This window comes from Electrophorus electricus, chromosome 2 (assembly GCF_013358815.1).
Source record: "Electrophorus electricus isolate fEleEle1 chromosome 2, fEleEle1.pri, whole genome shotgun sequence".
Classification (NCBI taxonomy): Eukaryota; Metazoa; Chordata; class Actinopteri; order Gymnotiformes; family Gymnotidae; genus Electrophorus; species Electrophorus electricus.
Genome location: NC_049536.1, coordinates 30,251,488 through 30,314,899, shown reverse-complemented (window position 1 = coordinate 30,314,899; position 63,412 = coordinate 30,251,488). Strand labels below are relative to the sequence as shown.

Below are 63,412 nucleotides of genomic sequence, written 5' to 3'. Positions count from 1 at the left end.
GCGAGAAAACTATAAGTCTGTCTGTTGCAAAGTTATGCTTTAGATCTCACTCGCACTGCGTTGTGAAGTGACATCTCCAGAGCTCTGTATTAATAAAAGGCCACAAGGTAACGCACTGGTTTCCTGTCTCTTCTTTCCTGCATCAACGAAATACACAGCGCTCTTAAAGTTGACGGCTTTTCGACTTAACCTAGGGTGGCACTACGCTACGTCCTTTTTGGGGGACTTAAATGTGGCTTTCCTTTCATGTTGACCATTGCTTTCTACAGACTGCGGCTGTTTTTTCTAAGGCTTTACCATTCTTCATAGATCCCGCAAGAAATAGGCCGATGCTAGACACGCCTTGCACACCATCGTCGGCCGCGCTGCTTGTCAGAGTGTGTGTAGTCGCAGTTTAAAAGGAGAAACACAATACTCAACTAGCGTGCGCTAAAAATAATTATCAGAAAAAGTTTCATGTATATCCAACTAGGCGTCGTTGTTGCCACAACAAGATGAAGGCATGGTGTATTATAGGGGTAACGGATGACACGCTTGTTTATGCCAACAGCAACTAAACCGTCACGCCGTAGGTTTGATATTTATCTATGCTATAACCGGCTACTTCCTCCTTTTCATGCAAAATGTCGGTTGCATTTATTTTTAACAGGTGTGCTATTATTAATCATGCAAGGTTAATTGCCCTCTTGTTTATTTTTAACAGAGATCAGCACTTCCAGTTTTTGGCACTTGGTATAGAAATTAAAATTAATAAAATTAATATTCATTAATTATGAAACTCAAATACAATCAATCATTGTGTCAGACGTCTACAAGAATGAAAGACATAAAAAAGGAATAGACGTTTACATGCATCATACGTTTACCACATGAGTTCAGAAAACTAAAATTGGGTGGTTAAATATTTAGATACATGTACTCTATAGCGGTAGCTAACAGGCTGCTATGCATGTTATAATTATTAAGTTGTAGTCCAACGCTTGTAGCACCACTTGTTAATTCACTCAAGTCAACTGACATTTTACCAGAGTCTTGGTATCCTGTGTACAGGGTGTCAACCTTTAATAGCCTTATTCATGAGTAAGTTTTTGAAAAAAAAAAAGGAAGTTCTGTGTCTTAATATAAATTTTCATGTAAATGCTGTTAATGCCAACAATCGACTACAGCATAAACCGATATCTATACATACTCAAAATATCCAGACATCTGATTAACATCTTATTATACAGAACTGACAGATATCCTACAGCTACTGCTACTGAATAGGCATACCTAATAAACTGGCAACTATTTTACAAGCAGTTACTTTTATTATTTATTCTTAGCAAGAATTCTTCTATGGAAATCTCAGGCTCTACAACTGTATGATCCAAATCCTCAAACCTAGAAATTCAGGTCACAGATAGTTTTACCATGATGTGTGTTCAGAGGCCCGCGGACCACTGTTGTAACTGTTGTTAAAGGCTGGAAAATCCAAAGCTTATCTTTCGCCATGAGGTATTTGACAGAACCTAGGATCTTTTGTGAAAGAATGGGATGGTAAAATTACGTTGCTGAGAGACATGTCTTCAAAAACAAAGATACGGAAGCCTGGATTTCCTGGAGTCATTCTTGTTAGCAGTTTGCTACCAACATCTTGCACTGGATTTTTCTTAATCTGAAATTCTTCTAACAATTACATCGGTGTTACAGCAATATCAAGACATAGGATCAAGTTGAATGTGAAATTTTAACAGTAGTATGGAATGTAACGAAAACGTTATGCTCCTGTGATCCATGTATCGTGAATGTATTCAGAATGTAAATGAGCAAATCCAGCATAAACACTTATTTTCTTGTAAAATATTAAAAGCAGTGTGGCCAGATGGTCACACACCGAGTACTTCTGGAATGGGCCCAGATCAGAAACACTACACTAGTAAGTCATCGGTTGAGTTTTTGGTCGGTCTCTGGGCAGCATCTCCCTTCTTACACATTAATGTGTTTTTTCAGAAATAACAGTGCATTAAATTTACCATGGTACCATACAGCATGTGCCTGCTTGGCTCTAGGAAATGGTGCTGCTGTGTGACACGTGACACCCAGGCCCTCCAGAAAAGGATGCAGGAGACCACCTACAAAACGGTGGCCTCCACAGCTATGGAGGGCTCCTCTATGTCTGCTTTACTCTGCACCACCCGCAGCTCCAGCTGTGCGGGACTCGGCCGGCTTCCTGGCCCCGCCATCTCTAACGGAAAAACCCAAAGAGAAAAGCTTCACTCGAGTATGTGTTACACAACACATGTAATAGATAAGACTGCAGAAGGTTTTCACTGGCCAGTGCCAGCCAAACACGTCATGCTTACCCTTGGTATAAGTGATGGTTCTTGTGGTCTTGGCTGTGTTTACCTTGTCTTTGGATATCCCCAGTCGGCTTGTGTTTGTGGATATCTAGATCTGTATGTAAGCACACACTGGGTTTCACTTGTGTTGTCCTACAGTGTTCTGTTTATAATTGTGATCCGTGTGTTAGAGTATATGCTCTAGTGTATGTTTATGTATATGTTTATGTATATAGTTACTGATCGTAAGGAGTGGTGCCTGTTTGTTTGGGACTGGGGTTATTGTCTGTTTATTGTCTTTTTTGTAGTGTAGTGTAGTTAAATGTGAGGTTCCTTTTGTAGTGTGGGTATTGTTTATGTTGGCATTCAGCCACACTTAAAGCTGATCAGTGTGTGTGTGTGTTCACAATTTTATTCAATACACCAAGTTTCACCTCATCTACTAGTCCATACTAGTCCAAATGACTAACCATTTCACATACCATTCCACTATCAGCTACCAGTCTTATCACTGTTGTGACCTCACCGCCTAGACAGGCTCGTAATAATCGGTGTCTTCAGCCCCTGCACCTCTGGACTGCTGCACATAACCATCTACAACTTCAGACAAGCTTTTGGAGCTTAACTTCTTGCATTCATTATACCGAGATGTGGAATCTTTGTTCTTTGTTTACCACTGACTGTTAGGAACTCATTCAGGGAATGTTGAATAGGACAAAGCAGTGTTTGTTCTCTTAAGACATTGGCATTCTATTCCCAGATTATTACTTTCTATTGCTATTCTCATCTAATCTATAGATGACTCACATGCTAACAGCTGAATAGTTTGTTAGAATACGAATTCTGCATAGAATTTCTGCATAGAAAACCAAATAAATAAATGGTTTACTTTTTAAAACAAATAGGGACATGAGTTTCATGTGATGTTAATGTACAAAAAATAATGTTTAATATACACAAAACATTAACCAAAGTAACAAATATTTACCTTCTGATCCGCTTGTTGGTTTGCGTGAAAGAAATGTAAACCCGTAACGGATGAATGTAATAAGGACACTTGCAGATTAGGATGTTGAATAATGATTTACTTGCGGAAAGACAGGGGCCAGATGTGATGCCGAGGATGAACAAACAGGAAAGGTTTTCCAAATCAGAGAAGGCACAGGCGTAAGTCAAATCCAGAGTAACAATAAACATGTGATGTCTAGACAGGGAAAAACCAAAGTATTGTACTCCAAAAAACAGTCCAGGTAGAAAACATGAAAAAATACAATCCAAATATACCTACTTAGTTAGCATAATGAAATGGCAATACTTTGCACTGAGGAATGATTACAGCTTTGCATAAATATTAAGAAGTTAATTAGAGTAAGATATAATCAATATTCGGAAAGGCCAATCTCCAGTGTTCTGAGGCATGCAGGGATTTGGTGTTCGGCTTGGTGGAGTAGGGCAGCGTGACAAATCCTGAAAAAAAAAAAAATTAGCAAATTACTTTGAATCATAATCAAATAATATAACAGTAAATTAGATAAATAAAATATACAGAACCAATTCAGATGAAAAATTTACATGAATCTTGATTTCTATAGGTGCCTTTTGAAATCTGGAGCACAACAGAAGATGTGCTAGCACCTGGAACAATGCCAGTGACTCCTTTTTTCTTCTCTAGCAGCCATACAAAATCACGATATAGATAAATTACTTGTAGCAACAAATCATACATTAACAGCTACTTTTAACTTGTACAACACTGGTAGGATGGCTGTGCTTAAACTCGGTGCTTAAATTGTGAATGGGCAAATATTAGGTTCTTAACGGTACTGAAGTCCATGTATAAAAACCCTAGAATTTTGGAATGCAAATTCGAAAAAAAGGCAAAGGCAAACAAGAAACCAGGGGAAGTGCAAGCTGCACAGCCACAGAATCATCCATAAACTTCTCCACCTTTCCATAATCTATGAAAACCTGAACGTGATGGGGGGTGGGGGTGGTAGTGAGGGTGGGGGTGGTAGCAATCCTTGATGCTACAAAGCCAAAAATGGACAAGCCCCTCCATACATGATATCAATGGTCAAAGCCCGAGTACATCGAGCACTTTGAACCTCAGTTATGACTTGGCTTGAAATGCCATGCTTCAAGTCTCACGGAAGACAAGCATTGAGACTGCTCTCTGTCCTGGCTCCAAGATGGTGCAAAGAACTTCCACTTGCTGTCCGAACAGCAGAGTCCCTTGCAGTCTTCAAACGCAAACTGAAGACCCATCTGTTCATGGAATATTTAAATGACCATTGACCCTGCTCCTATGTTGACTAACAACATTGTTCATTGATATATTGGACTCTAACCTACTCTACTGGATAGGATGTATTCTATGAGTATATGACAAAGCACTTTTGTAAGTTGCTCTGGATAAGAGCATCTGCTAAATGCTGTAAATGTAAATGTAATGGTGCACAGATTCTACAGTTTAGGATCCATTTGCCAAATTTCTCAAGAAAAGGCACAAAGGAAGCAAAAGCAGGTTGATCATCAGAATCTGACTCAGAATCTTTATATGCCAAGTACCAGATGTACATAGTTATGTATATACATAAATATACAATCTACAAGTGCTTTTAAGTGCATTGGAAGTCTAGTAAAAATCAGGTGCTTCAGTATATATTGTACAGTGTTTTTGCGGCTGAAGACATGAGCACTTTGTGTGTAGCAAATATATTTCATACGTTAAAATGCATGTGTGCACATTGACTACAGGAGAGGAAAGTGGAGAAAGCAGGTATGGAGCTGACGGTTAGTTTGAGTCTTTAGAGCTCTTACTCCTGGCCTCCACTGAGATGGAAGCCATTGGAAGAAAGTGACTAGGGTATATTGCATCAGCCATGATCTTCCTCAGCCTCTTCCTCCACCTAGATGAGGTGCTTGGATGTGGAGAGCCAGCAGCCAGTAATTTTCTCTGCACCATCACACAACTCACTGCAGCCTAGACTTGATGTGTCGAAACAGACAGAGATGGAGAAAGTGATGGTGAGTTCCATTATGTTCAATTATAAAGGCACTGCTAGATCTTCTTCATATCAGCAGCGTTGTGTGTATGGAGTTTTGGATTTGTACACCATGTCCCATTTGCTTGCAAATAGTATAATATTTACAGAATAGTTTCTGTTTGTGAAGTTTTGGCACTAAATTAGCACCATACGTGTGTGTCCCATTTCAGATCCTGCTTAATATTGGTGCCCAGGAATTTATAAGAATCTGCTCTGCTTACTGACTTTCTAATAGCACTGCAGGGTTGAGCTTCCTGAAATCAATGATCATCTCCACACTGTTTTGTGTTTAACACCACATTGTTACCAACCAGAGTGGTCATTTGCAAAATTAATAAGTTTAACAGACTCATTGTTACAAGTACAGTCACTGTAAAGTGAGCACACAGGCCTGTTGGTTGGCAGGTTGCCACTGTTGTACCTCTGAGCAATCCTCTTAACCCTCAACTAATCAAGGAGTATTCAGCTTTGGAGGTGTCAGCTAAATGATGTAAATGTTAGATAGAGTTGTTACTGTTTCCTTTTGGACAGAGTTGAGGAGGCACATTTACTCAAAGTGATACAGAATGCCTAAAACAATAACATCAGGAAAAAAAAACAGCACTATACCACAAGAAATAAATAATTTCAGATAACTGAAAGAATAATTAAAAATAAAACTAAAAATTGAACACAAATACCACAACAGCATAGTTTACTAAGAATGCATAAAAGTAAAAATAAAGACAAGAAATAAAGTAAAATACAAACAATGCAACAATAAAAGCTATAAATCTAATCAAGTGTTATATAAAAATAATTAAGATATAAATTCGGAATGTAAATGTATTAATGTGTATTATTAGTATTAACTAATATTAGTACTATAGTATTAGTATTAACAACATTTTCCAAGAAAAAGACTGGTATTGTTCTTTATTTTTTATCATATATTGGTCTATAATAAATATATGATGTTTTAAAAATTTAGATTTATGACCAACAAAATGTAGTTCACCCACATAAGTTAGTGAAACTAAACACACAAATTAATTTATAGTTAAATCTTAATGATTAAATAGGAATGTTTTAATAACTTTTCAAACAAGTATACAAAGTTATGATTTGACAATAGTTAAAGAACTGCAAGTCTAAAAATGTCACGGAACGCTCGCCTCCCGCGAGGCACGTGGTTTGGCCAGCCACGTGCAGTGGGAGGACTCATTTGTGGCCACGCTTGCGCACACCTGTACTTCGTTTTGTCTGTGTGTATTTAAACTCACGTCAGGGTGTGCATCGTTGTTGGTCATTGTCGATGTAACGTTTTAATGTTTCTTCGTCATTGTGAAAGCGTTTGCGTGTTCATCGTGTTTGTTTAAATGTCAGTCGTTTCATGTTCATGTTATCGTTTGCAATACGTTTGAGTGCCGCTATCATTTATGTAATACATGTTCGTCCCTGTGGAGGAAATCTGCGCTTCCTGCTCCACGCCCTGCGGCACTCAGGCCACCACGCGTTACAAGTAGATCATTCTGAGAAAATGTAGTTATGTACTATCCACCTCTGAATATGAAATATATATACATATATATGTAGCAACATCAAAATAAATAGGCTAATTAGCCTAAATACATACGATCCAATTAAACAATATTATTACTTCATGGGATACAGTACATGCTTTATTTATTTTTATGTATGCATTTGTTTGTGCCTGAAGGTTTCCTGTATGTGAGAGGCTGTGATTGATATTCTCTCCCCAGTCCCATTTTTTGTAAAATTCTGCAGCTTTTCATAGCACAAAGTGTAACATCCTACAACATATTCACTATATTGTTTCAAGAGCATTCATAAGCACACAAACACGTGAGCTGAAGTGGAGTATCAACAGGAGGGTGTGCTGATTAAACGTCGCATCTCATGGACCATCAGCTATGAGGTGTACACTTCTCATATCCTTTGCTTGGGTAAGCAGGGAGCTTCTAATTAAGTATGTTTAAGAATCTAATTAAATTGGTTGTTGAAGTATATCATAAATTATGTACATTTTACAACTTTTCGTAATCCATTTCTGTGTTGATCACATTATGGGCACTTTGCACATGCCTGAAAATATGTCCTTCTATGTTTACTTTATTTCTATGAGGAATTGAATAGTAAACTGATAAATAACAATTGCTCTCTTTGGTGAGCTTCTAGATGTTACACCAAATGTGTCACATAACTTTGCATGATGTGTAGTGTAGTGCTTACCAGTAAGCATTCTTATATCTTCAGTTCTGGATTTCTCCATATACTGAGTTGAATCTTTCAAAAATATTGACTGCTTTGAAATTGGTTCTTTTTTCTTCCATGTGTTTGTTGCTTTTCACAAACAAATGAGAAATGGTACTTACAATCTATTAGTATATAGACCTAAGATATTTAGACACAGTAACTCAGTTATTGTCTTAGTAGGTACAGATGTAGATTTTATTTGCAATGTGGCCACTGATTATATATGTTAAAAACAAAATGACCTATTCTTATGTGGCCTGTCCCGCTGCGATCTTATTTTGTATTGAGCAACAGCAAAACATTCTAAGTGATTGATATTCACTATATATATATATATATATATATATATATATATATATATATATATATATATAAATGACTAAATCTAACTTGAAGATTTATTTAATTACAGATATACTAGTATGATTAGACAATATTAAAGTAAAATTATATTTATGTGCATGTAGCACTTATTAAATATATATATATTTTAATAATTCCATTTAAATGTATAGAGAAAAAGAACTCACAGACTCATCCTCTGTTTCCCTGTGACCAGACGCTACTTTCCTTTTTAGTCTTCTGTAACAGAAATTAAATGTTAAGTTCTCTGAGCTACACCAAACATATACAAAGATTGAAGTTGAGAGCTATACTAAGAATGTTGACTAACACACCAAGACACATGCTGAAATGTGTCATGTGCTGTAAGGTAAGTACAGTATCTCCTAAACAGTATCTCCTGAGTACAGTATCTCCTAAACAGTCATGATTATCTGTGAGTATTTGGTATGAGCCAGGTTTAATTAAAATGAAGCAAATGTTTTCTTTTTCTGATAGGAAAGACTGTATGTATCAGAGTTTCTGTGGTGTTACTAATCTGGGTGTGATCAATAACTTCAAAACCTCTAGTCACATCTTCCTTGCTTCAGATGATGTAACATAGAATAACCATTTTGGTAAAGGTTGAATTGTACTGCCCAAACTGGTGGCACAATCCCGCTCATTAAATTTACCACTAAGGGCCCTCTTTACACAAGACTGTATTTAAATGATCTGCTGTGTTAAGCTCTACTAATATAGTATACACTATAGTATTCAATGGTAATGGGGTTATTATAAAATTAGGTGAATGTTTTATAAGTAGATGATAAGAAAACCTTATGTGATGTTTATCAGATCAGGGCTGGGTTTCCCAAAAGCACCATAAACAAAGATAATCTTTAAATGGTATTATACGGAACACTCTCTCTCTTATTTAAGATTATCTTTATTTCTTGAAGAATTTGGGAAGTGGGGCCCAGGTTGGTAAAAGAGTCCTGTGATTTTTCTCAATCTGTTGAAGTGATGACTCACCTCATTTGATGAGACTAGGCTCATTTCAAGAATCCTTCCTAAATACGTGATCTAATTTGCCCACTAAAGTGGAGCTGAACAACATTTCATACCAACATAAAAAAGTACTTATAAATTTTTAAATATAAATTTGACAAAGCAGTACTATTTCCTGTCTTCTCTTAGTATGATATCATGTATGCTAATGAATTTTATTTCAGACATACAGTATATTAGCCTAATATGCAATATTTCCAAGACTAGAATTTACCAAACTTTTTCATTGACTGTAGGCTGATCTAAGCCTGATTATTTTAGTCGCAAAAATGCCAAGACTAATTTAGGCCATGCTGGATTCAATTACAGGTCTCCATATGCTGGAGACCAATATAGATTAAGTGAGCCATCAGCCAGTGTAAGAACTTAAAGCAGCCAAGTGAACAGGTGTTGCTAATTGCTCCTGATTACTGTGAAGTGGCCCTGTGTCTTCCTCTGTTGACTGAAGATGGCCTTGCTGGTGACCCAGTTTCTTTCAAGGTAAGCAGCCTATTAATTTAAGCATTAGTCCTATTCCATTCTGCGCATTATTCTCTATTAGTGTAAGCTTAGCATTCATTTAATTTTATGCAACCCCACAATATCCGTACATATAATACGGATGTAATAATATACAATAACATTCCAATGAGTATAATTTTCAGTCAAAGTAATTCTCTCAACACGTCTGTGTTCGTACTAATAAGTACAGGAAAACCAGACAGCGATGATTTCAGTATGTAGTTTGCCTACGGGCGTGACGTTGAGATGCGCTCAAGTATCCTCGCTGTCTGCTTTTGTTCCCACAGTCCCACACTTGGCTACATGGAAAGTGAGAGGCAGAGCGAGACACTACGCTTCGTTGCCATGTTGTGTAAATGTACTATTATGTGCGCACTGGTCGTGCATGAGCTTTGTATTTACCAGTTTTCTTTCAACATCTTGAATCTATGTTAATATTATGCGAGCTCACATGTAACCAAAGCCTGTGATCTGAAATGCTGAAATAAGCGTTTCAGATTAGTCACCTGCAAAAATGTTCCTTCAGACATTACAGACCGTAGCCTTCTTAAGGACACACGCATGCCTCACTTTGTAATATCACTGCAACGCCACTGAATAACGTGACTGTTCCAGTTAGACGCACAAAGCTCTTTCTTCTAAGATTCTAACGCATCCTGTGTCCTGACATTTGATATACGGGAGACACTACGTCCTGTCTATCCAGTTTGGTGTATTTTACATTTTAATAAGGCAAATATGAGGAGGAGTGAATAGCTATATTCCTAAATCGCTGTGAAGCATACTGAACGAACTTCAGGTGAAGAATTTCACTTTGATATAGCTGCAGAAACAAGGGCAGCAATTCCAGACATCACTATAACCCAACACACACAGGGTAGTACATGCATACCTGAATGTGTGTTTTCCCCTCCAAATGTCTCCTGCCCTTTTGCTTGTTTTGTTGTTCTTAGTCTCCCTCCATCTTTGCTCAAAGGTCAATCATTGCTAATCCCTTAATGCTCATCACATTTATTTGACAACAGATTTGCGGTTCCAGATTCAAGACTTATCATCAGGCACACACATTTCTAGTAAAACGTGCGCACACACCTTAAATGAAATCCTTACGTTGCTAGTCCTCCAGACACCAACAAGACGCAATCAAAAGGAAGACTAAATAGTTCAGTAATAGTGGTAGTGTATGTGTAGAGTCCAACCTTCACTGTGTGTGCGCGGTGGAGGCACTAAAGGGGAATGAGCAAGGGTTGGAAGTCATTCTAAAGCCTAACAGTTTTGGGTTAAAGCTTCTTGTTTTCTGGACTTTCCACCCCTGCGTTATCTGCCCCTGCTCGTAGCCAGCTATGTAGTCACTCAGGTCCGGACCCTGGAAGTTTTATAGAGCTTAAACTGAAACCAATTCTTAACCATCCATATTTCTACTTGACTGACTAGCCCTGCTTGATTCATTTTTAAAAACTTGCAAAGATAAGATGTTTATGGTAACACTGTGACTCCTTTCTCATTTTACAGTGATGTTACAGTCAGGGTAATGTTAGCTTGTTTTCGATGCTAAGGAAACTGATTTAGTTTTATATCACCAAAACAACAACAACAACAACAACAAAACCCCCATAAGATGTAACCTCACAGTTTAGCCACATTATTCAGATGAAAACTACGTGGTTGATGATCCAAGTTCTGAATGCACATAAGCAAGCATTTTTTCAGAGATTGCAGCACTACATACAGAAGTCTGAGGCAGCTTCATGTTCCAGCAGTTAGCCATACACAACCCAGCATCACACAGAATGCTCAAATATCATATCAGTATCATATTTCCAACATGGATATGCATGATCATATGATACTGTCATAGTTTCTCTGTGCAACTTGCTTTCTCTGTGAAATTAGAAGCCTGCATAGACAAATCTTGTCAAGTAGTGCTTGTCTTTGGATGTACTCACACTAGGCGATCTGAATTTGAATATTGAGGTTTCACTACACTGTACTATATAAGGATTATAGTAAATTAATTTTATTTGTGGTTAATTTTATTTTACAGGTTTGTATTGCTTTTTTTTTTAGTTATAGTGAATTGTTTTATAGTATTTCTTATTTCTGTTACCTTAGAGCCATATTAAAGTGACAGTTGCCTTATACAGTACTGTGTCATCATGACTGCTTGTCCTCTGCTTTACAGTTTGGTTTGGTTATTGATTAAACAAGGATTTGCATAGAGGATCTAGATCCTTTATTTAAGTGCAAGCTACAGCAGAAGCATCTTTTGTTGTTTTGTGTTTGAATAGTAACTATCCAAAACATTCAGACAAAACTATTTTACACCATCAGAAAGGTGAAAAACATATAAACCTGTGGTTATTGTGAATAGAAGTATTGAAAAGAATTGTCATTTTTCTAGGGGAGCATATAGTAAGTTGATGGTGCCATACACTCTTTGCGTTGTGTTGGTGATAGTGTGGGTAAGTAATAGCCAAAGGAACAGCTGTGTCCACAGTTGTCGGCAAATAAAGCTGCACATCTGCTCCTTTTAGCAACTGTTCTCCTGACAATCCACAAGGTTCAACACCACTGCAGGCCCCTCCGCTCATACTCTATTTCAGTTAAACATATTTTAAAGAGAGATCAGGAAGTTTAAGACAAGGTTTAATGTGTATTTGGCAAAACAGACCTAAAATCATTTTAAACATTTAGTGTTCCTTCCAGAGTTTGTTTTCCAGCAGAGAGAGGACAAGAGAGCATTGTCTTTGTTATTTGCAGTATTTGACATTTATTACTCCAGCCAAAATATTCCACTTGAGCCTTGACAGAAAGGGCCAAAAAGCCCTTTTGTGAAATGTTTTGGAGATCTTTGCGACCGATTTGTAGGTTCACCGATCAAATTAAGATTTGGGCCTCTTCTTGTGTCATTTAAGATCTGATACATATCTGACCTGTGTCCATGCAAACACAGTGACAACTGTCAGATCAGAATATGGGCCTGTTCAAACACGGTATTTCACAATTTAGATCTTTCTACCATTTATGTTGTACTTTATCATTACATTTTGTATGACAATGAAATTGTTACCCACCCTGTTATAATGTGAAGCCTCAAAAAGACACCTGAACTTTGATGTCAGTGACATTACAACTACCACTGATGAAGTGATGCATGCACAGTATGTATCTACACTTAAATTTCTTAATTTTTTGTCGAACAATTGAAACTGTATGTGATCAAGCTTAACATCAACCCAATAATGGTAAAATATTCAGTTAATTAATATAATTTTAAGAAAACTTTATTGATCCCAAAGGAAGTTACAGAATATTAAATGTCTGTGAAACAGTATAAGGTCATCTTGAACAATTTAATGCATTTTAATGCTCACATACAGATCTACACATACACAAACACAAGCACAGGCTAACTAGGGATATCACAAGACAAGGTAAGCACAGCAAAAATAACAAACTCACAAATCACCACCAGTACAAGAAGGAGCTTGGGCAAGCCGCTGTCTTTTTCCTGCAGGGTCCTTATATAAGCCACAGCAATCCCTCAAGGAAGGGCGAGGCCAGCAGCGAGGTGCACAGACAGTCCTAAATCCCGAACTGGACCAAGAACACACTACAGCAGTCCAGGAGTGTAACATGCTCCAAGTTGTTGCTCCTCTGTTCTTTCTGAACGTGTATTCTGAGAAAAAGAACATTGATGGCACTGTAATTATAGATAATACACCACAACAGTAACAATGAAAGAGTGGGGATTAAAATCGTGTGGATTAAAATCGTGTGGATTAAAATTAGCATCTTTTAAACTCACCTGCGAGGGTGACTGAGTAGGCACACGGTCACGGTCGCGGTCGACATGGCTGTGGATGCATTCGTATTAGTGTAACACCTGTCATTTGCTATGTCTTAAAACGAGAATTATTTTGGGAATGTGTTATTAACGTTACTAGAGAACAAAATAAATGAACATTTTATGGTAGTAAGATGCAAAAGAACACAAATATAGGAATGCCAAAATAAAAGAAAAACAGTCTACTTTATATTCAAAATTGACAAACTTACTGAATTCCTCTCCATAGCTGTACGAGATGTGTGAACAAGCGCTTACGAAAAAAATACAAAAGAAAAAGTAGAATAGTAACCAGAATAATTCCCAGAATAACCACAGTGGTCCATGTGGATTCTACATAGAGGAGGAAATAAGAGGAGGAAATAATAAGGGTAGAAAAGGAAAACGGAGAGGAGAGAGACAAAGAAAAAACAATTAAAAAATAAGAAAATGCAACAAATCTTTTGTATATGTAGTGCAGATCGCCGCTTGTAGATGACTAAAGTTTTATTGATTGATGTGAAAGACAAGTAATAATACATCAAAATAGTTTCTTGGCCAAAACCAAAACTCAGGATACACTGGACTGAAAATGGGTAACCAAAATAAATAAATTAAACAAACAAACAAACAAATAAATAATATTAACTAATTAACTGTATTCATTAATTTGCTTTTTATGATTTTGCAGAGAGGGGCAGAACACATATTGTGTATTTTGCAGGGTATGAATTGGGCTACACTTATTTTGCTTAAACTCATCATCATGTGATGACATATAAAACCAAAACGTTCCATTTAAACATTTAGCTGATGCTTTTTTAATCCAAATTGACTTACGATTATGACTGAATACAACTTGAGGGTAAAGGGCTTTTAGGTTCCGTAATGAGGAGGAAGGGAAATCTGGTGTAACTTTTGGGCTCCAACAGTGGCAGGGTTTGAACCAGCAACCTTCCAAATAAAAGTCTAATACTTTAACCACTGGGACATTTCTTTTTACACGTGGAGGTAAGCTATCATTTCTACTGGTTTTGTTCAATTATTGTTGCCACATTGCAATCTGCCATGTCAAGTCATTTTATGGACACATTTTTGGTCAGTAAAATGTACTTACTTTATGGACATATGTCCAGAAAATATTTAAAATGGTATTTTTATGATTTATAAATTAAAAATTGAATATTATGGCATGATTATGTTTAGAACTTTTCAAATAAACCAAATTTTAAGATACCAGTAGTGTTAAAGCTGTAGAGATGAAAAATGTGTGTCCAATTTGTAATGTTCTCAAATTTGCCAGGCTCGTATAACTGTAAACATGACACTTTTACTATGAGGACTTTCCAGTGAAACAGTGAATTTCCAGAGAGGAGAATTTTTATTAAAACGTATCTACAGCTTGTGTTTATGGAAATTTCCCACAATATAAACACTGGCTGGCTATACAGCTGATCATAAGGTGAAGTTCAGGCCCTGCTGAATGTGCAAATGGTACTCACCTCTATTAACATATACATAGAGAGATCCTGTGACACTTCCATACTGGTTTGAAGCTTCACAGACATACAAGCCATTATGGTCAGAAGATAGTGGGATTAGAAGTTTGTCTTTATCATCAACTTGGATGTTCACCCTGTCAGTAAAACAAACAAATTATTGTGTGTATGTATATCAAACCACCAGATCCAGATCCAGACCTCCAGTTTTCTAATTATATTCACCTGTTCCCTGATTTGTTATTTTGGCAGTATATATTTACCACCTATGACTTTTCCTTTGTAAGGTCTTGTTTTATTCTGTGTTTCTGAGCAGTTTTGGTCTGTTTCCTTTCCTGGGTACTGTCTATAGACATTTTATTGTTTGCTCTCTTGGTCAAGTCTCTTCTGGATTACTGCCTGGTTGTTTGATCTCCTGCATGTTACTCGGTCACTGCCTTTTTGTCTCATTCCTGGCTCTCTGTTTTGAATATGCAGTTTGAGGACTGTCAGACATGACAATCAGCAAGAATGAAGAAAAAACCCTTGCAAAAATTTAAAAAATGGTATATTATTAGCATTTAATGACTGAAGATTTCTTTTGTAGCTCAACCAAACAGTGAGCACAGCTACCTTTTACTAATGTTTCTACATTTGATAATCTGTGACAGGTGTCAATGCTATAGCTGCAGCTACCATTGGTATACAAGAAGCCCTACTAACCTCCTCCAGGTGAAGGTTGTTGGTTTTGGATTGCCATCTGCTTCACAGAGAAATTCTTGATGTTTTGTTGCTTTACCAACGGATAAAATATAAGCAACCTGAGGAGGATCTGAAAAAAGAAAAGCAGAACAAATATTAATAAAAATGTAAAAAGGTAGCTTGAAAACTGCACACATTGAAAAGAAATCTAATTCAAAGAAAGAAAGTCTAATTGTAAATAACCTGGGGGGGGGGGGGGGGGGTGACGACACCTCTGTGGGTATTTACTCTCAGCAGATTCTTTTAATTGGCAAACATTTGTCATTTTTAAATTCTGTACCCTACATGAAGGCCCTGGTAGACACATACATATGTAGGAATGATCTTAGTTTGACTTGCATATACTTGCATATATTGCATATATATTGCATATATTTTACCTTCTGACATGGCTGCATGCTGTGTTGCAAATGCCAATATAGTTTTGAAAATCCTGCTGATACTATGAGGCAACATTTTTATGGAAATGTAATTGAATTAGTATAAAAAAAAATTTTTCCCTTTCAAGGGTAGACTTTGCATTATTTCCAATAGAAAACCTGGAGAATATGACTCATACCAAAGCACAACTGTGGGTTTGTGTCAATATAAACCAGTAATGCTACCTAAAGGACCTGGACTGTTTTTAATCTGCCCTTTTAAATGATTTTTTTCTCACTGTATAAATTTATTTTTTAATTTTTTTGCTTAAGCACTTTTCATAGAAAGTGGCATTCAAAGTGCTTCATGCAGACAGGAAAGAAATAAATCTATCACATCAGGAAAGCTAAACAAATACATTTGCCTAAAATGTTTTGTAAAAAATGTAAAACATCAGACTAACTGTTGTGACATGATTTAAAATTGGTCTACATTATTTAGCAAATATATTTACATTTATCAAATTTTGTAAATGCAGTTTTTCTGCAAAACACTCACTTGTATCTGACATACAGAACACAATAAAAATAAGCCATTTGTTAGAGGGTTCAATAGTATACTACAGCCTTCAATGATATGTTCACAATTAGCAAATCACATTATAGTCAGAATCATGGTGTGCAGTTCCAGTGTTAAGAATATGCTCTATGTCTATGACAGCTTTCTTATAATGAGACTATTGTGTAGTCCAGCACCAGTTTTGTATTCAGGGCCATGTGGTTCACCAAATACTGAACCTTCTACTGGTTAAGTTCTTTACTTAAAATGGATTACTATTGTGTAGTCCAGTACCAGTTTTGTATTCAGGACCGTGTGGTTCACCAAACACTGAACCTTCTGCTGGTTAAGTGCTTTACTTACAATGGATTACTATTGTGTAGTCCAGTACCAGTTCTGTATGCAGGGCCATGTGGTTCACCAAACAATGAACCTTCTGCTGGTTAAGTTCTTTGGATGCTACACCAATCAAATGACTTGTAACAGTGTAAGTTCCATCGGTTTGCAGAGACAGGCTGGTCTCTACTCTCACAGAGGTGTTCAGAGCCAAGAGCCATGACACTTCTGCTGCAGGCCTTGTTTTGGCTGCAGTGCAGGTCGCCAAGGTCACGTTACCATCACCAGCAACAGGAATTATCACAGGGCCGACACTGACAACAGGCGGAACTAAAATTGAAATGAAAGAAAAAAAAACGTAGTTGCTGACAAAATATAATAGTAATACAATATACATGTAACCATTCAATTTAAAGTTGAACTTTATGGTCCTTCTATATGCTATAAGGCCTACCAAATAAACTTTAAATGCATACTGGTCTTTTATACTTTCTGCAACATATATTACATTGTTATATTCTATAGCAACACTAAAATACATGAACTGGACAATTAGGTATTCATTCCTATATTCTAACAAACATGAGTCACGATGAGTAACACTACAAATACTGTTTGTAAAAAGCCTGTTATCTGCCTGGCAACTGAAAACTTGCTTGTATTGGGACTACTAGTAATATTCTGTTTATGCAATGCAGCTACTTGCAAGCTAACAATATCCAATAAAGTGACAACAAAAGTTAAAAACAAGTCTTACCCAACACAGTGAGCTTAATCTCTGTCCCAAATGGCCCACTTGGGAATATGTTAAAGATGCATGTATATATTCCTTCATCCAGTAATGAAACATTCTTCAGAGCAATTGAGCCAACACATTCTTGCATGTTCCCTATAAAATCAATTCTGTCTTTTAGTCCATTTATATGTTCTGTTATGCCATCTGGACTGATGACAAAAAAGTTCCTATTTTCTGGCTTTCCCCGTGTTCTTTTTTGCCATGTAATCTGTGTAAGTTCCTCCACTGTATCAATTAGCTGACAGAACAATGTGGCACTGCCTCCTTCTTGAATGGTCACACTCCTTCCAATGACTCTTACAGCTGTACATAAAAGAAAGAAAAAGAAAGAAAACACTTCTATAAAACATTAGGTACATGCTAAAATGGCATTAGGTAAAGCCAGGTAGAACACACAGTAAGATATCCAAATATGTGCACTTAATTAGTAAATCAAAAAGCAATACTTTACATAATTTAAGCAGTAACACTTCATGATAAGACTTGTGTTCTATTTGCTTAAAAGATTCGAAGCATTGCAGTAGGAGTGAGCGATATGACGTAAAATTCATATCACTGGCATTTTCCATTATACAGATGATATCCTATCACAAAAATACCCCCCAAAATAGATTCATAGTAATAACTTTTATATGCCCTTCAAAAGAAATAAATTGTAATAAACCTTAACTTATAAAATCAAAAGACGAGAGTGAGTAAACTGCGTTACAAAATCTTGATTTGCTGAAATATGTAAGACTTGGAGTTAGGGTTATTTTAGTTATTTTAGTAAACTTGCTGGTTTATTCGCCACGTGACACAGGCTCGCTCCAGGAGTACAGTTGATAGCTCATACATGAGTTGTAAAAACATCCAAAACTCATAACGCGTTACTAAAGAAGTAAATAATGATAAATGAAGAGCTGGGTCCAGCAATGCCCGTTATGTACAGCACAAAACCAAAACTCAGCGTGGCCTACGTGCACACGCCTTTTACGTAAACGTAATTTAAGGGGACAGTACACAAATTACTGACCGTTACAAATGACACACAAAAAGAAACCCTTCAACAAGATTCAGAGAAATGCATGAAACTGTACAACTTGTTTGAGAGCTGAGAGGGAGCTCAATGTTGCTGTGATTGTAAGGGGCTGCTCTAGAAAGAAACCCAGGGCTGAATTTAATTCCCAGCCCAGCCCTGATGAGTTGTAGAACCCTTAAATATATATTTTTAAAGATTTCCAATCTCCTTTTCCCTCCTACACCGTTTCAGGATGAACTGCTATTTTATACAACTCAACTTTCATTGTCCGTAGGGATGACTGTGGTGTGGGTGTTGCTGTAGAAGCCTTTGAAGCGAAGAGAAATAGGGGGACACGCACAAAAAACCCTCAAAAAAATAACATGTTTCCAGCGCTTCATTGACTTCTACGACAGGTCTATGCTACTGATAAAGTCTGTTTGTGACCAATAGAAAATTCTAAACGCGAGAAAACTGCTAAATGTGGCAAGTACTATTAAACCCTTCGAAGCTACTTATAAACGGACTTGGCCCTTGTAGTTTACGTTTTTTTTTTGTTGTTGTTTTTACAAACTGGTTTAAGTGGTTCTTTATATCCAAATCGGCAATGATGAAAGCCAAGGAGTACTACACCTATTTGGTCAGGCCTACACCAAAGTTCTTCAAAAACAGTCATTGTTTCTCTTCATTTAGGAAGCGTTAGTTTGATAACATAGGAACGCCTGGATAATGCGAAACTTGACAAATTGGTCAACACAGGTTACGAAGAGTACCCTTACCTGTAATTCTGCCGTGGCGTAGAGTGGACACAACGATATGAAGCAGAAGATATGTTTGAAAATACATCATTTAAGATGGTGGCTGCTCTGGATAACGCGGACTGGGACATATCCTGATGCAGCTCAACCAAAAGCTCTGGGTGGACAAAACCATCTAGGAGGCTCTGAACTCGGGGTGGTGAGAGAGGAAAGGGAGGAAAGTAGAGTCACGGTTCCAGTAGAATGGCTCTAGATGCCTGTGGCAGGAACTATGGACGATCACGGACTACAGGAGCCCACCCTCTGGACTGATGAGCGCGGATGAATCTCTGGCGAATGAGCTAAACACATTCTTCGCTCGCTTCGAGGCTACATCTAGCAACGCTAAGGCTAACAGCACTAATGGTGCTATCGGCGCAGCCAACGGGTCATGCGCAGAGCCCACCATAGGCAAATGCCTCCATCACGGAGAGTGACGTGTGGAAAGTGTTCAAAAGAGTGAATACCCGGAAGGCGGCGGGACCAGACGGCATCTGCGGCAGAGTCCTCGAAGCCTGCGCAGAAAAGCTAGCCCCGGTATTCACCGGCATCTTCAACCTCTCCCTGACACTCGGTATTATCCCATCCAGCTTCAAGCGATCCACCATCGTCCCCGTCCCGAAGAAACCTCTTAAATAAGAGAGAGAGTGTTCCGTATAATACAGTTTAAAGATTATCTTTGCTTATGGTGCTTTTGGGAAACCCAGCCCTGATCTGATAATCATCACATAAGATTTTCTTAACATCTACTTATAAAACTTTCACCTAATTTTATAATAACCCCATTACCACTGAATACTATACTGTATGCAAAATACAGACTAACTGTTGATGTGACATGATTTAAGATTGGCCTACATTATTTTTTATAGCAAATTTATTTACATGTATCAAATTTGTCAAATTTTGTAAATGTGCTAGAAGCAGTGTCTACAGATAGATTTTGCGCACATGACACCTTGTGTTCAGTTGAAGTACCCTTTGGTGATTGTAGACAGGTTTTCCAAGTGGACTGAGACGTTTCTTTGTTCTAAGGAAGACTTTCCGCACTGTGGTTAAAATCCTAGCTAGCCAAGGAGACAATGTCGATGGTATGGTGTGCCTCAGGTAATAGATTCAGAGCAGGGACCCTGTTTCATTTCCAAGGTAACTCAGAAACTATGCACCTACCTAACTATTGGCTGGAGGTTTCACATCCCTCATCATCCTCAGTCATCTGGCATTGTTGAGAGAATGAATTGTACCTTGAAAGAAAGGTTAACAAAGGCAATGATGGAAACAGGAAAGAAGTGGATAGATCTACTGCCAGCAGTGTTATGTGAGATCAGAATGACGCCCAGTGCCACCACCAAATTGTCACCATTTGAGGTCAATTTTGGTAGACCATTTACCACTCCATGGGTCAGAGGTAACCCAAGTGTTTCTCATTCAGGTGACATGGACGTGATCTTGGCAGACTACACCCAAATGTTGATTGAGAAACTGAACAGTGTGTATGGTAATGTTTCTTGCGCTCTCCCTCTTCCCACAGACAAGCCTACTCTTCCATTTATTCCAGATGATACTTTTGGTCAAATCATTGAACCCTCGGAAAGTTGGCGAAGCTGCGTACGGACCCCCAACAACCGTGATCGCAGTGACCCGAACCGATGTGCTAACATCGGGATCAGCACAGTAGATACACGCCAGCTGACTGAAGAAATCACCAGTAGCTAACGCATCCAACAAGCCAAATGCACCTTAACACATTCACATAGAGTACAAAATTTGTTATATGATTTCATGCTGAAGGCCTGCTCCTCGGCTGCACCACACACCAACGAATTACTCCTTGGCCCTGTACACTTTAGCATTGGTATTATAACTTGATAGGCAGTTAGGATATCTATCAACATCCCTTTGCAGACTCTTTGGTCCTTTCTCTCCTTGTTTTCCTGATAAGTGCATGCAAAACCTTACTATAGGAATAACGGGCGCCATTAGTGTGATAATATTGGCATTATTTTCAGTCTCGAAAGGTACAAAAGGGGGGATAGTGGGCTTTCAGAGTCATCAACAACAATGTAATGGCAATTTAGTTTGTGAGGTCTCCCTGGTAGCGGCAGGAGAGGCGGAGCCTCTGGAATGTCAAGCATTCCATACACCATGGGTACCAGCCTCGGTAGATGATGTTACAGCAGCAGCACTTAATTATAACTCATCAGACTGTCAAATCAATATGGGAGTAGGGTTTATGCTAAATGTATCTAAGGCAGTAGCTGCCATTGGTAATCTCCCCGCATGGGCCTTGGATGGTGGTTCATGGCCGGACCACAGGACAGACTGCGACATTGACATTAGTAAATGGTATTACCTCAATTCAGAAATATGTCCCTACCAGTATTACCTGTGACAGGTACCACCTTGTCTGTGTTCTGCAGGCTTACCTGATGGTCCATTTTTAGGCCACATGCCATGTAAAAACGAGGTATGGGCATTAGGCGTGGGACTGGGCAGATGCACAATAAATAATATAACAGGCACACCGTCTCTTTGCCCTGTGATCCTGGGCACTTGAGCATCTACAGCTATCATGTGGATATGCGGTAGGATGGCATACTCCAGCCTACCCACTTTGATTGTTAATAATACCAGTCATCAATTTCCCTGGAAAGGATGTTGTACCCCAGCATTAACTATCCCATCTCTGGTCATATATACACATTCGCAGTCGACATCAGGCAGTGCTAAAAGGTCTATAATTATTGGCACCCCTAATAGGTATGGTGGGTATGTAATGGCCAACCCATGGACTGACCCTGGAGCAAACATAGGTTAGAGTTTGTTCCTGGGAGGAGGAACTACTGCAGCCCTTAATAAAATTAATGGTTTGGCATGGCAGGTACTTAATTTAGCCAATAGGACTGAAAACGCCCTGGCATTTCCTACTGCATTCAAAACCGCCAGGGTGGTACCAATCCTCAAGAAGGCCACACTTGACAGCTCCAGCGTTACCAACTACAGACCGGTATCACTTCTCGCTTTCCTCTCAGAAGCCCTTGAATGAGCAGTTTATAATCAATTGTCTCTTTTTCTCACCCAGAACCAGCTGCATGATCCCAATCAGTCTGGCTACAAACCAGCACATTCTACAGAAACGGCCCTCATAGCGGTGACTGAAAAACTTCATGCCACTAAAGCTGCCAAACAGTCATCTGTTTTGATTCTTCTAGACCTTTCAGCAGCCTTTGACACAGTAAACCACAACATTCTTCTCTCTGTTCTTTTCAGGCTTGGTGTGACTGGCTCTGCTTGGAGATGGTTTCAGCCCTATCTGGATGGACGGTCCTATCAGGTGACATGGAGAGGATCCACATCCAAACCACGTAGACTCTCCACTGGTGTTCCACAAGGCTCAGTATTGGACCCCCTTCTCTTTGTATACTCATTCTGTTGGTGACGTAATATCTTCTCTTGGTTTCTCCTACCACTGCTATGCCAATGACACTCAATTATTTCTTACTTTTCCACCCTCTGACACGCAGGTCTCCAGACGTATCTCGGCGTGCTTCACTGACATTGCGTCATGGATGACAGCTCACCACTTGAAGCTCAACCCCAGTAAAACTGAGCTTCTGTTCATCCCAGGTACTCTCAACCCTTACCATGACATCACTGTTTCCTTTGAGAACTCCCTGGTATCACCATCCGAAGCTGCCCGTAGCTTGGGCGTAACTTTGGACAACCAGTTGTCGTTCTCAACTCATGTTTCTAATCTAACCCGGTCTTGCAGATTCCTCCTTTGTAAGATACGAAGGATTCAACCCTTTCTTTTGCAGGAAGCTACCCAGGTGCTTGTGCAGTCTCTTGTGATCTCAAAGCTAGACTACTGCAACTCGCTACTTGCTGGTCTTCCTCTAAGAGCCATCAAACCTCTACAACTTGTCCAGAATGCAGCAGCACGATATGAAGCAGAAGATATGTTTGAAAATACATAATTCAATCTTCTGAAGTTCACACGTTAGTCCACTGCTGCGCTCCCTTCATTGGCTCCCTGTAGCTGCACGCATCAGATTTAAAACCTTGATGCTTGCCTACAAAGCCAAAAATGGACCAGCTCCTTCATACATGTGGTCAATGGTCAAAGCCCGATCTGTACCTCGAGTACTTCGAACCTTAAGTACGGCTCGGCTTGAAATACCTTGCTTCAGGTCTCACGGATGACAAGCATTGAGACTATTTTCTGTCCTGGCTGCAAGATGGTGGAATGAACTCCCGTTTGCTGTCTGGACAGCAGAGTCCCTTGCAGTCTTCAAACGCAGACTGAAGACCCATCTATTTGCAAAATATTTAAAGGATAACTGACACTGCTCCCTTATTGACTGACTAATTTAGTACTTATTGTAGGGCACTATTTATGCTTTATAACAAACTCTAGCACTTATTGTTCATAGCACTTATCATTGTTTAAGATAGATCTTATGTATTTTGCACTTCTAGGTATCAGCATTCATCCCTGTATTCTACAGTATTCTAGTTCATTGGTATGTTTAATTCTAACCTACTATACTGTACTTGGATATATTCTATGAGTAAATGACAAAGCACTTTTGTAAGTCGCTCTGGATAAGAGCGTCTGCTAAATGCCATAAATGTAAATGTAAATTTGCTTAAAAGATTCGAAGCATTGCAGTAGGAGTGAACGACATGACGTAAAATTCATATCACTGGTAAAAACATCCAAAGCTCATAACGCGTTACTAAAGAAGTAAATAATTGCTGGGTCCAGCCAACCGTCATGTACAGCACAAAACCAAAACTCTGCGTGGCCTACGTGCACACGCCTTTTACGTAAATGTAATTTAAAGGGACAGTACACAAATTACTGACTTACAAATGGTGCAACAAAAAAATAACCTTCAAGATACAGATAAATTAAACTGCACCACTTGTTTGAGAGCTGAAAGGAAGCTCATTGTTGCTGTGATTGTAAGGGGCTGCTCTAGAAAGAAACCCAGGGCTGAAGTTAATTCCCAGCCCAGCCCTGATGAGTTTTTTTTTTTTTTTTTACTTTAGTTCCTCCTGCACTCCTTGGTGCATTGGGCAACAAGCGCTCTCCAACGGGTCCTATCGGCTGCAGCGTCTCTGGCTTCATCCAGTGAGCGTATGTCAATAGTTTTTAGGTCGGTGATGAAGGTTGATCTCCAGGTGGTTTTGGGTCGGCCTTGCTTTCGCTTTCCTCCTGTCTGTGTCCAGTGTACAGCTGCCTTTGAGATGCGTTTGTCTAGAAGACGTAGGAGATGACCAGCGAGGCGCATTCTGCGTTCGGTGACGATTTCTTCCAGCTTTCGCAATCCACTCCATTGAAGAACTTCCTCATTGGTAATTCTGTCCTTATACGAGATACCCAATATTTGGCGGAGGCACCGTTGATGGAAAACGTTTGGTTTCTGAGCGATCCTCTTTGTGTTCCTCCAGGTTTCACTGGCATAAATGGTGGTTGGGATGACGATCGCGGAGCACAGATGCATTTTGATTCCTGTATTGATTGTTGTTGAGGACCAGATGCGGCGTAGATGCTGGAACACACCCGCCGCATTTCTGATCCTACATCGAACATCCGCTTCTGAGCCACCGTCATAATTGGATACTATGCTGCCGAGATATGTGAACTCGTCGATGTCCTCCACCGTTTGCTGCCCAATAGTTATCTGCACCTTCGTTTGACGATTCACCCGCATGACCTTGGTTTTGTCTGTGTTAATGCGTAGGCCAACCTTTTTCGCTTCACCCTCAAGGCATGCTGTCATGGATTGTAGAGCCAGTTTTGTATTCGTTAGCAAGGCAATGTCGTCTGCGAAATCGAGATCAGTGAGATGAGATCCATTTGTCCAAGGGATTCCAGTCACTGGGCTCATCATCACCTTTTTCATGACATAGTCGACTGCGAGCAAAAAGAGAATTGGCGACAGGATACATCCTTGCTTGACTCCGGTTTCGATGTTGAAGAAGTCTGTGTAGCCATCGTCTGTCCTGACGCAGCAGCTAGAGCTGATATATAGGTTCTGGAAGACATTGACAAACCGTTGTGGAATGCCGTAGGCTCGTAAAATTTTCCACAAGGAGCCCCTGTGGATGCTATCAAAAGCCTTTTTGAAGTCGATAAAGTCGATGAGCAGGGGGCGCTAGAATTCGATGCGCTGTTCCATGATATTACGAAGCGTGTAAATCTGCTCACTGCACGATCGGCCTGCTCTGAATCTGGCTTGCTCTTCCCGGAGAATTTCATCCACTGCTTGTTGTAGGCGCCATAATAGAACGCTACAGAAGACTTCCCCAGGAACCGAGAGGAGTGTAATGCCCCGCCAATTGTTGCAGTCGGCAGTATTGCCTTTCTTGGAGAGTTTCCCGATTACTCCTTTCCTCCAGTCACTTGGTACGCTCTGATCTTGCCAGCACTTGTTGAGCAGCACTGTGAGGGTGTTTACAATTGCGTCTCCACCATGCTTTAGCATTTCCGGTGCTATCTCGTCTAGGCCGGGTGCTTTGTTGACTTTGAGTGTTCGAATAGCCACCTTAGTTTCCTTGATAGTGATTAGATCAAAATTAACTACCAGGTCTGGAGGTGGCGGTGTGGCGCCAAAGTCATAGGTGTTGGCAGGGGTGGGCTGGTTCAAGGTTTCCTTGAAGTGTTCTACCCAGCACGAGTCTTGTTCTTCTTTGGTGAGCAGAAACACCCCGTCCTTGTTTTTGATGGGTGCACTTGAGTTGCTCCATGCCCCAGTCAACTCTCGTACAATGCGGTACAGCGTCTTATTGTCATTCTTGCTAGCCGCCTCATGTGCTTCGGCTCCTTTGCATTCCAACCATGCCTTCTTGTCAGATTTGCAGCTTCGTTTGACTGCCGTATCCAGTTACCGATATCGCTCTGCTGTGGTTTCCTTGTCAGGGTCAGCTTTTGCCTGTTCGCATCGGCATTTTGCGATTTTCCTTTCGTCAATCAGGCTCCAAGCTGGGTCCCGTATCCAACGTTTTTTCTGTGTCCCGCGTCGGCGACCCACGGTTTCCTTTACCGTTTCTATGACTACTTGTTTGAATGCCATCCAGTATTCATCGAGGTCGCCCGCATCTTGGAGTAGCTCGAGCCGATTTCTCAACTCCAGTTGGAATTGTTGGACCGCGGCAGGATCTTTCAGCTTCTCCACAGCGTAAGGACGTTGTCGTTGCTTTTGTTCTCTCTGCTTGAGCCATAACCGAATTGAGGATCATATGAGATAATGGTCCGATCCAACGTCCGCTCCGCGATAGGCTCTGACGTCCAATAGTGTTGAACGCCATCGCCAAGAGATACAGATAAAGTCAATTTCATTGTATGTGGCTCCATCCGGCGATCGCCAGGTTTTCTTATGGATGTTTTTGTGTCGTAAGTATGTGTTACCAATGCAGAAATTGTTCATATTGCTAAAGGATAGAAGTCGTTCACCATTATCGTTGGTCTGTCGCCCCAAACTGTGTGGACCAATGACGTTTTCTAAGCCACGACGGTCGTCGGTAATTTGCGCATTGAAATCACCGATGAGAAGTTTAACGTCATGGGTCGGAATTTCATCAATGGTGTCTTGTAGCAGTCCATAGAACATATCCTTCCGATCGTCATCGGAGTCTTCGGTTGGAGCGTATACTTGGATGATGGAAGTTTTAGCGTGTCTTGATTGAAATCGCGCCGTGATGATGCGATCGTTGACAGGTCTCCATCCAAGCAGTGCACATGATGCCTTTTTACTAAGCACCAATCCGACACCATGAATATGGTGCTCCTCATGTCCTGAATACAGGACTGATTTGCCATCACTTACGATCTTTCCCGATCCAGTCCAATGCATTTCGGAGATGCCCAATATGTCAAGATTGTAGTTCCCACTTTTGCAGAGAGTTCTAACGTTCCAGGTGCCTAATTTGGAAATCATTTTTGCATCGAAGGTTCCGGTCTGCATCGGGCGTTGGACACCCTCGGGGGTTTGCTCCAGCACCATCATCAAGTTAGAGCCAGGTCCTCTTTGCTGATGGGATCGTTTAGAATATTTGCTTGTTGTTTCCATAGCGGTAGAAGTTTCTACAGGGCCGGGTTGCTGGCCCGGCGCCTAACCCTCCTCCTTTCGCATCCGGCGCTTGGGAACCGGCAATGGATGAGTTGTAGAACCCTTAAATAATCTTTTTTTTTTTTTTTAAGATTTCCAATCTCCTTTTCCCTCCTACACCGTTTAAGGATGAACTGCTATTTTATACAACTCAACTTTCATTGTCCGTAGGGATGGACATGGTGTTACTGTAGAAGCCTTTGAAGCGAAGAGAAATAGGGGGACACACACAAAAAACCCTCAACAAAATAAGCACGTCATTGACAGGTCTAGACTACTGATTAAGTCTGTTCATGACCAAGAGAAAATTCTAAACAAGATGTGATGGAAAATGATACGAAACTATGTATTATGTGATTCATATAAAATCACACTGATCCTTTTGTTCGTAAATTAATAATGCTGTTTGCACATTTGTATCCGCCTGTTGCTGATTAAGTTGAACATGTATCAGGAACTGTTAACATCAAGGTCAACTTGACACACAACCCACACTGTTTGGAGTCAGTTTGGGTTGGTTTGTGGAAAAAACCAAGCCGAGAGCCGATTGGCTTATAGCCACAGCAACAAAGGAAAGAAGAGCTGCTTAAGAAAAGATGATTGGTTAAAGACAGCACAGGAGTAGTATAACTAGCCACGGTTTTGTATACTCGGGGCTCCCTACCTGAGGCGAGCCAAACATTTATTTTATTCTTTTTCTTATTAAATTACCCTCTTAATCACGTCTGACTTGCTGTTTGTTCAAAATTCCACAAAAATTGGCGTAGTCGGCAGGATCAGCAAGGATCAGCAAGAGGCAACACGCGGAGCAGCGGTGACTGAACTTCGAGGACGCTCCTCAGAGAGAAAACTGAGCTGGAGAAAAAGGGAAATCCACAAGAATACGGGAAAGTACCTAACCAGGGAGTGACGTCCCGCTAGACTCCGGTGGTCTACTCCGCCTGATCCAACGAACAGAAAGTAAGTGGTGGAATTACAGTAATTTAATCTTAGAAGAAAGTGACATAGTGATCCGCCTGAGTCTACCCTGGGGTGGGTCTGCAATGTAGCAGAGTATATGAGATACTAGGGCTTAAAAATAGGGTCAGGAGGACTCCGGAGTCTGGGACTCCGCCAGCCTAAGAGAACAGGCTGAGTAGACATACTAGTGTAAGAAATAGGCCCGGGCTGACAGAACACCCCGCAGGGAAAGGAGTGGACTCAGTGAACCAGCACAGATTGCTGGAGCGGAACTAAATTAAAGCAACGTCGGAGACGTGATTAACAGAAAGGAAACAAAAAAAAAAAAAGGAAAATTTTAAATAAAATATTAGTACCCCCTTTACCCTTATATAAAAAAAAGGGGGAGAAAGAGAAAAGAGTTTATTTGTTTGTTTCTGTCATATTTGGGTTTATTTGTTTGTTTATTTTATTTGTTTATCGCCCTTACCCACAAAAGAAAAAAAAAAAAAAAAAAAAAAAAGGTGGAGGGCAAAGTAAGGAATATGAATTTAGCAAAGACAAGTTTTCCAGTAGCCTGTTTTTCCAAATGAGCAAAGACTATGGGGAACATGTAAATACACACGTCCCATTTTGGATTAAATACTATGGGTTTAATGTATCGGGGACTTTGAGTGTTGCATATTTACTTAAATTGGTTGAAAGAGTTAAGGTTAAATCAAGGGAGGCTGATAAGAAAGCGCGGAAATATTTTGACAAGAACAGTGAAGATATGTTGGAAAAGGCAAAAATGTGGTTAGAGGAAGCTGAAAAAAGACAGAAGCAGCAGGTAGGGCATAGAAAAGGTAATAATGAAGTGTCTCAGTGTGTTTCCTTAGCTGATCCTGACCTCAATGCTGCCCCGCCGAGAGCCCCCCAGCTGATTCAGCAACCACAAGTGCCAACAAACCCACCTCCATATCCTGAGCCAGGGACTTCATCGCTAACATCAAAGCCGTCTCCATATGACGAACCAAGACGACAACTGGAGGCAATAACATCACCAGTGGCTCATCACACTCGAAGTCACGCCACTATAAAGCCATCCGCAGGGCCTGAGACAAGCTATGCCCCGCAGTTCCCGATGGTGGAGGTATCTGGACCTGAGGGAGTGATTATGGTCCACCGTCACTGGACTGCAGACGACATCATGAAAGCGGCCGACGGCCTGAGCAAGCCAGGTGACATCGGCGGACGACGCTTCGGACAAGAACTGATGGCATTCGTGCAGTCCTGCAGAACAACTCAGGCTGAATTGAGACGGTTGCTGATGATTCGACTCGGACCACAGTATAACCGCATTGACAGAGGCTGGGTGAATGGAGATGTCCGTCTCCATCTGCCTGAGTGGAATGCACCGCCCCAAGGCCAACCTGACCTAAACAGCCCATACAGAGAGATGATAAGAGGACTCATCAAAAGAATGGAAGCAGCATATCCAACAACTGTTAACACTGATGTGATAGCAGCATGCAAGCAAAGAGATGATGAGCCCGTCGCTGATTTCCTCATTCGTTTGACACGTGTCCACACTGACCATTGTGGAATTGACGCGCCAGCACAACGTGCAGCGGGCCTCGGAGAAGTGGGGGCATGGGAAGCTCATCTGAGAAACAGCTTCCTTATGAACATGAGAAAGGACATTAGCGACCTCATCAGAAAAAACTGCATCGGCTATAGTAGAGCCCCTTTGTCAACTATTGAAGAACACGCCAAGCATCATCAAACGGGAGCGTCAGCGTGCCGACACCACTCATCAGGCGATGCTGACCATGCTCCAGACAGTAGGGGACAGAGGAAGAGGTCGTGGACGTGGCAGAGGACGTGGACGCGGACGAGGGAGAGGAAGAGGCCAAGGAAAGGGACTTGAAGGGAAAGAGTGCTACAATTCTGGGAAGTGTGGACACTTTGCAATAGACTGTCCTGAGGGGGAGAACGAAGAAGATTTTGGTGATTTTGATCCTACAATTAAGGAAGTCAAGCTAGACTGACGGGCGGCGGAGAGGCAGGACGGCGACGGACCACTGAGAGAAGACGACAAAAGGGAAGTAACAAATTTAAATGACCAACTATTACAGCAGATTAGTAAGGGGTCAAGAGGCCTCCCCGAGGTGATTGTGAACGTAGAGGGAAAAAATGTTAAGTTTTTGGTTGACAGTGGTGCTACCCACTCGGTGTTAAAAGAAGGTTTAATAGAATGTAGAATGAGACCAGGATATGGGATAACAGTAATTGGAGTGGGAGGTCATCCCATTGATGAAAGGATGTCCGAGCCTCTCCAATGTAGTTTAGGAAACAGCCAATTCAAACACAGCTTTTTGGTGTCAGAAACCTGTCCAATTAATTTGTTAGCTAGAGATTTAATGTGTAAACTTGGGTGCACAATTAGCAGCAACCCAGAGGGGTTATTTGTTATGTGGGAAACACCTACACAGGGAGTCCAGCTAGAGGCAGGAGTCCCTTTGTACGTGTATGAATTGCAGTGCACTGCTGGGGAAGTACTAACACATTTTATGACTGAAGTTACTAACACGCTACCCGGAGAGCTGACAGTTAAACAAAGTGACTCTATTCACTGTACAATGAAGGTCCATGAGGGATCTGATGTTGATTTTGAACAAAAATTTGACTTAGGGGGCAGCGACAGTTTGATTATCACAGCTATAGCATGGGATTGCGAGTGGGCTGCGGGAGTGGTGCAGCTCTCAGCTAAACAGAAATCTTTATATTCGATCTCACATGCAGCACCTTATGTGTCGTTGGCTAGCGCACATGCTGACCCAGATTGGCAGAGAGTAGGGTTATGGACCAAACGTGTGTTGAGCGCAACTGATTGGATAAAAGAACCCCAGTATGAAATTATGTACAGCCCGAGCATAGAAGTGTGGAAAATGCCAGCCCCGTATAGGTTAAATTGTAAAAGGGGGGTCGAGCTCGTGAGTCCAAATATGGTAATTATGGCAGCCTCTGTTACCCTCTCAGAGGAGGAGGAAGAGGAACTGAAAACAGTTCCTGCAGGGTTATGGGCACAGGGAAAAAATGATGTGGGCTTAATAAAAGGATGCGAGCCTGTCCACATCACCCCAAAATCTGATTATAGACCACACCAGCACCAATACCCTCTGAAACCAGAGGCAGCGGAGGGTATTAGGCCTGTGTTCCAATCATTAAAACAAGCAGGAGTAATCGTGCCGTGCCCAGATTCACCGGTACGTACTCCAATTTTCCCAGTTAAGAAACCAGGGAGAGATGAATGGAGATTTGTGCAGGATTTGCAGGCTGTCAACGCGGCAGTACACCCTAGAGCCCCAGTAGTTCCAAACCCGCACACCATTCTCTTTCAGATCCCACCAGATAGCAAGTGGTTCAGTGTAGTTGACTTGTCCAATGCTTTTTTTTGTGTACCTGTGCACAAGGATAGTCAATTTTGGTTTGCTTTCACTTTTGAAGGAAAGCCATACACATTCACGAGGTTGTGTCAGGGGTATTGTGAATCACCAACCATTTGCAATGCCGCCTTACACCGAAGCCTAGAAGCTTTGGAGCTCCCTGAAGGAACAGCCTTGCTGCAATACGTTGATGATCTTTTGATTTGTGGGAAAACACGAGAAGCGTGTAAACAAGCCACGGTGGCACTGCTACATCATTTAGCAGGGGAAGGCCATAAAGCATCCAAATCCAAATTACAGTTTTGTAAGCAGCAAGTGCATTTTTTTTTTTAGGACATGACATTACTGAACAAACGCGCATGCTGACTAAAGACCGAGTGAATGCCATCTTGACTATACCAAAACCCATAATGAAAAAACAACTGCTGTCCTTTTTAGGCATGTGTTCCTATTGTAGAACATTTATATCATCTTATGCAGAGCATGAGGGGCCACTCAGGAATATAGTACCGACCAAGGGGTCGAATGCCTTTCAGTTAGAATGGACGCCAGAAGCCGAAGCGGCCTTTACAGCATTGAAGCAGTTATTACAGGTCATGCCTGCCTTAGGCATTCCAGATCCCAATAAACCATTCGAACAAACCATGTCTCCCCACAGCCTAAATGAAAGGACTAATTGAGATTGCTCATGGGAGGAGTCACATGAGCAAAGGGGGGATAGTGGAGAGCATAACGAGACATTGGTATGCACCGGGAATAAACGCACATACCCAAAAGTTTTGTTCCCGATGCCTGGTATTTGCACAAAATACACCACACGGAGATAATCATACCAAACACGCACCCGCCGGACACCCGCCGCCCAGTGAGCCATTTCAACATGGGCAAATAGATTTTGTAGAACTAACACCAGCTGAAGGGAAGAGGTACATGCTTGTGTGTGTGTGCATGTTCAGTAAGTGGGTGGAGGCCTTCCCAACAGGCAAACAAGATAGTGATGCAGTAGCAAAAGCACTACTGAGAGAAATCATTCCCCGGTGGGGTTGCCACAACGAGTGTCTAGTGACAATGGAACACCCTTCGTACATGAAGGGCTAAAGGCTCTGACTAAATACCTAGGGGTGGATATGAGAAAACACTGCAGTTATCACCCAGCTAGCGTAGGGGCAGTAGAACGGGCAAACGGTACCATTAAAGGGGGTCTAGCTAAATTAATGCAGGAAACAGGCATGAATTGGGTAAAATGCTTTCCCCTCGTCCTGTGGCAATGTCGAAACAGACCGCAGGCACGAACAGGACTATCAGCTTTTGAGATGGTGTTTGGACGGCCTCCCAACACAGGGGTAGGACCACCCGACTGGGACACTAATCTGATCAATGAATCGCTTTTGCAGTATTGTGTGTCTCTGCACAAATCTCTCTCCCATGTGTCTAAGCAGGTAAAGGCAGTCCTTCCTGAGGTGATGGACAATCCCCTCCACATGCATCAACCAGGCGATTGGGTGCTGATAAAAGACTTCAGAAGGAAGCGGTGGAGCCAACCCAGGTGGAGAGGACCATTCCAAGTACTACTGACGACAAAAAACCGCATGGCCTTGGACATGCTCCTCGCTAAGGAAGGGGGAGTGTGCTCAATGATAGGCGACCATTGTTGCACGTACATACCGCCCAATGATGCACCTGGAGATAATATCTCCATGGCCTTGGACCACATGAGTAAGATTGCTGACCAACTTCGTGCTGAAGAAGCCAGAGTGAGACCTTGGGACTGGAAACAGGGATCTCTATTCTCAATGTGGAAAAGTATTGTAATTATGATTCTCCCATCCATTTTACTATTTGCCTTGATTATATGTTGTGGACCTTGTTATGTCAATGTATACTTAGTACTATTCGCATGAATATGGATACCAGATACCAACTTATTCAGGTCACTAAAGAGGACCTGGATGAGGATAACACCCTGTACCTGCACACTGTATTCTCTGATAATTAACAAATGATTGTATAAGAATCAAAGGGGGGAAATGTGATGGAAAATGATACGAAACTATGTATTATGTGATTCATATAAAATCACACTGATCCTTTTGTTCGTAAATTAATAATGCTGTTTGCACATTTGTATCCACCTGTTGCTGATTAAGTTGAACATGTATCAGGAACTGTTAACATCAAGGTCAACTTGACACACAACCCACACTGTTTGGAGTCAGTTTGGGTTGGTTTGTGGGAAAAACCAAGCCGAGAGCCGATTGGCTTATAGCCACAGCAACAAAGGAAAGAAGAGCTGCTTAAGAAAAGATGATTGGTTAAAGACAGCACAGGAGTAGTATAACTAGCCATGGTTTTGTATACTCGGGGCTCCCTACCTGAGGCGAGCCAAACATTTATTTTATTCTTTTTCTTATTAAATTACTCTCTTAATCACGTCTGACTTGCTGTTTGTTCAAAATTCCACAACACAAGAGAAAACTGTTAAATGTGCCAAGTACTATTAAACCTTTCGAAGCAACTTATGTACGGACTTGGCACTCGTAGTTTACGGGGTTTTTTTTTTACAAACTGGTTTAAGTGGTTCTTTATGTCCAAATCGGCATTGATGATAGCCAAGGAGTACTACACTTATTTGGTCATGTCTACACCAAAGTTCTTCAAAAACAGTCATGGTTTCTATTCGCTTAGGAAGCATTAGTTTGCTGACATAAGAACGCCTGGATAATGTGAAACCTGATAAATTGGTCAACACAGGTTACGAAGAGTACCCTTACCTGTAATTCTGCTGTGGCGTAGAGTGGACACAACGATATGAAGCAGAAGATATGTTTGAAAATACATAATTTAAGATGGTGGCCACTCTGGATGACGTGGACTGGGACATATCCTGATGCAGCTCAACCAAAAGCTCTGGGTGGACGAAACCATCTACGAGGCTCTGAACTCAGGGTGGTGAGAGAGGAAAGGAAGGAAAGTAGAGTCACGGTTCCAGTAGAGTGGCTCTAGATGCCTGTGGCAGGAACTACGGACAATCAGGGACTACAGGAGCCCACCCTCTGGACTGATGAGCGCGGATGAATCTCTGGCGAATGAGCTAAACACATTCTTCGCTCACTTCGAGGCTACATCTAACAGTGCTAAGGCTAACAGCACTAATGGTGCTATCGGCGCAGCCAACGGGTCATGCACAGAGCCCACCATAGGCAAATGCCCTCCATCACGGAGAGTGACGTGTGGAAAGTGTTCAAAAGAGTGAATACCCGGAAGGCCGCGGGAACAGACGGCATCTGCAGCAGAGTCCTCAAAGCCTGCGCAGACCAGCTAGCCCCGGTATTCACCGAAATCTTCAACCTCTCCCTGACACTCGGTATCATCCCATCCGGCTTCAAGGGAGCCACCATTGTCCCCGTCCCGAAGAAACCTCTTAAATAAGAGAGAGCACTACACAGTTCAACCCTGTGAGGATGCATGTAATGACAGTCAAATCAGAAAGAGACAAGTTGAATCAGATGTGTATGAGCAAAGCAAACTCTTAACATGTAGTGCTGACGCCACAAGAACCAGAAAACTCTGACCAAGAACATTGCCTGTCCGTTTCTACTGTGCGTGAAAATGAAAGAAGATCTGATCCAAAGCCATGTCTAAACATTATTAACAGATACTACCTGTTTTGTCAGAGCACAGAGAACTCCTTCTGTTGATCAAAGCAATACCTTATTGAGAGTCTATTAACTATGCCAACTGATCACAGTGAATGAATGTTTGAATAAATAAACATTTTACCAATTAGATATACATGTAGTTAACCCTTATGGTGTTCGTTTGTCTTAATAAAGCAGTTAATTTGCTAATATCGTAGAGAGTGATGGTTCAGATATACACTATGCAGTGTACTTGCTGAAAGACATATTATTTATACTTCTAGTTTACATTCTACTCCAAATAAACAATACAATATGATATTCTCAGAAATGTGGGAAAACATATTTCTTGTCTAAAATGTATGAGGAAAATAAGAAGTAACAGTGAGTTCTGACTGCATTATATTGTTTTTAAGCTAGTGGCACCTCATATAGAGAGAATGAGTCAAAAGGCAGGAGCACCATGTGAGTGGGTTCATGCTGGTTTTGTAAGAAACTAACACAGGCAGTTCGTGTCTGTTGAAAGTGGCGTTGGTTAATTACACAGAGACAAGGGAAAACACTTTAATTTTCAGGGAAATTTTAACAATGTTATAACAGTGGCATAACAGTTCACCTTTTTATTTGTGTTTTCTGAAATGCTAGTTGTAATGAATTAGCCTCATCCATATATTTAATTAGCCTCATGCATATACTCATAAGTACAAATATGTGGACAAATTTGTCAAAATTGACTTATATATATATATATATATATATATATATATATATATATATATATATATATATATATATATATATATATTTGGTTTTACATGAAAGCTATCGCTATCTAAAAATTAATGAAAAAAGTAATATATGCAAACAAATAGTAAAGATTTAAATAGACCATAGCAAAAAGCACAGTGAACAGCAGTAGTGAGAGTTCAGAATAAGCACAATGAACAACACTAGAAATCAGTTACAGCTAATACAGCTAATCAGGAAAATCTCTGAAAGTAAAGTGTGCAAGTAAGCCATAGTTACAAACTGTTACTGATGGCATAAAGGAATTCACTGATTTAATCTATGTATATCCTTGTGCATCTTAAAAAGTAATTTCCTGTGGTGTGCCACAGTCGCAAGAGAGTTTCAGTGTTCTCGCTGTGTTTATGGATGCATGTGTTTAGTACACAGACACTACAACTACTTGATAAGGATGAGAGACAAATTCACTTTTACAGTTTAACCAACTGCCCTCCTCTGTTGAAAAGGTCAGGGGTTCTGAAATTAATTGTACTTAGGTGGATTAAATAGTCCTAATTTCCATATCTTCAAGTGGTAAATATCTTACATACAGAGATAATATAACAAAAGATTAATTGGTTAATAAAACATTCTTAACAGGACTTTCAACTGCGCTTAATAGTGTCAAGTGCTTCTCCACTTACAACAACCATTCTGACCAAAATAGTTGGTTTGTGTATAACTGTAATTTAAAATGATAACAGCTGTCGCAGGACAAAGAGGCAGAGGCCGTGGTCGAGGACGAGGCCGTGGAAGAGGAAGAGAGAGGGAGCTACAAGCAGGATGATGGCGTAAGAGATGACCGATGCTGCACGTGTGGAAAGAAAGGACACTTCACAAGAGACTGTAAAACACGGAAGGAGAGGGGCTATGCAGAGGAAGCAGACTGACGGGCAGAGTCGGGGACGGGTCAGCCGCAGCTACAGATAAGAGCACACACACATATACACACACATCATGCACACCGCACCCTCCCAGCACACACGCACCACACCCTCTCTCCCTCATGTCTGCAGTATACTGCACCTCCTTACTCTTGCTTGCCACAACTGCCCCTAACAGTGCAGGGTATACTATGTCATTCCTGGTGGACTCAGGCACTGCAAAATCTGTATTTCAGGTTAGGGAATTAGATCAAGTTCAAGTTTGGTTTATTATGTCCTGTTATCTGGGAAAACATTGACTACGGTAGGGGCCACTGGACATATTGCCCTAGAGCATTACTCACACCCTCTCCCTTGCCAAAGTGAAGGGGGTCAGAATTTCACCCATGCATTCTTAATGTGCAGATGTCAGATATTCTCAAACAAAGCGAACAAAAAGGGGTAGACGTAATGAAATTGGAAAACCTGCACTGTACCGCATGTGTGTCCGTAGGGCCTGATCATGAGTATGAAAAGAAGTAGTTCAGCAAGGAGTTCCCAGGAGAGGTCATTTGCCTCGATTGTGTGTATTGGGGAAAGGGGAAGTGTGTAGCCTCAGGGATGCTAGCTGAAGGACCGCCTACTCACAAAAAGGAGCGTTTTGCCATGGCACTCTCACATCCTCATGTGTCAATCACAAAACCCAGAGGCCTCGAATGGGAAAATTTGGGGCCTTGGGTTAGAGTAGAACAAGAAGGTGCATGAAAAATTATGAGCAGGGAGAAGCTGCACGTGAACAAGAAGACAAAAGGTGCAATTTACCCTCAAGGTTACAAGACATGTAGAGGTGGTAGAAGAGCATGAGGGATGGCAGGAACAGGCTTTCCTCTTCTTGAGTCCCACCTCCTAAAAAAGGATCCCAATGTGTTGTGGGCATGAGGGAAGAATGATGTAGGTTGATTAAAGGGGTAGCACCAGTAAAACTCACACCCAAGTCAGATTACAGGCCCAAGCAATGTCAGTATGCCCTGAATCCAGAAGCCATAGAAGGCATTAAATTAGTGTTCAAAGACCTCCTGGACGTAGGAGTGATAATGCCATGCCCGGATTTGCCAGTGCGAACACCAATTTTCTGTTAAAAAACCAGGTCGTAACGAATGGAGGTTTGTACAGGACCTCCAAACAGTCAATGCAGCAGTTAGACAAAGAGCTCCAAACATCCCAAACCCGCACACAATCCTCTCATCTATACCAGACGATAGTAAATGGTTCACTGTCGTGGACCTAGCTAACGCCTTTTTCAGTGTCCCAGTGCATGAGGATAGCCAGTATTGGTTTGCCTTTCAATTCGAGGGAAAACCTTATAAGTTCACACGCTTGTGTCAGGGGTATTGTGAATCTCCCACTATAATGACGCTCTCAGAGACAGCCTAGCACCACTCCAGTTATCGGAAGGCAGTATGCAATTGCAGTATGTTGACGATTTACTTCCGGCTGCACCCACTCAAGAACAGTGTGAAACAGATTCCTTGCGCCTCCTCATGCACTTGGCCGAAACTGGCCACCGAGTCAGTTAGGTCGAAGCTACAATTTGTACAGCCAGTAGTAAAATTCTTGGGTCATATGATTTCTGGAGAGAGGAAGGCATTGGCCATTCATCAGCCATCGCTCGCATTCTAAGGCCTACCACCAATTGCCAGCTACTTTCATTCCTAGGAACATGCTCATACTGCCACACCTTCGTTCCTAATTATGCACATTGAGAGCTATAGTCTCAACAGGGGGATCTCAAACCAAGGTGGAGTGGACCCCAGAGGCAGAGGAAGCATTTGTGGGGTTAAAACAGGCCCCTCAAACCACAACCACCTTAGGTATACCAAATTCAGACAAGCCATTCACCCAGACAGTTGATGAATGAAATGTGTATATGACATCAGTTCTCCTGCAGAGGCATGGAGACAGAAATAGGCCAGTTGCTTACTATTCCTGCAAACTAGATCCGGTGCCCGCAGGCCTGCTACCATGCCTCAGGGCAGTAGCGGTGGCTGAAACGGCCTTGGCCGCGTCACGAGACATCATGGGGTATAGCCAGTGTTAACAACTAGAGAGAGAATAGTAATAGTAGAGATCAGAAGATCAGAGAGCCCTGAGATGCTTTTTGTACCTTGGCCATTTTTTGTGTTGCTGAAACCACCACATGTTGCATCACCTGCTTTTTAAAAATGAGTCATACTGAGCAGTAGCCATCTTTCATGTTCACCTCATAACCCAGACTGACACCATCCTACATTGTGACCTATGGTAAATTAGGTTTAAATTGAGAATGTATGGGATGTTTTTTATTCACCAAGGAACAACTACAGCAGAGAGGAAAGAGACAAAGTAAAAACAATTGAAAAAATAAGAAAATGCAACAAATCTTTTTTGTATGTGTAGTGTAGATCGCTACTTGTAGACGACTAAAGTTTTATTGATTGATCTTAAAGACAAATCATAATGCATCAAAGTAGTTTCTTGGCCGAAACCAAAACTCAGGATACACTGGGCTGAAAATAGGTAACCAAAATTTTTTTTTAATTAGTTTATATTAACTTTATTTGCTTTTTATGATTTTGCAGAGAGGGGCAGAATTTTAATTATTTGTATGGTAAACACACATTGAGTATTTTGCTGGGTATGAATTGGGCTGCACTCATTTTACTTAAACTCATCATCATGTGATGACATATAGAACCAAAACATTCCATTTAAACATTTAGCTGATGCTTTTTTATCCAAATTGATTTACAATTATGACTGAATACAACTTGAGGGTTAAGGGCTTTGCTCAGGGGCCCAACAGGGGCAACGATGAACCAGCAACTTTCCGAAAAAAGTCAAGTACTTTAACCACTGGGACAGTTTTTAGATGGGGAGGTAAGCTAAAATCACTTTTACTGGTTTTCCTCAATGATTTTAGTCACATTTCAACCTGCCATGCCAAGTCATTTTATGGACACATGTTTTGTTGGTAAAATGTACTTACTTTATGGACATATGTCCAGAAAATATTTAAAATGGTATTTTTATGATTAGAAATTAAAATAGAATATTATGGCACAATTTTATGTTTAGAACTTTTCAAATAAACCACATTTTAAGATACCAGTAGTGTTAAAGCTGTAGAGATGAAAAAACATTTGTCCAATTTGTAATGTTCTCAAATTTGCCAGGGTTGTATAACTGTAAACATGACACTTTTATTATGAAGATTTAAAAGTGAATTTCCAGAGAGAAGAATTCTTATCAAAATGTATCTACAGCTTGTGTTTATGGAAATTTCCCCCAATATAAACACTGGCTGGCTATAGAGCTGATCATAAGGTGAAGTTCAGGCCCTGCTGAAAGCGCAACTGGTACTTATGTTCAGAAGCCCACGCTCCGGACTGATGAGCGCGGATGAGTCTCTGGCGAACGAGCTAAACACATTCTTCGCTCGCTTCGAGGCTACATCTAGTAGCATTAATGCTAACAGCGCTAATGGTGCTATCAGCGCAGCCAATGGCTCATGCGCAGAGCCCACCATAGGCAAATGCCCTCATCATCACGGAGAGTGACGTGTGGAAAGTGTTCAAAAGAGTGAATACCAGGAAGGCAGCGGGACCAGACAGCATCTGCGGTAGAGTCCTCAAAGCCTGCGCAGACCAGCTAGCCCCGGTATGCACCGACATCTTCAACCTCTCCCTGACGCTCTGTATCGTCCCATCCGGCTTCAAGTGATCCACCATCGTCCCCGTCCCGAAGAAACCTCTTAAATAAGAGAGAGAGTGTTCTGTATAATACCAGACTATGGATTTATCATGCCAGATGTTCCAAAATTATGGGACATCAAATCAAAACAAGAACTCAATTCTGATGATCAAGACCTGTCCTACCGGATAGCTGGATAAATAACTGCACTAATGCATCAAATTAAACATAACATCAAACACAAGCTCTTGAACAATTGTTTTTTTTTTTTCTCAATAGTAATGCGTAATTTTAGATTCACATATTTATCTATGTATATGGGGTCTCCTTTTAACTTGCTAATCATACTGAGTGATATTTCATTTAGTGGTAGTGAGAAAAAGTGACACACGTTGCACTCACACATGAAAGACTAGCATTGGCTGCACATACAGTTAATCAGAACAAATCATATGAACATGAATGAAATACCTCCATAAGCTGGGAGAAACATGACGATGCAGCAACCCAGATGCAATATCCTACTGTGAAAACCAACATGCCAGTATTTTTCCCCATTTGATTAAATAAGTGTCTGACACACATTCAGCACTGTGTGAACGAGGAGATGTTGTTGAAGTGTGCAGATACAAAGAGGATGAGAGGAAGTGGGTTTACGAAAGCAGAACATCTCTGAAAGCAGACCACAATGTCTCAGTGTAAGAGAACATTAAGGTTCTTTAAACTTCCAAGACTTGCTGTTGTATCCTGCAACTGCATATCAGTCAAATTATTTTTAATGTGGTTAGTGAATAATTTGCAGTAATAGCTGAATAATACTCCTTATAGTGAATAACTAAATAACAACCCATTTCTTTCTTAGAAAAAAACTGTTTTGCTTTGGGAGAGCATGAACATGTCAGTCATCAGGTGTTGGCTGTTTGACTGATACAGATGAGACTCAGATTTATCAGCACTACACAGTTTAAAAGCACTGCATATTTAAATAACCCTGTGAGGATGCATGTAATGACAGTGAAATGAGAAAGAGACAGGTTGAATCAGATGTGTATGAGCAAAGCATTCTCTTAACTTGTAGTGCTGAGGCCACAAGAACTGGAAAACTCCGACCAAGAACATTTCCTGTCCATTTCTATTGTGCGTGAAAATGAAAGAAGAGCTGATCCAAAGCCATGTCTAAACATTATTAACAGATACTACCTGTTTTGTCAGAGCACAGAGAACTCCTTCTGTTGATGAAAGCAATACCTTATTGAGAGTCTATTAACTATGACAGCTGAGCACAGTGAATGAATGTTTGAATAAATAAACATTTTACCAATTAGATATACATGTAGTTAACCCTTGTGGTGTCAGTTTGTTTTAATAAAGCAGTTAATTTGCTAATATCTTAGAAAGTGATGGTTCAGATATACACTATGCAGTGTACTTGCTGAAAGACAAATTATTTATACTTCTAGTTTACATTCTACTCCAAATAAACAATACAATACGATATTCTCTTAAATGTGGATAAACATATTTCTTGTCTAAAGTGTATGAGGAGAACAAGTAACAAGTAACAGTGAGTTCTGACTGTATTATATTGTTTTTAAGCTAGTGGCACCTCACATAAAGAGAATGAGTCAAAAGGCAGGAGCACCATGTGAGTGGGTTTATGTTGGTTTTGCAAGAAACTAAGACAGGAAGTTTGTGTCTGTTGAAAGTGGCGTTGCTTAATTACACAGAGACAAGGGAAAACACTTTAATTTTCAGAAAAATTTGAACAATGTTATAACAGTGGCATAACAGTTCACCTTTTTATTTGTGTTTTCTGAAATGCTAGTTGTAATGAATTAGCCTCATCCATGAGATGCATATACTCATAAGTACAAATATGTGGACAAATTTGTCAAAAATGACTTCTATATATATATTTGTTTTTACATGGAAGCTATTGCTATCTAAAAATTTATGAAAATACATGAAATATATGGAACAACAAGCAAAAAGTAATATATGCAAACAAATTGTAAATATTTAAATAGACCATAGCAAAAGCCACATGAACAGCAGTAGTGAGATTTTACAATAAGCACAATGAACAACACTAGACATCAGTTAAATACAGTTGAATACAGCTAATCAGGAAAATCTCTGAAAGTAAAGTGTGCAAGTAAGCCATAGTTACAAACTGTTACATGATGGCATAAAGGAATTCACTGATTTAATCTATGTATAACATTGTGCATCTTAAAAAGTAATTTCCTGTGGTGCGCCATAGTCGCAAGAGAGTTTCTGTGTTCTCGCTGTGTTTCTGGATGCATGTGTTTAGTACACAGACACTACAACTACTTGATAAGGATGAGAGACAAATTCACTTTTACAGTTTAACCAACTGCTCTCTTCTGTTGAAAAGGTCAAGGGTTCTAAAATTAATTGTTCTTAGGTGGCTTAAATAGTGCTAATTTACATATCTTCAAGTGGTAAATATCTTACATACAGAGATAATATAACAAAAGATGAATTGATTAATAAAACATTCTTAACAGGACTTTCAACTGTGCTTAATAGTGTCAAGTGCTTCTCCACTTACAACAACCATTCTGACCAAAATAGTTGGTTTGTGTATAACTGTAATTTAAAATGATAACAGCTGTCGCAGGACAAAGAGGCAGAGGCCGTGGTCGAGGACGAGGCCGTGGAAGAGGAAGAGAGAGGGAGCTACAAGCAGGATGATGGCGTAAGAGATGACCGATGCTGCACGTGTGGAAAGAAAGGACACTTCACAAGAGACTGTAAAACACGGAAGGAGAGGGGCTATGCAGAGGAAGCAGACTGACGGGCAGAGTCGGGGACGGGTCAGCCGCAGCTACAGATAAGAGCACACACACATATACACACACATCATGCACACCGCACCCTCCCAGCACACACGCACCACACCCTCTCTCCCTCATGTCTGCAGTATACTGCACCTCCTTACTCTTGCTTGCCACAACTGCCCCTAACAGTGCAGGGTATACTATGTCATTCCTGGTGGACTCAGGCGCTGCCTGATCTGTCATTCAGGTTAGGGAATTAGATGTCCCATTATCTGGGAAAACATTGACTACGGTAGGGGCCACTGGACATATTACCCTAGAGCATTACTCACACCCTCTCCCTTGCCAAAGTGAAGGGGGTCAAAATTACACCAATGCATTCTTAATGTCCAGAGTGTGTCCAGTAAATCTGTTAGGATGAGATTTGATGCGCAAGCTATGCATCGTAATCGAGTCCAGACCAGAGCGCCTAAAGATAATTGAGTCAACAGCACAAAAGATGTACTCTTATTAAGTTGAACCACTGTACTCATACCAGTGGCTGATTGCGCAGGAACCTACCAGAACTGACTATGTGCAGATGTCAGATATTCTCAAACAAAGTGAACAAAAAGGGGTAGACGTAATGAAATTGGAAAACCTGCACTGTACCGCATGTGTGCCTGTAGGGCCTGATCATGAGTATGAAACGAAGTGGTTCAGCAAGGAGCTCTCAAGAGAGGTCATTTGCCTCGATTGTGTGTATTGGGGAAAGGGGAAGTGTGTAGCCTCAGGGATGCTAGCTGAAGGACTGCTTACTCACCAAAAGGAGCGTTTTGCCATGGCACTCTCACATCCCCATGTGTCAATCACAAAACCAAGAGGCCTCGAATGGGAAAATTTGGGGCCCTGGGTTAGAGTAGAACAAGAAGGTGCATGAAAAATGACCACCACATGTTGCATCACCTGCTTTTTAAAAATGAGTCATACTGAGCAGTAACCATCTTTCATGTTCACCTCATAACCCAGGCTGACACCATTGTGACCTATGGTGAATTAGGTTTAAATTGAGAATGTATGGGATGTTTTTTATTCACCAAGGAACAAATACAGTGGAGAGGAAAGAGACAAAGAAAAACAATTGAAAAAATAAGAAAAAAATGCAACAAATCTTTTTGTGTTTGTAGTGTAGATCGCTGCTTGTAGACGACTAAAGTTTTATTGATTGAGCATAAAGAGAAATAATAATGCATCAAAGTAGTTTCTTCGCCAAAACCAAAACTCAGGATACACTGGGCTGAAAATAGGTAACCAACATTTTTTTAAAATTAATTTATATTAACTTTATTTGCTTTTTATGATCTTGCAGAGAGGGGCAGAATTTTAATTATTTGTATGGTAAACACACATTGAGTATTTTGCAGGGTATGAATTGGGCTGCACTCATTTTACTTAAACTCATCATCATGTGATGACATATAGAACCAAAACATTCCATTTAAACATTTAGCTGATGCTTTTTTATCCAAATTGATTTACAATTATGACTGAATACAACTTGAGGGTTAAGGGCTTTGCTCAGGGGCCCAACAGGGGGCAACGGTGAACCAGCAACTTTCCGAATAAAAGTCAAGTACTTTAACCACTGGGACAGTTTTTAGATGGGGAGGTAAGCTCCACCATAGGCAAATGCCCTCATCATCACGGAGAGTGACGTGTGGAAAGTGTTCAAAAGAGTGAATACCAGGAAGGCGGCGGGACCAGACGGCATCTGCGGTAGAGTCCTCAAAGCCTGCGCAGACCAGCTAGCCCCGGTATGCACCGACATCTTCAACCTCTCCCTGACGCTCTGTATCGTCCCATCCGGCTTCAAGTGATCCACCATCGTCCCCGTCCCGAAGAAACCTTAACCTTCCGGCCTCAATGACTACCGCCCTGTTGCCCTCACATCGGTTGTGATGAAGTGCTTCGAAAAGCTAGTCAGAGACTTCATCACCTCTTCACTGCCAGCCTCCATGGACCCACTGCAGTTTGCATACCGCCACAACCGGTCCACTGATGATGCAATTGCACATCTGCTTCACACCACACTGACCCATGTAGACAAAGGGAGGGGTAATTATGTTAAAATGCTGTTTGTTGCCTACAGTTCAGCATTTAACCCCATCATCCCCTCCAGACTCACTACTAAGTTGGAGGATCGAGGACTGCATCCATCCCTGTGTGACTGGATCTCCAACTTCCTAACAGACAGACCACAGTCAGTACAGGTGGGCAACTGTATCTCATCCACCCTCACCCTCAGCACTGGAGCTCCTCAGGGTAGTGTCCTAAGCCCCCTGCTCTACTCACTGTACACCTATGACTGCGTGGCCACTTCCAGCTCTACCACCATTGTCAAGTTCGCTGACGATACTGTCGTTATGGGCCTGATCTCGGACTACGATGAGAGGGCCTACCTGAAGGAGATTAAACACCTGGAGAACTGGCTGAATGTCAGCAAGGCAAAGGAGCTGATTGTGGACTGCAGCAAGAAGCAGGAGTGGCACTACCAACCTGTGAGGATCAACAGAATCATGGTGGCGAGAGTAGACAGTTTCAGGTACCTTGGAGTTCACATTTCGCAGGACCTGTCCTGGTCCCGCCACACCAACTCCCTGGCAAAGAAGGCTCGTCAGCGTCTTTACCACTTCAGACGCCTAAGAGACTTAAGAACAAGGTGCTGCGGAACTTCAACACCTGCACTACTGAGAGCATCCTCATGGGGAACATCAAAGCCTGGTTTGGGAACAGCACCAAGCAGGACAGACAAGCACTCCAGAGGGTGGTGCGTTCAGCAGAGCGCATCATTCATACGGAACTTCCTGACCTGCAGACCATCTATCACAAGCGGTGCCAGACCAAAGCCAGGGGGATTGTGAAGGACCCCACCCATCCCAACGATAGCCTCTTCTCTCTGTTGAGGTCAGGGAAACGCTTTCGCTCCCTGAAGACCAACACAGAGAGACTGAAGAAGAGCTTCTTCCCGCAGGCCATTCGGGCCCTGAATCAGGGCAACGGATGAACTGTGGGGACCACTCTGTGCACTGCGTATAATGTCAATAACATCATAAAAAGACTGCAATAATGTATTTTTAATGATAGGACACAAAACCCTATTTTGCAGTATGCCTTAGAATCAACCATCATTGTGCTATCCAAGGCTTTAGTTCAGGGTGACTTTTCCCATTCTTTCCAGTAATTCTGTTTGTATTTTCCTTAAGGAGACCGCTCAAGAAGAGACTGTTGGCAGGTCTTAGAATGATCCGAGTTGTGCTCGATAAGCAAATGTGGTGACAAAAGTAAAAATAAATTACTACTTAACATCAAAGAGGATATGAGTGGAAGTGTCCGGCTTAAAAACTCTTCAACTAAAGGTCAGTTTAAATGATGACGTGAAACCATACCGTTTATGGTAGTTACACTCCTGGACTGCTGCAGAGTGCTCCTGGTCCAGTTCGTGATTTTGGTCTTGCTGTGCACCTTGTTACTGACTCTGACCTGCCTTAAGTGTTTGCTTTCCTATATAATGACTCTCCTGGGAGAAGAAGGCAGCTCGCCCCAGCTCACACTAGAGTCGTCATAACAGTGTGAGAAGTGCCTTAGTGTTTGTTTGGTTCTTGTGGTCTTGGCTGTGTTTACCTTGTCTTTGGATATCCCCAGTCGGCTTGTGTTTGTGGATATCTAGATCTGTATGTAAGCACACACTGGGTTTCACTTGTGTTGTCCTACAGTGTTCTGTTTATAATTGTGATCCGTGTGTTAGAGTATATGCTCTAGTGTATGTTTATGTATATGTTTATGTATATAGTTACTGATCGTAAGGAGTGGTGCCTGTTTGTTTGGGACTGGGGTTATTGTCTGTTTATTGTCTTTTTTGTAGTGTAGTGTAGTTAAATGTGGGGTTCCTTTTGTAGTGTGGGTATTGTTTATGTTGGCATTCAGCCACACTTAAAGCTGATCAGTGTGTGTGTGTGTGTTCACAATTTTATTCAATACACCAAGTTTCACCTCATCTACTAGTCCATACTAGTCCAAATGACTAATCATTTCACATACCATTCCACTATCAGCTACCAGTCTTATCACTGTTGTGACCTCACCGCCTAGACAGGCTCATAATAATCGGTGTCTTCAGCCCCTGCACCTCTGGACTGCTGCACATAACCATCTACAACTTCAGACAAGCTTTTGGAACTTAACTTCTTGCATTCATTATACAGAGATGTGGAATCTTTGTTCTTTGTTTACCACTGACTGTTAGGAACTCATTCAGGGAACGTTGAATAGGACAAAGCAGTGTTTGTTCTCTTAAGACATTGGCATTCTATTCCCAGATTATTACTTTCTATTGCTATTCTCATCTAATCTATAGATGACTCACATGCTAACAGCTGAATAGTTTGTTAGAATATGAACAGTTTCTGCATAGAAAACCAAATAAATAAATGGTTTACTTTTTAAAACAAATAGGGACATGAGTTTCATGTGACATTAATGTACAAAAAAGAATGTTTAATATACACAAAACATTAACCAAAGTAACAAATATTTACCTTCTGATCCGCTTGTTGGTTTGCGTGAAAGAAATGTAAACCCGTAACGGATGAATGTAATAAGGACACTTGCAGATTAGGATGTTGAATAATGATTTACTTGCGGAAAGACAGGGGCCAGATGTGATGCCGAGGATGAACAAACAGGAAAGGTTTTCCAAATCAGAGAAGGCACAGGCGTAAGTCAAATCCAGAGTAACAATAAACATGTGATGTCTAGACAGGGAAAAACCAAAGTATTGTACTCCAAAAAACAGTCCAGGTAGAAAACATGAAAAAATACAATCCAAATATACTACTTAGTTAGCATAATGAAATGGCAATACTTTGCACTGAGGAATGATTACAGCTTTGCATAAATATTAAGAAGTTAATTAGAGTAAGATATAATCAATATTCGGAAAGGCCAATCTCCAGTGTTCTGAGGCATGCAGGGATTTGGTGTTCGGCTTGGTGGAGTAGGGCAGCGTGACAAATCCTGAAAAAAAAGATTAGCAAATTACTTTGAATCATAATCAAATAATATAACAGTAAATTAGATAAATAAAATATACAGAACCAATTCAGATGAAACATTTACATGAATCTTGATTTGTATAGGTGCCTTTTGAAATCTGGAGCACAACAGAAGATGTGCTAGCACCTGGAACAATGCCAGTGACTCCTTTTTTCTTCTCTAGCAGCCATACAAAATCACGATATAGATAAATTACTTGTAGCAACAAATCATACATTAACAGTTACTTTTAACTTGTACAACACTTGTAGGATGGCTGTGCTCAGACTCGGTGCTTAAATTGTGAATGGGCAAATATTAGGTTCTTAACGGTACTGAAGTCCATGTATAAAAACCCTAGAATTTTGGAATGCAAATTCGAAAAAAGGCAAAGGCAAACAAGAAACCAGGGGAAGTGCAAGCTGCACAGCCACAGAATCATCCATAAACTTCTCCACCTTTCCATAATCTATGAAAACCTGAACGTGATGGGGGGTGGGGGTGGTAGTGAGGGTGGGGGTGGTAGCAATCCTTGATGCTACAAAGCCAAAAATGGACAAGCCCCTCCATACATGATATCAATGGTCAAAGCCCGAGTACATCGAGCACTTTGAACCTCAGTTATGACTTGGCTTGAAATGCCATGCTTCAAGTCTCACGGAAGACAAGCATTGAGACTGCTCTCTGTCCTGGCTCCAAGATGGTGCAAAGAACTTCCACTTGCTGTCCCTTGCAGTCTTCAAAAGCAAACTGAAGACCCATCTGTTCATGAAATATTTAAATGACCATTGACCCTGCTCCTATGTTGACTAACAACATTGTTCATTGATATATTGGACTCTAACCTACTCTACTGGATAGGATGTATTCTATGAGTATATGACAAAGCACTTTTGTAAGTTGCTCTGGATAAGAGCATCTGCTAAATGCTGTAAATGTAAATGTAATGGTGCACAGATTCTACAGTTTAGGATCCATTTGCCAAATTTCTCAAGAAAAGGCACAAAGGAAGCAAAAGCAGGTTGATCATCAGAATCTGACTCAGAATCTTTATATGCCAAGTACCAGATGTACATATGTATGTATATACATACATATACAATCTACAAGTGCTTTTAAGTGCATTGGAAGTCTAGTAAAAATCAGGTGCTTCAGTATATATTGTACCGTGTTTTTGCGGCTGAAGACATGAGCACTTTGTGTGTAGCAAATATATTTCATACATTAAAATGCATGTGTGCACATTGACTACAGGAGAGGAAAGTGGAGAAAGCAGGTATGGAGCTGACGGTTAGTTTGAGTCTTTAGAGCTCTTACTCCTGGCCTCCACTGAGATGGAAGCCATTGGAAGAAAGTGACTAGGGTGTATTGCATCAGCCATGATCTTCCTCAGCCTCTTCCTCCACCTAGATGATGTGCTTGGGTGTGGAGAGCCAGCAGCCAGTAATTTTCTCTGCACCATCACACAACTCACTGCAGCCTAGACTTGATGTGTCGAAACAGACAGAGATGGAAGAGGTGATGGTGAGTTCCATTATGTTCAATTATAAAGGCACTGCTAGACCTTATTCATATCAGCAGCGTTGTGTGTATGGAGTTTTGGATTTGTACACCATGTCCCATTTGCTTGCAAATAGTATAATATTTACAGAATAGTTTCTGTTTGTGAAGTTTTGGCACTAAATTAGCACCATATGTGTGTGTCCCATTTCAGATCCTGCTTAATATTGGCGCCCAGGAATTTATAACAATCTGCTCTGCTTACTGACTTTCTAATAGCACTGCAGGGTTGAGCTTCCTGAAATCAATGATCATCTCCACACTGTTTTGTGTTTAACACCACATTGTTACCAACCAGAGTGGTCATTTGCAAAATTAATAAGTTTAACAGACTCATTGTTACAAGTACAGTCACTGTAAAGTGAGCACACAGGCCTGTTGGTTGGCAGGTTGCCACTGTTGTACCTCTGAGCAATCCTCTTAACCCTCAACTAATCAAGGAGTATTCAGCTTTGGAGGTGTCAGCTAAATGATGTAAATGTTAGATAGAGTTGTTACTGTTTCCTTTTGGACAGAGTTGAGGAGGCACATTTACTCAAAGTGATACAGAATGCCTAAAACAATAACATCAGGAAAAAAAAACAGCACTATACCACAAGAAATAAATAATTTCAGATAACTGAAAGAATAATTAAAAATAAAACTAAAAATTGAACACAACTACCACAACAGCATAGTTTACTAAGAATGCATAAAAGTAAAAATAAAGACAAGAAATAAAGTAAAATACAAACAATGCAACAATAAAAGCTATAAATCTAATCAAGTGTTATATAAAAATAATTAAGATATAAATTCGGAATGTAAATGTATTAATGTGTATTATTAGTATTAACTAATATTAGTACTATAGTATTAGTATTAACAACATTTTCCAAGAAAAAGACTGGTATTGTTCTTTATTTTTTATCATATATTGGTCTATAATAAATATATGATGTTTTAAAAATTTAGATTTATGACCAACAAAATGTAGTTCACCCACATAAGTTAGTGAAACTAAACACACAAATTAATTTATAGTTAAATCTTAATGATTAAATAGGAATGTTTTAATAACTTTTCAAACAAGTATACAAAGTTATGATTTGACAATAGTTAAAGAACTGCAAGTCTAAAAATGTCACGGAACGCTCGCCTCCCGCGAGGCACGTGGTTTGGCCAGCCACGTGCAGTGGGAGGACTCATTTGTGGCCACGCCTGCGCACACCTGTACTTCGTTTTGTCTGTGTGTATTTAAACTCACGTCAGGGTGTGCATCGTTGTTGGTCATTGTCGATGTAACGTTTTAATGTTTCTTCGTCATTGTGAAAGCGTTTGCGTGTTCATCGTGTTTGTTTAAATGTCACTCGTTTCATGTTCATGTTATCGTTTGCAATACGTTTGAGTGCCGCTATCATTTATGTAATACATGTTCGTCCCTGTCGAGGAAATCTGCGCTTCCTGCTCCACGCCCTGCGGCACTCAGGCCACCACGCGTTACAAGTAGATCATTCTGAGAAAATGTAGTTATGTACTATCCACCTCTGAATATGAAATATATATACATATATATGTAGCAACATCAAAATAAATAGGCTAATTAGCCTAAATACATACGATCCAATTAAACAATATTATTACTTCATGGGATACAGTACATGCTTTATTTATTTTTATGTATGCATTTGTTTGTGCCTGAAGGTTTCCTGTATGTGAGAGGCTGTGATTGATATTCTCTCCCCAGTCCCATTTTTTGTAAAATTCTGCAGCTTTTCATAGCACAAAGTGCAACATCCTACAACATATTCACTATATTGTTTCAAGAGCATTCATAAGCACACAAACACGTGAGCTGAAGTGGAGTATCAACAGGAGGGTGTGCTGATTAAACGTCGCATCTCATGGACCATCAGCTATGAGGTGTACACTTCTCATATCCTTTGCTTGGGTAAGCAGGGAGCTTCTAATTAAGTATGTTTAAGAATCTAATTAAATTGGTTGTTGAAGTATATCATAAATTATGTACATTTTACAACTTTTCGTAATCCATTTCTGTGTTGATCACATTATGGGCACTTTGCACATGCCTGAAAATATGTCCTTCTATGTTTACTTTATTTCTATGAGGAATTGAATAGTAAACTGATAAATAACAATTGCTCTCTTTGGTGAGCTTCTAGATGTTACACCAAATGTGTCACATAACTTTGCATGATGTGTAGTGTAGTGCTTACCAGTAAGCATTCTTATATCTTCAGTTCTGGATTTCTCCATATACTGAGTTGAATCTTTCAAAAATATTGACTGCTTTGAAATTGGTTCTTTTTTCTTCCATGTGTTTGTTGCTTTTCACAAACAAATGAGAAATGGTACTTACAATCTATTAGTATATAGACCTAAGATATTTAGACACAGTAACTCAGTTATTGTCTTAGTAGGTACAGATGTAGATTTTATTTGCAATGTGGCCACTGATTATATATGTTAAAAACAAAATGACCTATTCTTATGTGGCCTGTCCCGCTGCGATCTTATTTTGTATTGAGCAACAGCAAAACATTCTAAGTGATTGATATTCACTATATATATATATATATATATAAATGACTAAATCTAACTTGAAGATTTATTTAATTACAGATATACTAGTATGATTAGACAATATTAAAGTAAAATTATATTTATGTGCATGTAGCACTTATTAAATATATATATTTTAATAATTCCATTTAAATGTATAGAGAAAAAGAACTCACAGACTCATCCTCTGTTTCCCTGTGACCAGACGCTACTTTCCTTTTTAGTCTTCTGTAACAGAAATTAAATGTTAAGTTCTCTGAGCTACACCAAACATATACAAAGATTGAAGTTGAGAGCTATACTAAGAATGTTGACTAACACACCAAGACACATGCTGAAATGTGTCATGTGCTGTAAAGTAAGTACAGTATCTCCTAAACAGTATCTCCCGAGTACAGTATCTCCTAAACAGTCATGATTATCTGTGAGTATTTGGTATGAGCCAGGTTTAATTAAAATGAAGCAAATGTTTTCTTTTTCTGATAGGAAAGACTGTATGTATCAGAGTTTCTGTGGTGTTACTAATCTGGGTGTGATCAATAACTTCAAAACCTCTAGTCACATCTTCCTTGCTTCAGATGATGTAACATAGAATAACCATTTTGGTAAAGGTTGAATTGTACTGCCCAAACTGGTGGCACAATCCCGCTCATTAAATTTACCACTAAGGGCCCTCTTTACACAAGACTGTATTTAAATGATCTGCTGTGTTAAGCTCTACTAATATAGTATACACTATAGTATTCAATGGTAATGGGGTTATTATAAAATTAGGTGAATGTTTTATAAGTAGATGATAAGAAAACCTTATGTGATGTTTATCAGATCAGGGCTGGGTTTCCCAAAAGCACCATAAACAAAGATAATCTTTAAATGGTATTATACGGAACACTCTCTCTCTTATTTAAGATTATCTTTATTTCTTGAAGCATTTGGGAAGTGGGGCCCAGGTTGGTAAAAGAGTCCTGTGATTTTTCTCAATCTGTTGAAGTGATGACTCACCTCATTTGATGAGATTAGGCTCATTTCAAGAATCCTTCCTAAATACGTGATCTAATTTGCCCACTAAAGTGGAGCTGAACAACATTTCATACCAACATAAAAAAGTACTTATACATTTTTAAATATAAATTTGACAAAGCAGTACTATTTCCTGTCTTCTCTTAGTATGATATCATGTATGCTAATGAATTTTATTTCAGACATACAGTATATTAGCCTAATATGCAATATTTCCAAGACTAGAATTTACCAAACTTTTTCATTGACTGTAGGCTGATCTAAGCCTGATTATTTTAGTCGCAAAAATGCCAAGACTAATTTAGGCCATGCTGGATTCAATTACAGGTCTCCATATGCTGGAGACCAATATAGATTAAGTGAGCCATCAGCCAGTGTAAGAACTTAAAGCAGCCAAGTGAACAGGTGTTGCTAATTGCTCCTGATTACTGTGAAGTGGCCCTGTGTCTTCCTCTGTTGACTGAAGATGGCCTTGCTGGCGACCCAGTTTCTTTCAAGGTAAGCAGCCTATTAATTTAAGCATTAGTCCTATTCCATTCTGCGCATTATTCTCTATTAGTGTAAGCTTAGCATTCATTTAATTTTATGCAACCCCACAATATCCGTACATATAATACGGATGTAATAATATACAATAACATTCCAATGAGTATAATTTTCAGTCAAAGTAATTCTCTCAACACGTCTGTGTTCGTACTAATAAGTACAGGAAAACCAGACAGCGATGATTTCAGTATGTAGTTTGCCTACGGGTGTGACGTTGAGATGCGCTCAAGTATCCTCGCTGTCTGCTTTTGTTCCCACAGTCCCACACTTGGCTACATGGAAAGTGAGAGGCAGAGCGAGACACTACGCTTCGTTGCCATGTTGTGTAAATGTACTATTATGTGCGCACTGGTCGTGCATGAGCTTTGTATTTACCAGTTTTCTTTCAACATCTTGAATCTATGTTAATATTATGCGAGCTCACATGTAACCAAAGCCTGTGATCTGAAATGCTGAAATAAGCGTTTCAGATTAGTCACCTGCAAAAATGTTCCTTCAGACATTACAGACCGTAACCTTCTTAAGGACACACACATGCCTTACTTTGTAATATCACTGCAACGCCACTGAATAACGTGACTGTTCCAGTTAGACGCACAAAGCTCTTTCTTCTAAGATTCTAACGCATCCTGTGTCCTGACATTTGATATACAGGAGACACTACGTCCTGTCTATCCAGTTTGGTGTATTTTACATTTTAATAAGGCAAATATGAGGAGGAGTGAATAGCTATATTCCTAAATCGCTGTGAAGCATACTGAACGAACTTCAGGTGAAGAATTTCACTTTGATATAGCTGCAGAAACAAGGGCAGCAATTCCAGACATCACTATAACCCAACACACACAGGGTAGTACATGCATACCTGAATGTGTGTTTTCCCCTCCAAATGTCTCCTGCCCTTTTGCTTGTTTTGTTGTTCTTAGTCTCCCTCCATCTTTGCTCAAAGGTCAATCATTGCTAATCCCTTAATGCTCATCACATTTATTTGACAACAGATTTGCGGTTCCAGATTCAAGACTTATCATCAGGCACACACATTTCTAGTAAAACGTGCGCACACACCTTAAATGAAATCCTTACGTTGCTAGTCCTCCAGACACCAACAAGACGCAATCAAAAGGAAGACTAAATAGTTCAGTAATAGTGGTAGTGTATGTGTAGAGTCCAACCTTCACTGTGTGTGCGCGGTGGAGGCAGTAAAGGGGAATGAGCAAGGGTTGGAAGTCATTCTAAAGCCTAACAGTTTTGGGTCAAAGCTTCTTGTTTTCTGGACTTCCCACCCCTGCGTTATCTGCCCCTGCTCGTAGCCAGCTATGTAGTCACTCAGGTCCGGACCCTGGAAGTTTTATAGAGCTTAAACTGAAACCAATTCTTAATCATCCATATTTCTACTTGACTGACTAGCCCTGCTTGATTCATTTTTAAAAACTTGCAAAGATAAGATGTTTATGGTAACACTGTGACTCCTTTCTCATTTTACAGTGATGCTGCAGTCAGGGTAATGTTAGCTTGTTTTCGATGCTAAGGAAACTGATTTAGTTTTATATCACCAAAACAACAACAACAACAACAACAAAACCCCCATAAGATGTAACCTCACAGTTTAGCCACATTATTCAGATGAAAACTACGTGGTTGATGATCCAAGTTCTGAATGCACATAAGCAAGCATTTTTTCAGAGATTGCAGCACTACATACAGAAGTCTGAGGCAGCTTCATGTTCCAGCAGTTAGCCATACACAACCCAGCATCACACAGAATGCTCAAATATCATATCAGTATCATATTTCCAACATGGATATGCATGATCATATGATACTGTCATAGTTTCTCTGTGCAACTTGCTTTCTCTGTGAAATTAGAAGCCTGCATAGACAAATCTTGTCAAGTAGTGCTTGTCTTTGGATGTACTCACACTAGGCGATCTGAATTTGAATATTGAGGTTTCACTACACTGTACTATATAAGGATTATAGTAAATTAATTTTATTTGTGGTTAATTTTATTTTACAGGTTTGTATTGCTTTTTTTTTTAGTTATAGTGAATTGTTTTATAGTATTTCTTATTTCTGTTACCTTAGAGCCATATTAAAGTGACAGTTGCCTTATACAGTACTGTGTCATCATGACTGCTTGTCCTCTGCTTTACAGTTTGGTTTGGTTATTGATTAAACAAGGATTTGCATAGAGGATCTAGATCCTTTATTTAAATGCAAGCTACAGCACAAGCATCTTTTGTTGTTTTGTGTTTGAATAGTAACTATCCAAAACATTCAGACAAAACTATTTTACACCATCAGAAAGGTGAAAAACATATAAACCTGTGATTATTGTGAATAGAAGTATTGAAAAGAATCGTCATTTTTCTAGGGGAGCATATAGTAAGTTGATGGTGCCATACACTCTTTGCGTTGTGTTGGTGATAGTGTGGGTAAGTAATAGCCAAAGGAACAGCTGTGTCCACAGTTGTCGGCAAATAAAGCTGCACATCTGCTCCTTTTAGCAACTGTTCTCCTGACAATCCACAAGGTTCAACACCACTGCAGGCCCCTCCGCTCATACTCTATTTCAGTTAAACATATTTTAAAGAGAGATCAGGAAGTTTAAGACAAGGTTTAATGTGTAATTGGCAAAACAGACCTAAAATCATTTTAAACATTTAGTGTTCCTTCCAGAGTTTGTTTTCCAGCAGAGAGAGGACAAGAGAGCATTGTCTTTGTTATTTGCAGTATTTGACATTTATTACTCCAGCCAAAATATTCCACTTGAGCCTTGATAGAAAGGGCCAAAAAGCCCTTTTGTGAAATGTTTTGGAGATCTTTGCGACCAATTTGCAGGTTCACCGATCAAATTAAGATTTGGGCCTCTTCTTGTGTCATTTAAGATCTGATACATATCTGACCTGTGTCCATGCAAACACAGTGACAACTGTCAGATCAGAATATGGGCCTGTTCAAACACGGTATTTCACAATTTAGATCTTTCTACCATTTATGTTGTACTTTATCATTACATTTTGTATGACAATGAAATTGTTACCCACCCTGTTATAATGTGAAGCCTCAAAAAGACACCTGAACTTTGATGTCAGTGACATTACAACTACCACTGATGAAGTGATGCATGCACAGTATGTATCTACACTTAAATTTCTTAATTTTTTGTCGAACAATTGAAACTGTATGTGATCAAGCTTAACATCAACCCAATAATGGTAAAATATTCAGTTACTTAATATAATTTTAAGAAAACTTTATTGATCCCAAAGGAAGTTACAGAATATTAAATGTCTGTGAAACAGTATAAGGTCATCTTGAACAATTTAATGCATTTTAATGCTCACATACAGATCTACACATACACAAACACAAGCACAGGCTAACTAGGGATATCACAAGACAAGGTAAGCACAGCAAAAATAACAAACTCACAAATCACCACCAGTACAAGAAGGAGCTTGGGCAAGCCGCTGTCTTTTTCCTGCAGGGTCCTTATATAAGCCACAGCAATCCCTCAAGGAAGGGCGAGGCCAGCAGCGAGGTGCACAGACAGTCCTAAATCCCGAACTGGACCAAGAGCACACTACAGCAGTCCAGGAGTGTAACATGCTCCAAGTTGTTGCTCCTCTGTTCTTTCTGAACGTGTATTCTGAGAAAAAGAACATTGATGGCACTGTAATTATAGATAATACACCACAACAGTAACAATGAAAGAGTGGGGATTAAAATCGTGTGGATTAAAATCGTGTGGATTAAAATCGTGTGGATTAAAATGAGCATCTTTTAAACTCACCTGCGAGGGTGACTGAGTAGGCACACGGTCACGGTCGCGGTCGACATGGCTGTGGATGCATTCGTATTAGTGTAACACCTGTCATTTGCTATGTCTTAAAACGAGAATTATTTTGGGAATGTGTTATTAACGTTACTAGAGAACAAAATAAATGAACATTTTATGGTAGTAAGATGCAAAAGAACACAAATATAGGAATGCCAAAATAAAAGAAAAACAGTCTACTTTATATTCAAAATTGACAAACTTACTGAATTCCTCTCCATAGCTGTACGAGATGTGTGAACAAGCGCTTACGAAAAAAATACAAAAGAAAAAGTAGAATAGTAACCAGAATAATTCCCAGAATAACCACAGTGGTCCATGTGGATTCTACATAGAGGAGGAAATAAGAGGAGGAAATAATAAGGGTAGAAAAGGAGAGCGGAGAGGAGAGAGACAAAGAAAAAATTAAAAAATAAGAAAATGCAACAAATCTTTTTGTATATGTAGTGCAGATTGCCGCTTGTAGATGACTAAAGTTTTATTGATTGATGTGAAAGACAAGTAATAATACATCAAAATAGTTTCTTGGCCAAAACCAAAACTCAGGATACACTGGACTGAAAATGGGTAACCAAAATAAATAAATTAAACAAACAAACAAACAAATAAATAATATTAACTAATTAACTATATTCATTAATTTGCTTTTTATGATTTTGCAGAGAGGGGCAGAACACATATTGTGTATTTTGCAGGGTATGAATTGGGCTACACTTATTTTGCTTAAACTCATCATCATGTGATGACATATAAAACCAAAACGTTCCATTTAAACATTTAGCTGATGCTTTTTTAATTCAAATTGACTTACGATTATGACTGAATACAACTTGAGGGTAAAGGGCTTTTAGGTTCCGTAATGAGGAGGAAGGGAAATCTGGTGTAACTTTTGGGCTCCAACAGTGGCAGGGTTTGAACCAGCAACCTTCCAAATAAAAGTCTAGTACTTTAACCACTGGGACATTTCTTTTTACACGTGGAGGTAAGCTATCATTTCTACTGGTTTTGTTCAATTATTGTAGCCACATTGCAATCTGCCATGTCAAGTCATTTTATGGACACATTTTTGGTCAGTAAAATGTACTTACTTTATGGACATATGTCCAGAAAATATTTAAAATGGTATTTTTATGATTTATAAATTAAAAATTGAATATTATGGCATGATTATGTTTAGAACTTTTCAAATAAACCAAATTTTAAGATACCAGTAGTGTTAAAGCTGTAGAGATGAAAAATGTGTGTCCAATTTGTAATGTTCTCAAATTTGCCAGGCTCGTATAACTGTAAACATGACACTTTTACTATGAGGACTTTCCAGTGAAACAGTGAATTTCCAGAGAGGAGAATTTTTATTAAAACGTATCTACAGCTTGTGTTTATGGAAATTTCCCACAATATAAACACTGGCTGGCTATACAGCTGATCATAAGGTGAAGTTCAGGCCCTGCTGAATGTGCAAATGGTACTCACCTCTATTAACATATACATAGAGAGATCCTGTGACACTTCCATACTGGTTTGAAGCTTCACAGACATACAAGCCATTATGGTCAGAAGATAGTGGGATTAGAAGTTTGTCTTTATCATCAACTTGGATGTTCACCCTGTCAGTAAAACAAACAAATTATTGTGTGTATGTATATCAAACCACCATATATAGATCCAGACCTCCAGTTTTCTAATTATATTCACCTGTTCCCTGATTTGTTATTTTGGCGGTATATATTTACCACCTATGACTTTTCCTTTGTAAGCTCTTGTTTTATTCTGTGTTTCTGAGCAGTTTTGGTCTGTTTCCTTTCCTGGGTACTGTCTATAGACATTTTATTGTTTGCTCTCTTGGTCAAGTCTCTTCTGGATTACTGCCTGGTTGTTTGATCTCCTGCATGTTACTCGGTCACTGCCTTTTTGTCTCATTCCTGGCTCTCTGTTTTGAATATGCAGTTTGAGGACTGTCAGACATGACAATCAGCAAGAATGAAGAAAAAACCCTTGCAAAAATTTAAAAAATGGTATATTATTAGCATTTAATGACTGAAGATTTCTTTTGTAGCTCAACCAAACAGTGAGCACAGCTACCTTTTACTAATGTTTCTACATTTGATAATCTGTGACAGGTGTCAATGCTATAGCTGCAGCTACCATTGGTATACAAGAAGCCCTACTAACCTCCTCCAGGTGAAGGTTGTTGGTTTTGGATTGCCATCTGCTTCACAGAGAAATTCTTGATGTTTTGTTGCTTTACCAACGGATAAAATATAAGCAACCTGAGGAGGATCTGAAAAAAGAAAAGCAGAACAAATATTAATAAAAATGTAAAAAGGTAGCTTGAAAACTGCACACATTGAAAAGAAATCTAATTCAAAGAAATAAAGTCTAATTGTAAATAACCTGGGGGGAGACGACACCTCTGTGGGTATTTACTCTCAGCAGATTATTTTAATTGGCAAACATTTGTCATTTTTAAATTCTGTACCCTACATGAAGGCCCTGGTAGACACATACATATGTAGGAATGATCTTAGTTTGACTTGCATATACTTGCATATATTGCATATATATTGCATATATTTTACCTTCTGACATGGCTGCATGCTGTGTTGCAAATGCCAATATAGTTTTGAAAATCCTGCTGATACTATGAGGCAACATTTTTATGGAAATGTAATTGAATTAGTTTAAAAAAAAAATTTCCCTTTCAAGGGTAGACTTTGCGTTATTTCCAATAGAAAACATGGAAAATATGACTCATACCGAAGCACAACTGTGGGTTTGTGTCAATATAAACCAGTAATGCTACCTAAAGGACCTGGACTGTTTTTAATCTGCCCTTTTAAATTATTTTTTTCTCACTGTATAAATTTATTTTTTAATTTTTTTGCTTAAGCACTTTTTGTAGAAAGTGGCATTCAAACTGCTTCATGCAGACAGGAAAGAATTAAATCTATCACATCAGGAAAGCTAAACAAATACATTTGCCTAAAATGTTTTGTAAAAAATGTAAAACATCAGACTAACTGTTGATGTGACATGATTTAAAATTTGCCTACATTATTTATCAAATATATTTACATTTATCAAATTTTGTAAAGGCAGTTATTCTGCAAAACACTCACTTGTATCTGACATACAGAACACAATAAAAATAAGCCATTTGTTAGAGGGTTCAATAGTATACTCCAGCCTCCAATGATATGTTCACAATTAGCAAATCACATTATAGTCATAATCATGGTGTGCAGTTCCAGTGTTAAGAATATGCTCTATGTCTATGACAGCTTTCTTATAATGAGACTATCGTGTAGTCCAGCACGAGTTTTGTATTCAGGGCCGTGTGGTTCACCAAACACTGAACCTTCTGCTGGTTAAGTTCTTTACTTACAATGGATTACTATTGTGTAGTCCAGTACCAGTTCTGTATGCAGGGCCGTGTGGTTCACCAAACACTGAACCTTCTGCTGGTTAAGTTCTTTGGATGCTACACCAATCAAATGACTTGTAACAGTGTAAGTTCCATCAGTTTGCAGAGACAGGCTGGTCTCTACTCTCACAAAGGTGTTCAGAGACAAGAGCCATGACACTTCTGCTGGAGGCCTTGTTTTGGCTGTAGTGCAGGTCACCAAGGTCACGTTACCATCACCAGCAACAGGAATTATCACAGGGCCGACACTGACAACGGGCGGAACTAAAATTGAAATGAAAGAAAAAAACGTAGTTGCTGACAAAATATAATAGTAATACAATATACATGTAACCATTCAATTTAAAGTTTAACTTTATGGTCCTTCTATATGCTATAAGGCCTACCAAATAAACTTTAAATGCATACTGGTCTTTTATACTTTCTGCAACATATATTACATTGTTATATTCTATAGTAACACTAAAATACATGAACTGGACAATTAGGAATTTATTCCTATATTCTCTCAAACATGAGTCACAATGAGTAACACTAGAAAAACTGTTTGTAAAAAGCCTGTTATCTGCATGGCAACTGAAAACTTGCTTGTATTGGGACTACTAGTAATATTCTGTTTATGCAATGCAGCTACTTGCAAGCTAACAATATCCAATAAAGTGACAACAAAAGTGAAAAACAAGTCTTACCCAACACAGTGAGCTTAATCTCTGTCTCAAATGGCCCACTTGGGAATATGTTAAGATAGGGTGGCACTACGATACGTCCTTTTTGGGGGGACCTGAATGTGGATTTCCTTTCATGTTGAGCATTGCTTTCTACAGACTGCGGCTGTTTTTTCTAGGGCTTTACCATTCTTCAGATCCCGCAAGAAATAGGCCGATGCTGGACACGCCTTGCACACCACCGTCGGCCGCGCTGCTTGTCAGATTGTGTGTAGTCGCACTTTAAAAGGAGAAACACAATACTCAACTAGCGTGCGCTAAAAATAATTATCAGAAAAAAGTTTCATGTATATCCAAATAGGCGTTGTTGCCACAACAAGATGAAGGCATGGTGTATTTATAGGGGTAACGGATGACACGCTTGTTTATGCCAACAGCAACTAAACCGTCACGCCGTAGGTTTGATATTTATCTACGCTATAACCGACTACTTCCTCCTTTTCATGCAAAATGTCGGTTGCATTTATTTTTAACAGGTGTGCTATTGTTAATCATGCAAGGTTAATTGCCCTCTTTTCTTTATTTTTAATACAGATCAGCACTTCCAGTTTTGGCACTTGGTATAGAAATTAAAATTAATAAAATTAATATTCATTAATTATGAAACTCAAAATACAATCAATCATTGTATCAGACGTCTACAAGAATGAAAGACAAAAAAAGGAATAGACGTTTACATGCATCATACGTTTACCACATTAGTTCAGAAAACTAAAATTGGGTGGTTAAATATTTAGATACATGTACTCTATAGCGGTAGCTAACAGGCTGCTATGCATGTTATAATTATTAAGTTGTATTCCAACACTTGTAGCACCACTTGTTAATTCACTCAACGTCAACTGACATTTTACCAGAGTCCTGGTATCCTGTGTACAGGGTGTCAACCTTTAATAGCCTTATTCATGAGTAAGTTTTTGAAAAAAAAGG

At 39.8% G+C, this 63,412-nt stretch overlaps 3 protein-coding genes and 3 long non-coding RNA genes across 11 annotated transcripts in view; 2 read left to right on the top strand and 4 right to left on the bottom strand.

Annotated features, from left to right (window-relative positions):
- Positions 1 to 3,656: 3,656 nt before the first annotated feature.
- LOC118240993 lies at positions 3,657 to 41,614 on the bottom strand. Of its 3 annotated transcripts, none has more exons than XR_004775766.1 (3): positions 41,402 to 41,614; positions 40,828 to 40,990; positions 3,657 to 3,788 (listed from the first exon to the last, which is right to left on the bottom strand). It is a non-coding gene; the product is annotated as an uncharacterized LOC118240993 (long non-coding RNA). The 3 variants fall into 3 exon arrangements; XR_004775764.1 differs by lacking the exon at positions 3,657 to 3,788 and adding an exon at positions 35,118 to 35,334 and having other exon boundaries at positions 41,402 to 41,608; XR_004775765.1 differs by lacking the exon at positions 3,657 to 3,788 and adding an exon at positions 37,952 to 38,107 and having other exon boundaries at positions 41,402 to 41,613.
- On the top strand, positions 8,343 to 11,658 carry LOC118240995. The gene is made up of 2 exons (XR_004775768.1): positions 8,343 to 9,496; positions 9,805 to 11,658. It is a non-coding gene; the product is annotated as an uncharacterized LOC118240995 (long non-coding RNA).
- Positions 12,780 to 35,046, bottom strand: LOC118240992 (nectin-1-like). Of its 3 annotated transcripts, none has more exons than XM_035523894.1 (8): positions 34,686 to 35,046; positions 17,595 to 17,936; positions 16,865 to 17,167; positions 15,545 to 15,653; positions 14,846 to 14,979; positions 13,577 to 13,697; positions 13,326 to 13,374; positions 12,780 to 13,196 (listed from the first exon to the last, which is right to left on the bottom strand). In XM_035523894.1, exons 1-8 carry the CDS (start codon positions 34,750 to 34,752, stop codon positions 13,131 to 13,133), a joined length of 1,191 nt encoding a protein of 396 aa, XP_035379787.1. In that variant the 5' UTR covers positions 34,753 to 35,046; the 3' UTR covers positions 12,780 to 13,130. The 3 variants fall into 3 exon arrangements, with proteins under 3 accessions (XP_035379787.1, XP_035379786.1, XP_035379788.1); XM_035523893.1 differs by lacking the exon at positions 34,686 to 35,046 and adding an exon at positions 19,413 to 19,799; XM_035523895.1 differs by lacking the exons at positions 12,780 to 13,196; positions 34,686 to 35,046 and adding an exon at positions 19,413 to 19,800 and having other exon boundaries at positions 13,327 to 13,419.
- Positions 41,615 to 51,579: 9,965 nt separating the features above from the next.
- Positions 51,580 to 56,606, top strand: LOC118240996. The gene is made up of 2 exons (XR_004775769.1): positions 51,580 to 52,294; positions 54,274 to 56,606. It is a non-coding gene; the product is annotated as an uncharacterized LOC118240996 (long non-coding RNA).
- A 1,125-nt stretch (positions 56,607 to 57,731) lies between these two features.
- Positions 57,732 to 63,165, bottom strand: LOC113569046 (nectin-3-like). Its single transcript, XM_035534485.1, has 8 exons — positions 63,160 to 63,165; positions 62,447 to 62,597; positions 61,719 to 62,021; positions 60,506 to 60,614; positions 59,807 to 59,940; positions 58,540 to 58,660; positions 58,289 to 58,337; positions 57,732 to 58,144 (listed from the first exon to the last, which is right to left on the bottom strand). The coding sequence occupies exons 1-8, from the start codon at positions 63,163 to 63,165 to the stop codon at positions 58,079 to 58,081; spliced, it is 939 nt and encodes a 312-aa protein (XP_035390378.1). The 3' UTR covers positions 57,732 to 58,078.
- Positions 62,984 to 63,412, bottom strand: part of pdxka (pyridoxal (pyridoxine, vitamin B6) kinase a) — a 9,880-nt gene continuing 9,451 nt past the window's right edge. For both annotated transcript variants that reach the window (XM_035523898.1, XM_027030839.2), the window contains one exon: positions 62,984 to 63,412. This exon is cut by the window's right edge and continues 1,137 nt beyond it. The gene's annotated coding sequence lies outside the window, so the exon portion shown is untranslated.

Coding starts and splice junctions, on each gene's coding strand:
- LOC118240992 (XM_035523893.1), bottom strand. CDS start 19,482: ATGATGTATTTTCAAACATATCTTCTGCTTCATATCGTTGTGTCCACT. Junction 14,980..15,544: donor ACAACCTTCACCTGGAGGAG/GTTAGTAGGGCT, acceptor TTTTACTGACAG/GGTGAACATCCAAGTTGATG. Junction 13,197..13,325: donor CTACTCAGTCACCCTCGCAG/GTGAGTTTAAAA, acceptor TCTTTTTCTCAG/AATACACGTTCAGAAAGAAC.
- LOC113569046 (XM_035534485.1), bottom strand. Junction 62,022..62,446: donor GATTAAGCTCACTGTGTTGG/GTAAGACTTGTT, acceptor TTTCAATTTTAG/TTCCGCCCGTTGTCAGTGTC. Junction 58,338..58,539: donor CAGCTATGGAGAGGAATTCA/GTAAGTTTGTCA, acceptor ATGCATCCACAG/CCATGTCGACCGCGACCGTG.